This window comes from Cibotium barometz, chromosome 56, assembly GCF_041138505.1.
Source record: "Cibotium barometz isolate CiBa-2024 chromosome 56, ASM4113850v1, whole genome shotgun sequence".
In the NCBI taxonomy this organism is placed as follows: domain Eukaryota; kingdom Viridiplantae; phylum Streptophyta; class Polypodiopsida; order Cyatheales; family Cibotiaceae; genus Cibotium; species Cibotium barometz.
In genome coordinates this window covers 29,555,853-29,627,941 of record NC_141101.1, presented here as the reverse complement: position 1 = coordinate 29,627,941, position 72,089 = coordinate 29,555,853, and the positions used below count along the sequence as shown (strand labels likewise).

The window sequence follows — 72,089 nt, the reverse complement described above, 5'->3', positions numbered from 1 at the left end:
TCCGTAGCACTAGTTGAGCTCGATATCTTAACACTCCCCCTAGAGCTTAACTCCACACACTGCACTCTAAGTAAGCTCCTAAACCTATGGAGCTTCTTTGTGCTCGATGCCTTTGTGAAGATGTTAGCCACCTGATCCTCTATCCTGACATATACCATATCTACATCTCCTGCTATAACCTTCTCCCTCACAAAGTGATAATGCACCTCAATGTGCTTCGTTTTAGCATGATATACTGGGTTACTGGCCAACTGTATGCTACTCATGTTGTCACAATATATGATAACTACCCTATCCACGGGCTCTCCCATGTCACCAACAAGTAGCTTCTGAAACCAAGCTACCTCACAAGCTGCCATAGCAACACCCCTGTACTCTGCCTATGTACTCGATAAGACAACTGTTGGCAGCTTCTTAATACTCCAACTCAGAGCAACACTCGCAAATGAGAACATAAAACCACTGGTAGATCTCCTGTGTGCACTCCTGTCTGCAATACTACCAGCCCAATCAGCATCTGTGTACCCATGCAACTGTATCTTTGTCCAGCCTCATAGTAGAAAAGTCCATAATCAACTGTGGACTTTATGTACCTGAGAATCTGTCTAGCCACATCCAAGTGTGGCTTCCTAGGGGCCTATATAAACTGACTCACAAGTCCAATAACATAGCTCAAGTCTGGCCTTGTAATAGTCATGTAGATCAAACTACCCACTATGCGCTTGTATGTAGTGGGGTCCTCCAAAAGCTCACTGTATCTGCGGAAAGCTTTGTGTTCTACTCCAATGGCACTGAAATAGGCTTACAGCCTGTCATACCATACTTGGACAACATGTCCAAGCCATACTGCCTCTGCAATAGCAAAATGCCATGAGGTGATTGCACCACCTCTATGCCCAAGAAATACCGCAGCTCACCCAAATCCTTCATCTCAAACTTCTGCTTCAAAAGCATCCTAGCATCATGTATGTCTGCAAGTCATCCACATAGATGACTAATAGCATGATCCCTCTATCTATCTTTTTCACATATAGTGAAAAATCTACATTGGATATCTGAAATCCAATGGTAACATGATACTCCCCGATCTTGTTTGACCATGCTCTAGGTGCCTGCTTCAAGCCATACAAGGCTTTGCGTAGTAACCTGCACACAAAATCTGGATGTGCATCACTCTCATAACCTGGTGGCTGCATCATGTACACTTCTTGCAAATCGCCATGCAAGAAAGCATTCTTTACATCCATTTGATGTAAAGACCAACCCTTCATTTGCAGCCATAGCAATGATAGCTCTCATGGTTGCCATTCTTGCAACAAGGCTGAATGTCTCCTCATAGTCTATGCCATAAGTCTGCGCATAGCCCTTGGCAACCAATCTTGCCTTGTACCTGCTCACACTGAACCATCAGCATTGTGCTTGACTTTATACACCCACTTACATCCAATTTCCTTCTTTCCCTTAGGCAAAGGCACTAACTCCCATGTTGCATTTGCATCCAATGCTGCCATCTCCTCATCCATGGCATCTTCCCATTTATTATTTCCAATTGCCTGCTCAAAGCAAGTGGGCTCAACCTCCTATATTGCTTTTACCATGTAAGCATAATGATGGGCTGTATATCTATCATATCTCAACCTATCAACAATAGGGTATCTAACCCTCGTAGACTTGCATACACCTAGATCACTGCAAGGTGTATGCATACACCTAGATCACTGCAAGGTATCCTCAAAACAGCCCTGGTTCTCCTTACACCAAGAGTAACCACATACGGAATGCCAAGCTCCTCATCAAGGCTCTGCTCAGAGCCACTAGAGTCACCATCCACATATGAGTGACCTACTGATAGATCAAGCACAAAAGGTTGATCTACCTTTTCCTTCCCTTTTTGTGATACATGTGTACCTGCATCATTCCTCAACCTACCTAACCATGGGCTAACATTGGATCCATTGCTCGAGTACTCTCCAAGTCCACTCGGCACCTGTGATTGCTGCTCTACATGTGGTGCAATATCAGCACTTCTTACATCTGCATCTTCTGTTGCCTTCACTACTGGTGCATACCAGGTACTCATCTCATTGAAGACAACATCTTTGCTTACTCGCATCTCACGAGTGGTAGGGTTATAGCATCTATAACCTTTTTTCTCCATAGCATAACCATTCCAGTGAGACACATCCGGTCTTATGCCTGTAAACTTTTGTTCAGGTGTCATACCATGAACAACTGCAGTGGGTGTCCTGTTCATAATGTACACAGCAGTTGCTACTACTTCTACCCAAAAGTAATGTGGCATATTTTTTTCAGACATCAAGGCACGTGCCACTTCTACAATGTGCCTATTTTTCCTTTCTACAGCACCATTCTGTTGTGGAGTGTACCTGCACGTAAACTACGTCTTGATTCCTTTCTACAGCGCCATTCTGTTTACGGAGTGTACCTGCACATAAACTGCCTCTTGATTCCTTGCTTTCTCAGAAAATCACTGAACTCGTTGGAGAAATATTCTTCCCCACCATCTGATCTTAGGCCTTTTATTTACATGCCTTTTTCCTTCTCAAGCAAGGCTTTAAATCTTTGAAAGTGAGCAAACACCTCACTTTTCCCCTTCATGAAATAAACCCACACTTTCCTAGTGTGGTCATCAATGAATGTAACATAGTACCTGCAACCTGCAATTGTTGTAGTCTTGGTTGGTCCCCATACATCTGAATGTATGACATCCAATGGGACATGCTTTTCATGTGGGAAAGCATGTTTGGCCTGCTTACCAAGTTGGCATGCTTCACATACCTTATGCATACCGTCAACCTTAAACTTTGGCAAACCTGCAACAATATTTTCTACATAACCTGGTTTTTCCATTTCTTGCATATCCTTAAACCACTCAGCATGACTGGTCATATGGTTAGAGACATTAGAATCCACATACCATATATCTTGAGATCTTGACACATCCCCTGTTATGGAATTAAGCATGTGCTGCATCACAAACAGCCGCTCACTTCTGTCATCACCTCCATGTTTGCTAGATGATGCATAGTCGCCTTGCTGCAACTTCCCACTTTTAATGTCATTTTGCTTTTTGTAGCAGTCCTTTGCCATGTGTCCTAGTTTGCCACAATAATAGCACTCTATGCTATTTGCATTTTGATTTCTTTGTAAACCACCTCGGCCTCTTTGGCTCCCCCTCCCTCTAGACTGGCCTCTTCCACTTGTGTATGATTGCTGCTTTGAATCATTGGACTGTTGTTGTCCAGAATTTTGATTTCCTTGTCGACCACCACCTTGGCCTACCATGGCCTCTACCTCTGTCTCTACCTGAATTAGAGTAGAAGGCCTGTTTCGATGTGTTCTTGCTTTGTGAAGAATAATCCTCACCTAAAGCCTTTTCTTCTATGATCAGCATAGATATCAAGTCCCAATAGTTGGGAATATTCTCTCTAACTGCAGTGGATGTCTTGAATGACTTGTACTCTCTTTGCCAAGCCCATTCAGAGACAGATACTCACCAAATCATCATCCTCCACTGATACATTAATAAACCCAAGGGATTCAACAATGCCCTTGATCTTTAAAGCATATTCATTGATGGACATGCTTTTCTTTCCACAGTATGCAACTCTTGCTTTAACTGCAACTTCCTTGCCTTTGTGTTAGTCTGGAACATCTGAACCAAATTCTGCCATGCAACTACTACTGGAGTGTTTGCATCCTGTATATGTCCTATCATAGTGTCTACGACACTAATTGAAAGTCAATACATGACTTTTCTTGCACCCTGATTCCAATCCTTGAATACCTTTATATCTGCAGGAGTAGCATTCTCCTCAAATAACTCCGGAGGCTCCTCATTGTCTCCTTCTATATAATCCCAAAATCCTTTACCCATTAGAAAATTGGTCGTTCTAAACTTCTAGGCATAGAAGTTATTCTTATCCAGCTTCTCACTAACAATCTGATTAATTCCATCAGACATGTTTTCCTACAACAATCAAATAACCTGCAAACAGACAACTTTTGTGTGCAACCTGTAATACAACAATATCTCCTGTAACTGCTGCAAGCAGCGGTACTTCAGCACATCATGTGTGTCACCAAATGTGACCAGAGTACATGTACATACACCCAGTATCAACAATACATGTGCAAACCCTGTCTGTACTTTCAAAATGCACTACTGCACTACAATAACCAGATTTCAAGCAGAAACAGTTCTCTACCAGAACTTCCAAAAAACTGCCGCCAAAAAACCCGAAAATACCCTACACTGACAAAACGGGGCTCGTAACGCGCCCGAAACATGAATCTGGCTGAAAAAACATTAAACAATAAGATAAAATACCTGCCCATATAGCTCCGCTCTCGTGAAGACAGCTCCTCAATCGCAAATGTATAGCTCTCCCAGAGCTACTAAGGGGGTGTTGTACATAAACCACAGGGGAAAGAGATGATGGTGCATTTACCCGTGTAGTATCGCTTCCTTCCTTGCTTGTTCTTACCTCTTGCCTGCCTCCTAAGATCTTACACGAACCAGGCTCTGATACCATAAAGAGAATGTGGGGGAGAGGGAGAGCTTCAAACCCTAGCAAGCAAACACACACACACACACACAAGAGAGCAAGACACAAGAGAGAGATGGATAGCTGAATTTTCTTCTATCTTCTTCTTCTTCTCTACTCAACCAACATAACATAAAGATAAGAGTACACACTATATGGGTTAGTACTCAACTACTACAACATACAAGGGTCAGTCCATAATGTGAACCCGTCCTGACTAAATGAGCTGACGCTATAACTATGCCAGTCTCTAGTAATCCAAAATGGCTGTCACACAGCCTGTCATCCCACTAGTCGCGTATCACCCATAATCTCACCAACCATGCCAGTGGTGTAGATGTAGAAGCTATCACCTAGGCGGGTCATCAATGTCTACCGTAGCACTAGTTGAGCTCGATATCTCAACATCTCTCTCTCTCTCTCTCTCTCTCTCTCTCTCTCTCTCTCTCTCTCTCTCACACACACACACACACACAAATTTTGCTGAAAATTTGAAAAAAAAAGCACCATGTAGGATGGCCACCAATGAATTCCCATTCTACAAGGTACTTTTTTTCTTAAAAATCTCACAAATTTGATTTTTTTGAAAAAAAAATGTGCCACAGAATGGCTAATTAACAACCGTCCTTGTGGCAATTTTTAAAAAAATGCTACTTCAAATCATCTCTCTCCTCATACACATACACCCATATTGTCTCTCTTGACACATACACATTCTCTCTCTTGACACATACACATTCTCTCTCTTTCTCTCTCAACACACACACACACCCACCACACACCCTCTGTTTCTTTACACCCACCACACATCCTCTCTTTCTTTACACATATACATCACACACACACGCGTGCACACACACACACACATCCTTCTCTCTTTGTACACTCACACACACACATTCTCTCTCTGTACACACACATATCCTTCTCTCTTTGTACACACACGCATACTCTCTCTCTCTCTCTCTCTCTCTCTCTCTCTCTCTCTCTCTCTCTCTCTCTCTCTCTCTCTCTCTCATACACATATATTTAAAAAAGGGAGAAAATAAACACACACACGCACCCTAAACCCACCCACACAACCACACACATCCCCTTAACCCACAGACACACGCTCTCTCTCTCTACACACATGCACACACTTACACACATTATCTCTATCGCTCCACATGTACACACACACATTCTCTCTCCCTCTTTCTCTCTCTTAAAACACACACTCACACAAACACATGCTCTCTCTCTCTCTCTCTCTCTCTCTCTCTCTCTCTCTCTCTCTCTCACACACACACACACACACACACATTTTAATTTTTAAAAAAGGGAAAAAAAGTGCGACGTACGATGGCCATCCTACGTGGCAGTTTTTTTTTCAAAAAAATTGCTACTTCAAATCATCTCTCTCTCCACACACACATACACCCATATTCTCTCTCTCTCTCTCTCTCTCTCTCTCTCTCTCTCTCTCTCTCTCTCTCTCTCTCTCTCTCTCTCTCTCTCTCTCTCTCTCTCTCTCACCACTATCCACATAAAAATCAAAGGATCTAGAGGTTGAAAAAAATCATGTTTTATAGTAAGTGCGGTAGGTAATAAAACTTGGGTTCATGGGTGGGTTCCATTCTAATTATAATTATAACTGTAAGTTACAACTACATTGATAATTGCATTTATAACCACGTTGAAAATCATGAATTAAAAAAATCGTAAAAAAAGTAGAGATTAATCTCCCCCATTCTTCCCCAATTAACTACATATCATTAAGAGCGCATTGAGAAGATAAAGACCTCATAACATTTAAGAGCATAAAAAGGCATTACATTTTATATCCAAGTACACCAAACCATGTCTCTTCATAAAAATAAGTGTGGGGGTCTAGCTTGAGAGGCCAACTCCAGTTGGCCTTGATTGTGATTCATGATTGAATAATTTTTTAAAAATTATACAATCACTATAAGCACTAGTATAAGCATCAAAATATAAGGACATGCTAAACAATCATGATTTAAAAAATAAGTAAACATAAGTATTTAACAGTGTGACAAAAAGATAATATTATCCAAAATCACCAAATGATAAATTACATACTCGGAGAGAATATATCAATAGTACTGATCACTATATTCTAATTCTCTCCTCTAACATATCTTGATTATTGTCACCCCCAATTTCATTCTCAACCCTTACATTTCTTTTGTTTTAAGGCTAGACATTTTCATTACTTTCTAGTTGCACGTGCCCATGGTTTGTAGTAACATGATCTTAAAACACATAAAAAAGTAACATAAGTGAAACATTGTTAAGAAAATAAAGAGGAATAAAGATATTGTAGGATTAGGACTTACTTGCCATGCTTTTGCCAAAGCAGAGCCCCCATAAATAATAAACCATCCTTCTTTGTGTACCCTTTCAAAGAGAGCTTTGTTACTTGTAATGCTTGCCAAGAAGAGCCTCCTCCATAAATAATAATCCATCCTTCTTTGTGCACCCTTTCAGAGAGAGCTTCCAAACCTCATTGTAATGCAAACTCATATTTATCCTATGTGGGGGGGCGGTCCATTACTTCAAGCTACATGCATATATCCAAATAAACATTAATTTTAAAGTGTTATAAGATAATCTTTTTTTCGTAAAAGATATAATATAATTTGAAATATAATCACAAAGACTCTATGTATATTATTCCTCCTTTGCGCGTGTAATATCTCGTTGTAGGTTGTTTACATGAACGTAAGGGCCATGTAGAGAGAACTATGTATGCTCTTGTATGCATGCATGGAGTTATGCATGAATAGAACATACATAGAACTATCTATTCTCTTTGTACACATAAATAGAGCATACATAGCTCTATGGATGTAATACATATAACTACATATGCTCATTAGAGCATGCATAGCTCTCTCTATGCATAATGTATAGAACTATCTATGCTCTATGTATGTATACGTAGAGCTACGCATGCATAAATAGAGCATACATAGAACTATCTATGCTCTATATATGCATAAATAGAGCATACATAAACCTATGTATGCTCTATGTATCCATACATAGCTCTCTATGTATGCATACATAAAACTATGTATACATGCATAGATCATAGATAGGGCATTAATATAGTAAGCATAGCTCTATGTATGTATACATAGAACTATGTATGCATGCATAAATCATAGATAGGGCATCAATATAGCAAGCATAGCCCTATGTACGCATACATAGAACCATGTATGCATACATAGAACTATGTATGCTCTATGTATACATGCATAGAGCTATGCATGAGCATAGCTCTATGTATGCATGCATAGAACTATGCATAGCTTTATGTATACATGTATAGAGCTATGCATGAGTATATGTAAAATTATGTATTCTCTAATGCAACTCAATGTATGCATACGTAGAACTATATATGCTTTATGTATGCATAAATAGAGCATATATACTCTATCTATGCTCTAATAAGCATACATAGACCATGTATACATAGTTCTACGTATACATACATGGAGCTAATTATGCTCCATGTATACATAAATAGAGCATACATAGCTCTATGTATGCATGCATAGAGCATAATTAGCTCCATGTATGTATACGTAGAACTATGTATACATGGTCTATGTATGCTTATTAGAGCATAGATAGAGTATATAGAGCTCTGTGCTATGTATACATGCATAGAGATATGCATGCTCTATGTATGCATAAATAGATATGGAGTTGACATTGCATGGATAGGGCAATGAATATATTTTGTATTCTCAATAGTGAAGTCATGAAAATGGGTGGAAAGATATGAAGAGGAAGAAAAAGGGTAATAATTGAGGAGAGAAGGCTTTTAAAAGTCATATCCAAAAGACCTAGAACTACTTCCAAAAGATTGTGATATTGAATGTCTACATGAGGTAGTGGACCAAGCATATCTAGAAATCGATAAATGATAAAAATGGGAATATGCAAGAGGATACAACCCTCATGTATGTGTTGAGATATCGAGCTCGTCTAGTGAGGCGGTGGACACTGTGGGGGATAGGCCCCACACTTACACCACTGGAATGGTTGGTGAGATCTTGGGTGATATGCGGCCAGTGGGATGACAGGCTCTGTGACAGCCATTCTAGAGACTGGCATAGTTATAGCGCCAGCTCATTTAGTTGGGTTCACACTATAGAGAACCCATGTATGTATTGGTTGAGTATCTTTCATATTGTGTGTACTCTTATCTTGTATATGGTGTGTTGAGTGTTGAGTGAAGAAGAAGAAGATTTTCAGCCTCTCACCTTGTGTGTTCTCTATTAGGGTTTTGTGAGTGTGTGTGTGCTTGCAAGAGCTCAAGCTCTCTTCCCCCCTGCATCTTTTCATGGTATCAGAGCCTGGTTCGTGCTAAGGGTTGCGCTGCAAGCAAGAGAACCACAGGAAGCGGTACGAGGGTAAGAGCTCCAACTACTCTTCCCTATTTGTGTTGGTGACTACACCCTTGTCGGGAGCTCTACGGGAGGCAGCGGCAAACGATCTCTGATTGAGGAGCTTTCTTCGTAGGAGTAAAGCTATAGAGCAACTACAGAGTCTTATTAGACAAAGTTTTTGGGCCGAAAACGCGTTTCGGGCACGTCTGGACCTCCGTTTTTCAGAAAGCAGGCGATTTCAAGCACTGCGGGTAAGTGATCGATTCTCTGCAGAACTCTGTTTTAAGAACTGCAGGAAGACAGATTGACTGTGCAGACATTGTGGGTGCTGCAAAGAGGTCAACAGTTGCCACTGGGCGTATGTATGCACATTGAAGTCACTGGTTGTGACATTTGAGAGTACTACAGTACCGCTGCAGAAAATACAGCAGTTTGTGCAGGACAAACCAGAGTGCTGTTTCTGGTAAAATTGTGTGTTTACCAAGATGTCAAATGATGGGATAACCCAAATTGTGGCTGAGAAGCTTGATAAGAATAACTTCCATGCTTGGAGGTTCAGGTTGACGAATTTCCTGATGGGAAAGGGCTATTGGGACTACATAGAAGGTGAGCATGAAGAGGCACCAGAGATACCAAATCCGACTGCTGCACATGTGAAAGAGTTTAAAGACTAGAACCAAGGAGCCAGGAAAGTTATGTATTGGCTCTCCATTAGTATAATGGACACCATGATTGGGCACATTCAGGATGCCAAGTCCCCCAAGGAGGCGTGGGACACCTTGGTAAAGCTTTATGAAACAAATACCAAGGCACGTAAGATACAGTTGAAGAATGAACTTCATACTGTGGAAAAAAAGAGCATGTCTGTGAATGACTATGCGTTGAAGATAAAGGGCATTGTGGAATCCCTTGCATCTATTGGTGTGTCAGTAGATGATGATGATAAGGTGGAGGTCTGTCTACGTGGTCTCGGGCCACAATACAAGGCGTTCAAGACATCTATTTAGACTCGGAAAACCATTCCCAACTTTACAGATTTGGTGTCTATGCTGATTAAAGAAGAGAAGAGCTTGGGTGAAGATCAACAGTCTTCACAAAACAAAAACAGTTCAAAGCAACAGGCCTTCTACACAAGTTCAAGAAGAGGACGAGGTAGAGGAGGTCGTGGATGCGGTCAAGGAGGTGGCCGAACAGGTAATCAGAATTATGGCCAGCAGAGCAGCAACAACAACAATCCCAAAATACACAACAATAACACGCAAGTGGAAGAGGTAAATTCAGAGGCAGGGGGAGTCAAAGAGGCCGTGGAAATTGGCAAAGGCAGTATAATGATGCACGTGAATGCTATTATTATGGTAAGCCTGGACATGTGCAGGCAGAATGTTATAAGAAGCAGGCTGACATGCAAAATGGGAAAGTGCGGCAAAATAACTATGCATCCTCAAGCAGAAATAATGAGGATAATGAAAGGTTGTTTGTTATGCAGCATGTCGTGAATGCCATGTCTGAAAATGTTAATATAGCACAAAAAGATGATGTATGGTATGTGGATTCAGGTGCTTCGAACCACATGACAAGTCATGGGGAGTGGTTCAAGGAGATGAAAAACCCGGAAAGACCAGGTTTTGTGGAAACACGAGATAACACTGCTCATCCAATTGCCCATGTTGGAGATGTGCCATTGTCTATGCAGGATGGCAAAGTGAAGTACCTTGCATATGTACTTCACGTTCCGAACATAACAAAGAATCTGGTTTCAGTTGGCCAGATGATTGAGCAGGGTTTGCAGGTTCGGTTTAACCCTGATGGTTATTATGTTGAAGACTTTAAAGACAAGTGCAGGTTGGTTGCAAAAGGCAACAGAGTGGGCAGAATGTTTACGTTGAATGTAGACATGCCTGAAATGAGTGCTGCGATGTTTGCAAATGGTTCAGGAATTGTTGCAGACACAGACATTTGGCATAAAAGAATTGGACATGTGAATGTGCAGCGAATGAAGTCTATGCAGACTAAAGGAATTGTGACAGGGCTGCCAAAGCTTAAAGTGGAAGGTATGCAGAGAATATGTGAAGCATGCCAATTTGGAAAGCAAACAAAGCATGTATTTCCACGTAATAGATATGTGAGCAGAAATGCACTAGATGTTGTGCATTCAGATGTATGGGGTCCTACGAAGACCATGTCTATGGGAGGCTGCAGATATTATGTGACATTTATTGATGACCACACAAGGAAAGTGTGGGTATATTTCATGAAGGAGAAGAGTGAGGTGTTCACTCACTTTCAGAATTTCAGAGTTTTGGTTGAAAAGCAAACAGGAAAATATGTAAAGTGCCTAAGGTCAGATGGAGGGGGAGAGTACTTCTCCAATGAGTTCTCTGAATTTTTGAAGAAGAATGGTATTCGGAGACAGTTTACATGCAGATACACTCCGCAGCAAAATGGAGTTGCTGAGCAGAAAAACAGGCACATTGCTGAGATTGCGCGAGCATTGATTGAAGAGAAGAATATGCCGCATAGCTATTGGGCTGAGACTGTTTCTACAGCAGTATACATCATGAACAGGACTCCAACTGCTGCTGCAGCCATACATGATGTAACTCCAAAGGAGAGGTTTACTGGCAGAAAACCAGATTTGTCTCATCTGAAAGTCTTTGGATGCATTGCATATGTACATGTGCCAAATGAGCTGAGAACTAAGCTGGATCCGAAAGCTGAAAAATGTGTGTTTATTGGATATTCCCTTGAGCAAAAGGGATACAGGTGTTATAACCCTGCTACACGTGAGTTGAGGGTAAGTAGGAATGTTGTCTTTGATGAGATAAGCAGCTGGTACGCTGCTGAAAAAGAAGCTGTTGGGGCTGATGTGAGTGGAAGTGTGGTTGCACAGAATGCAGGTCAGCAGCAATCACAGTCTTTGAGTGGACCAGGAGAGTCCTCATCTAGTGGGTCTGTTGATAGACCATGGAGTGGCAGGCTGCGTCATAATACCAGTCCTGCAAATGTGATTAGTACATCATGTAAAGGAAAAGAGAAAGTGGTTGAGCCCCTTGGTATGCCTGACATTTCTGCAGGACATTCTCATGTTGATGGAGAGTCTAGTGGCTCAGATATGAGCCTTGATGAGGAGCTTGGGATCCCAGCTATGAGAACACCTGGTGTAAAGAAGGCTATGGAAGCCATGAATGAAAAGCTGCAGAGGTTTACCTATGATGGTTATGTGGCATATCATTATGCATATATGGCAAAGGTTGTGCAGGTTGTAGAGCCCACATGCATTGATGAGGCTGTTGGAAATGTGTGTTGGGAGAAAGCTATGGATGAGGAGATGGATGCACTATATGGAAATGAAACTTGGGATTTAGTGCAATTGCCTGAAGGCAAGAAAGCCATTGGATGCAAGTGGGTGTACAAAGTTAAACATAACAGTGATGGAAGCATAAACAGGTACAAGGCTAGATTGGTAGCCAAAGGATATGCGCAGACATATGGCATTGATTATGAGAAAACCTTCAGAGCCCAGTTGCCAAGATGGCAATAGTGAGAGTTGTGATAGCAGTGGCTACGTCAAAGCAATGGTCTTTACATCAGATGGATGTAAAGAATGCATTCTTTACATCAGATGGATGTAAAGAATGCATTCTTGCATGGGGATTTGCAAGAAGAGGTGTATATGTTGCAGCCACCTGGTTATGAGGATGTGGGTCACCCCGAGCATGTTTGCAGGTTGAAGATAGCCTTGTATGGCTTAAAACAAGCACCAAAGAGCATGGTCTGACAAGATTTCTGAATATCTTGTCACTATTGGCTTTCATGTAGCCAATGCAGATTTCTCGCTATATGTGAGACATGGTGATAGAGGGGTTGTGCTTGTTGTCATCTATGTAGATGACTTGATCATTACAGGGGACCATGATGCAGAGATCTTTGATGTAAAGATCTTGCTTAGATAGAAGTTTGAGATGAAGGATCTGGGGGAGCTCAGATATTTCTTGGGCATTGAGGTGATTAGGTCACCACATGGTATTGGATTACTACAGAGACAGTATGGCTTGGACATGTTGTCCAAGTATGGTATGATAGGCTGTAAGCCTATCTCATTGCCATTGGATTAGAATGGCAAGTTGAGTGCAGATTCAGGAGAGATTTTGGAGGATCCTACTATGTATAGGCGCATAGTAGGAAGCTTGATATACATGACGATCACCAGGCCAGATTTGAGCTATGCTGTTGGGTTGGTGAGTCAGTTTATGCAGGTTCCACGGAAACCGCATTTGGATGCATTGAGACGCATACTGAGGTATGTGAGGTCTACTTTGCATTGTGGACTATTCTATGAGACTGGGACAGAGATATGTGTACATGGCTACACAGATACTGATTGGGCTGGTAGTATCTCAGATAGAAGATCTACCAGTGGATTCATGTTTTCTTTGGGGAGTGTTGCTGTGACTTGGAGCAGCAAGAAGCAGCCTACGGTTGCTCTATCGAGTATAGAGGCTGAGTAGTAAAACAGAGGAGCTGCTATGGCAGCATGTGAGGTAGCTTGGTTGAGAAAGCTACTTGCAGATTTGGGTCTATCAGTGGTAGACAAGTTGTCATTTTTTATGACAACATTAGCAGTATATATAGTTGGCCAGGAACCCAGTTTTATAGAGGTCCACTACCATTTCGTCAGAGAGAGGGTCTTAGCAGGAGACCTTGACCTTGTTTAGAGGGGGAGTGTTGAGATATCAAGCTCGTCTAGTGAGGCGGTGGACACTGATGACCCGCCTGGGGGATAGGCCCCACACTTACACCACTGGCATGGTTGGTGAGATCTTGGGTGATATGCGGCCAGTGGGATGACAGGCTGTGTGAGCCATTCTAGAGACTGGCATAGTTATAGCGCCAGCTCATTTAGTTGGGTTCACACTATAGAGAACCTGTGTATGTATTGGTTGAGTATCTTTCATATTGTGTGTACTCTTATCTTGTATATGGTGTGTTGAGTGTTGAGTGAAGAAGAAGATTTTCAGCCTCTCACCTTGTGTGTTCTCTATTAGGGTTTTGTGAGTGTGTGTGTGCTTGCAAGAGCTCAAGCTCTCTTCCCCCCCTACATCTTTTCAGTATGTACATCTCTTTCCTTCTTGCAAATGATATGCAAGACAATATAGTCCCCATGTAAGTGTATCTATTTCCTTCATAAGATATGCTCTTACAGTAATGTCTAACTTTTGTGTATATATTTTTTATGGAAGTAGAAGGTCTTCACGTGTAATGTGGTATGAGGGAAGAAATTTTTGTATGGAGCATCTAGATTCAAACTAAACAAGCTATACCTTCAACCTAAATTTCCATAATGTCATTCAGGCTTTCCTCTTTTATATCACAAGGGCCCCCACTTTCCCTTTTCACATATAGTTGGGCCATTGGTCTCATTGTCCACCTTTCTTATATTCACAGATGGTTCTCCTTAACCCTACCGCAATTTACACTGTAATATCATCTCTAAATAACATCTTTTGCAATATACACACATATATCTACTTACATAATTGGTTATGGAAACACTACAAGAGAATGGGGGATCTAGCTGTGAAACTTAACCGAGTGTAATTTAGAGAGAGAAGGAAGTGTGAGAAGTGGTTGTCATCTTATGGTACAAATGCGGGGGTTATACACGTAATTATTCATGAGGTTAACACGGTTATACACACATCCCACATGTGTAGCTACAAAACCATGGAATAATCCTCCAAACCCGAGAGCATAGCCATGAGACCTAATGATAATCTTCCAAACTCGAGAGAAGAGAGAAATGTTCCAAAGAAATACATGATAGTTATGGTTATGCAAATGCCACCCAAATTTTTCAAGCCAACAATTATGAAATGTTATATAACAATAAAATAAATGCATCGGTGGTTAGTTAGGGTTTCCCTTCATCAATTATATCTTGAATCAAATCCATACATCTATGTCAAGATCCAAGGCCCTAATACATCTATGTCAAGATACAAGGCCCCAATATCAATAAAAAGGTATATTTCACTATTGGAATCATCATGCTCCACATCACTAGCATCTTTTGTGTTTGTTATGTTTGTTTCTTCATCATTTTGGATGTGGGAAGCCATCTACTTGATTGGAATTGGTGGTATGCATTCAAGCCCATCTGGAGGTAAACCTGTGTATATCTTGCTAAAGCTACAAGAGTATAGTAATTGGCTGTAAGGATGTAATATTGGTATTGTATCCCCTCCTCATTGTAGTACATTCCCTAGAATATTTCTTTACCAATACCATCAAGTAATTTTTTAGGAGTCCAACTGGTTGCAAATAGTCAGAGTTCTCCTAGCAGCTCTTTGAAGGGTATGAAGCCCTTTGGAGTTGGATTCTTTGGGTTCTTCAATGTGATGGCCATTCTGTTCATCATGTTCTCCTACTTCATCTACTTCCATCAACTCATCCCCATGAGCTCCTCAACCTCCCCATTTTGAAATATCATTCTTGATCGAGGGGCAATTTATATGATATACCACCACTTAGGTCCGGTTGAAACAAAACCTAGTTAGAGGAACATGAAGAGCTTTAATTACATATACATAAAGAATGTTTATTAGAATCTTTAATTGAATTATTTTTTATGGTTACCTTTTCACAATGTTACTAGGTAGCACAAATGCGTCTCTTTCATCTATCTAGCCAAATCTTAGTAAAGTCAATTACCATAAACCCACTTCGATGCCTTCTTATGGTTGCATGAGGACCTCGACATATCACCTTGAATCACTTGACATCCAATATATAAGTTTTTGAAGTTGCTAATTGGACCTCCAAGATGTTTTGGAATGTTCCACAAATCTTGTCAATGAGAATATTGGTATCGTGCACACTTGCTTGATTCTCTTGCTCAAAATTTCCTGTGAGTCCATAATCGGGGAGTTATTGACCTCAAATCTTGTATGGATTAGCATGAGATTAAGGTTTTTATCTGAATTACCATTATGTTTAGCTATTTATTTAAAGTCTAGCAAGAGAATAAGTGGTTTTGTGGATGAGCTTATGGATTTGTAAGAGTATTGAGATTGTGTGATTTGAAATTATAGGATGACGATATTTGCAAACAATAAAGGAAAACATAGCTTATCCATGTTTGGCTCATGTAATGACAAAAAGAAGAATAAAGTTGTTATTTATGTTGGCTTCATCTACAAATTGATACTAGCCTCTTCACCTACTTTAGTAAAAACTAATGCATTGTATTCTTGCATTTCTCAAGAAAAACAAAACTACTCAGTTTTGCCATATATGTGTTGGCTTCATATAAATCGATACTAGCCTCTTCACCTACATCTATAAAAACTTATGCATAGTGTTCTTGCATTTATCATGAAAAACCTAACTACTCACTTGAGCTTGCCATATCTACGAGAGAAGCATTATCATTTTTTCAAATTGTGGCACAAATACTTCTTCACACAACATCGCGTCATTTAGCATCCATGAAGGGGCAAAAAGCTACTTGAGAAGGTGCAAGCCCATTGGATGAACAAAGGTTTTATACAAGATCAAGGATCTAGTAAGATGGGATAATTGGAGAATAGGATCAAAGATGAGCTTTTAGAGTCTTCCTTCTTGTTAGATTTGTGGATAAGTATCTTTGCCTCCTTTAGGCTAACGATCTTCTACACGAGTAAAGTTTTTATCAAGATTCTAAATTAGCTAATGGGCTATCCAAAAATCCAAGGCTAGAAACTAGTGTCCATACAACTCCACAATATTAACTTACTAGCTAGAAGGCCAAGGTACTTCAAACTCAACCAAGTCAACCCCCTCTATAGCAAACAGTGATAGCTTCCAAAGTGTTATCTTGGCTAAGTTAGCAGTGCTCCATTACTACTCACTAAGCTCATAATGTAAAATCACACCTTCTCTTAAGTACATGCCTTCCTCTTCTTGACAATAAAGGATAGATGGCCTTATTACAACAGCTGTACTGGTGATACTAATAGTAATTCCATGCTGAATAAAGGATAGATGGCCTTATTACAACAGTTGTACTGGTGATACTAATAGTAATTCCATGCTGAATAATGATCACCTCTCCGGGAGTACATACCAAGATTTAGATTATTTCAATATTTTTTATCACGCTTAAGCATTTGAGTTGGTTCATTGCTCATGTTGCTTGATTCCACGAACCAACATAGTAAAGCAAGTGTCTCAAAACATTTCCTTTGCCAATCACTTTACATCTCCCACTACTACATATTAGCCTAATACCGGGGCTTGTACCGGCGCTATTTAACGGGGTCTAAAAAAGCCTCGTCATCGGTATAAGCGCCGGAACCACAGCGTCGGTATAAGTGTCGGCTGCTAATACCGGCGCATATAACGGCGCCTATACCGACGCTCACCGGGGGTAATACCGACGCTTAAACCGGCACCTATACCGGTTTATATACCGACGGATAAACCGGCGTCTGTACCGAAATATATACCGAGGTGTAAACCGGCGTCTATACCAATGTATATACCGACTCTGGTACCGGGGCATATACCGACGCTGTAGCAGAATTTTTTTTTTGGGCAGAATAGTGCTGCCTGGCTGTTGCCTAGCTGCCTGCAACGAGCAGGATCAACAACAGCAAACAGACAGCACCATTCTGTCTACAATAGAGCACAAAAACAACCGTGCTCGTTTGCATATTTTTCTGATCGACAAACAAGAAATTAAATTAAACATTAATACTCAAGAATGTTTTGATCATATTTCATTAGTTTGAAGGTCATCTTACATCATGGTAATGCCTCCCAATTGACGGTCTCTCCTTCTTCTTCAAGCATCTCAAACAAGGCCACAAGGCCATGTTTGTGAGCGTACTTCTCCTCTCGCCTACTTGGTGGGCGATTCATGGCCAACTCCTGCACACACGATTAACAATTATAACTTTTAGAAATCAACATTTAGCCCACATACATACATTTAAATAAATAAAATTGCTACAAACACTTACGAATTCATGGCGCATGGTTTCGTAACCACCACTCCCGAGATGAGAAGCCCCTACTGTTTGGAGTCTTGCCCTTGCCGCCTCTCTTTGTTGTTGAAACCTGTCTGGTGTCTCGGTGAGCTCCTGAGCAATGGCTGCCCACTCCCTGTCATCTAGCCAAACAGGTTTCTCCTTCCCCTCTCTGAATGCGTCCCTCGCCTCTGACCTACGATGCCCCATCAAAATGCGAGCTGTATACTGTATCCACTCATTAGAGACGACATTCATAGGGTCAGATGGCTGGAACTCTTGCTTTATCTTTGTGTTTAGATAATTTTTCTTCCCCTTGTCTTGCTGATCCCATTTAGTCATGATAGAGTCATGAAACTGTATAGTGCACAATTGTCGAATGCGTGTCTTCATTGCCTTCCCTGCACTATCCATTATTGGTGCCCCATCCCTAATTGTGTAAATCTTGCTGTTGTCATGGTCATGTGCACCCCAGGGAGTGGAAGGTGACCCTATGGGTGTGCTATCAACAGATGAGAGCGAAGGACGACGCTCACGTGGTGGTGGTGTCACAGCATCTGTGGCACTACCACCACAACAACCTCCCCCTGAAGACCTACTACGTGAGCGCCGTCTATGTGAAGAGGTGGTAGATCGAGCTGTAAGAGGAGTGGAAGGCTGTGTGGTATGAGGTGTGGGAGCTGCTGTCGTACCCACGGGTGTGGGAACTGGCGTCGGGAAGCCAGATGGTGAGGCAGATGTCCCTGCTCCAGAACCCCAATAACTCTGAGCCATGGCTCTCTGCTCTGGAGTCATGGACGAAAGAAAACCATATAACTGCTGGGGACTCATGCCCTGCGGTGTAGGATTAAATGAGAAATCTGGACTGTAGTCGTAGGGCGGTGAGTCACCCATGGCCTGTTGGACAAAAAACCATATGACAAACTTGTACCGAATGAAAATTACACGGTAAACAATGAATGAAAGAACCATAAGATAAACATTAACAATGATAAACAACATTGGTAAAACTATATCAACTTGCTCCTACAGTAGTGATTATGATGGTAAACATTAACAATGGTAAACAATGCAATGTCATAAAACCATTACAAATATGTCATAACTATTTGCATAATCATTAAGATACATCATTTTAAATATCATTATCTATTCTATCATCCTCATTAAGATCAGTAGCCCCAAAGAGATCTATGTCTATGTACATTTCAGCATCCTCATCATTAAAAGTCCCTTGATGAAGGATGTCTTCATCATCTATGTCTTCTTCCTCAACTTGTTTTTCAGCTTCCTTGGTTTGCACCTCTTCATTTGGATCTTGCTCTAGTTGCTCCTCTTCATTTGCTTGCTCCTCTTCATTGTTGATATCGGCTTGTTCTTGCTGCTCTCCATTACCCTGTGCATCCACATCACCTTGTTGTAGCTCAAATTCTTCAAAAATTTGCTTACTGCGGGGGGCGACTTGAACCACAAACAGCCAGCGTGGATCTTTTGGATCCGCTTTAAAGACAACCTGCTCACAATGCTCTGGGCGCACAAAAGTATCTTGCTGATCGGTCCATACCTTTGTGGAGCCCACTTGGATGAGGCCACTCTTGTCTCTACGTACAGTTGCATGTGGCCCATTCATGATTACCTTGAACCACTTCACATCAAAGATAAACAACTCAAAACTTCTGAAGCCAACCTTTAATATATCTTGAATGGTTCCAAAGTAATCAAGCATTCCAGTAATTATGTTATCATCACTTGCACTTGCACGACTTTCTTGAACAAACTGTGCTGTGACACCACAATCAAAGGTTGCTCTTCTTTGGTCTATTCGTTCTACTCGAAAATGACGTCCATGTGACCAAAACGCCCCATATTTGTGATACTACAAATAGCACAAAAAGTTTGTTGATGGAGAATCAAACACAGAGACATGTAGAGAAAAAAATGAGAGACATGTAGAACTTAAACACTTACATGCCAATCGCATCCTTTTGTAAGCTCCTCCTCCTCCTCCGTTATAGGTAAACCAGCACGTTTGGCTTCTAAAATTGTAGCTTCTAGCCATCTACCTGTGGGAAAGTCCGGAAGAGCTTGCATACCTTCTGGATATGGGAGATTTCTTGTAGTGCGATTCCTTCTGAAACTTAAACGATCTTGTACTCGCTGTCGCTTGAGAGCTTCATATGTCTCAATCCACTTCTCCATTACATGAGAGTTCAAGATGCAAAATTTGTTGATTTTTTCTCTCAAAGTGTTATCCATCTTTCTCTTAATGCCTTGGCCTTGAGGTTCCTCACCAATGACTCGCCTGTTGGACTCTTGAGACCATAGTCGAGGTATCTCTGGATCTGAGGAACTTAAATATTCAGTGATGTAAACAAGGGACTCTTGTATCAGCCACCCTTCTGACATACTACCCTCTGGGCGAGCCATTTGGCGAACAAATCCCTTTAATGTCTTCATAAACCTCTCCAAAAAGAACATCCATCTTGAATGGACTGTTCCAGCAACTGCAACCTCATCTACAACATGAACTAGCAGATGCATCTGGATTGTTAATAAACTTGTAGGGAAAAACTTCTCTACCATGCAGACTGCCTCTATGGAGTTTAAACGCGCTGTCTCCAAAGTGTCTCTCTTTATCTCTTTTGAAGAAATCCAGCGCACCAATGTGCCAATCTTATAGATAGTAGCTCTAATGTCTTCAGTGAGGCAATCTTTTATTGCTATGGGTAGCACAAATTGTAGAAACTTGTGCCAATCATGACTCTTGAGACCACTAAGATCATCATCCTTTGTAAATGCACTTTTCAAGCAATGCATACAACCTGTAGGAGTCCGAAACTCTGAAATTGTCCTCTTGACTTGTTGTTCCTCCATCTTGCTAAAAACCCATGGGGCTCTTGGAAGTAGCACCTTTCCATTGGGTCTAGTGCGAGCCCACAACTCTTGCATACAACCAATCTCTTCCAAGTCATCCCTTTGGCCTTTAGTATCCTTTTTTCCTGTCATGGTCTTCCACAGAATGTCAGCTACATTCTTGAAAATATGCATCGGGTCAAGCAAATGGTTTATAAGGAGATCACCCCAATAGGGGAGTTGGTGAAAGATAGAGAGCCTCTTCATCCCAGGACATGCCAAGTTGCCACATTCCTCCCATTTGATCTTCCAATCGCTTGCCTTCAATGCACTTGGAGGAGGTCTTCCTAGATTACCATCCCGCAATTCATGATTTTCTGGAAGATACCTAACATGTCCTTGGTAGACATTCTTTCGTAATGCTTTTGAGTATCTTGAATCAAGTCGAGGACCACATACAGGACATGCATTGTAACCCGATATAGACAAACCTGAGCATTCTCCATAGCCAGGCCAATCATGCATTGTCCACATGAGAATACCTTGCATAGTTTGTAAGTCTTTGGCCACTCTGCTGCTTTGACATGTCCTTCACTTCAATTCCGTTCCACAAGGTGCGTAACTCATCAATAAGTGGTGCCAAATACACATCCATGTTCTTCACCTTGTACTTTCCTGGAACTATTAATGAGAGCAACAGATGACCTTTCTTTATTGCTAACCATGGCGGAAGATTATAATTCACAAGGCAAACAGGCCATGTGCTCCATGAAGAGCTTCTTAAACCAAAAGGGTTTACACCATCCATTGCTAGGCCAAGACGGAGGTTTCTAGGTTCTTCCTTAAAAGCCGGCCATTTCTCTTCAATGTGTCTCCATGCGGGTGAGTCAGCAGGCACACGCATCACTTCATCTGTGGATCGAGTTGTGGCATGCCATGTCATCAAGCTTGCTATTGATTTGCACCTGAACATGCTTTTTATCCTTGGGATGATTGGAAAGTGCTTGAGAACCTTTACCGGGACAGCTTCCCCCTGAACATCTTCTCTATATCTGTTAGAGCCACAATGGGGACATTCTTGCAAATGCTCATATTCATGGCGGAAGAGGCAACAATCATTGCGACAAGCATGAATATTATTGTAATCCATGCCTATGGATTTCAATAACTTCTTCGCATCTGCACGAGATGGAGGCATCTCGTTGCCAGGGGGCAATATTTGATCTTTCAAAAGCCTGCAAGTATGGCAATATCTGATCGTTACTATTGTAACATTTTCTCAAATACAAGTTGATAATTTAACATTTCAACAGTAGGTGTAATCTCCAAAAAAAGACCTTACTTGAATAGTTCAGTGACACTTGTATTAGACCATCCAAAAACTGACTGCAAATTTAGCATCGTAAGAGATGCACGCAATACAGATATGTTGGCACCATTGTATAATGGAAGGCGTGCAAGTTTACGCATGGCCTCTTCCTCTGGTTCATAATTTGACCGTTGAGAATGTCGTGGTTGATGATCTTCATGTTCATGCTCCTCGAAGAGAGCTTCTTGTTGCTCGATGAAGGCATCCAACATTTCTTCCATTGGACCTTCTTCCATTTCCTGACCTTCTTCCATTCCCTCGGGTGCTGTTAATTGAGCTCCATCTGTCACTCCCTCCTGCGATATCCTCATCCTTTGTTGGGGACGAGAATTCACAGGCGCAATGTTATCAAGATGCGGCTGCACACTTGCTTGGTTGTACGATTGAAACCGTAAATTTTGCAAGCGCTCCATTGGAAATATGCCAGCGTCATGAACATGCTCGTTGCAAATCCTTCGTTTTCGAAAGATTTGGTACTTACATCGCATGCATGGACACGCTATTCTCTCTTCAAGATTGAGAGGCTCCATCTAGCAGGATAACATGTATATGCAGCTCATTAAACACAAATCAGCTTATCTCCTCTCCATACAAAATTAAATAGAATTTGAACAAGGATGAAGAGAGAAGCTATCTCTATTCATAAATAGCTGTTTATAAAGGCCTTATGCAATAATCTAAATGCATATTATAAGTATAAGCTTGCATAATAAGGCTGCAAGACTTATGCATAAGCTCTATGCATAAGCCTTATGCATAAGCTCTATGCATAAGCCATATGCATAAGTCTTATGCACACGCTCTATGCATAAGTCTTATGCATAAGCCATATGCACACGCTCTATGCACAAGTCTTATGCATAAGCCATAAGCTCGGACCTAATCCCAAAAACCCTAGGACTGAATTACGGTTTTGTAAATTCCGCCAGAGTCTCCTTTGTAATTGGAACCAAATCTCAAATGAAAATGCAACTTCTTAAAACTTGTACGCAATACTCTTTGTATCCCACAATGTCATGAAAGATCATATGCATTTGCAATATCCACACAATATGACGGAAAAGGGGCCCCATTGCCCAAATGCATCCACAAAGTCGATGGTGAGGATTGTTGAGGACGCGCGTTGAAGCTTGCCGATCTCCCGGCCAAGCTCTTCTCACCCCTTCACCGAGTTTTCCTCCAAGGTGAAGGTTGAGGCCATTTCTTCACACCGGTGTACCTAATCCCCCTTCGTACCGCTTTACCAAGCAATCACGGCACAAAGAGTTCAAGCCATTCTCCCCTTGGCCTCTCCAACCAATGCCAAGGTACCCTCACACATTGCTAGATTCTATAGAAACTTGAAGTGGTTGCAATGGTGAGTGTAGGTACAAAATGATGTGGATAATATCAAATGATAGAACAAGTTTGTTGGCTTACAAGTATTGAGCATGACTCATGCCCTTTTACAATTTAGAACTCATCAATAAAGCATGGACTCATGCCTCAATCCATCATCCAAAAGCTCCAACACAAACCAACAATTCAGAATGCCCTCACCATGGCATTTGCATAAGCATTTGTTAACCACAATCAAGGCATTTGCAATTGCATTTCAACAATCCCTTTCACATAAGCCTTATGCACATGCTCTATGCAATTACGCTCTATGCATAAGCCTTATGCACACGCTCTATGCATAAGCCTTATGCATAAGCTCTATGCATAAGCCATATGCATAAGTCTTATGCGTACGCTCTATGCATAAGCCATATGCATAAGTCTTATGCATACGCTCTATGCATAAGTCTTATGCATACGCTCTATGCAAGACTTATGCATAAGCTCTATGCATAAGCTCTATGCTATATGCCTTATGCACTATGCTAACCCTTAATCCCTTTCACATAAGCCTTATGCACACGCTCTATGCAATTACGCTCTATGCAATTACGCTCTATGCATAAGCCTTATGCACACGCTCTATGCATAAGCCTTATGCATAAGCTCTATGCATAAGCCATATGCATAAGCCATATGCATAAGTCTACCTGCGTACGCTCTATGCATAAGCCATATGCATAAGTCATATGCATAAGTCTTATGCATACGCTCTATGCATAAGTCTTATGCATACGCTCTATGCAAGACTTATGCATAAGCTCTATGCATAAGCTCTATGCTATATGCCTTATGCACTATTATGCTAACTCTTAATCCCTTTCACATAAGCCTTATGCACACGCTCTATGCAATTACGCTCTATGCAATTACGCTCTATGCATAAGCCTTATGCACACGCTCTATGCATAAGCCTTATGCATAAGCTCTATGCATAAGCCATATGCATAAACTCTATGCATAAGTCATATGCATAAGTCTTATGCATACGCTCTATGCATAAGTCTCTTGCATACGCTCTATGCAAGACTTATGCATAAGCTCTATGCTATATGCCTTATGCACTATGCTAACCCTTAATCTCATCACCCAATGGTGTAATAAACATGATCTTGTTTTACGTACATGGATAATAGAGATTGCAAGCTTATTATAGGTTTTATGCATAGATATTAAATTAATCCTATGTGTAAGCTTACAAGAACCCAAAACTAACCCTAAACCATAAAACAGAGATGCAAAAATTCATAGAAAATAGCATAAACAAGAAAAATCGAAAGAGGATCTACCTCTTTTTTGCAAAGCTGAAGGAGAGGATTGGTGAAAGATTGGTGAGGTGAAAGAGCTGCAAAACAAAATATTAAACAAACTAATTAGTAAATTAAACACAAGAAAAAGAACTAATACAAAACCCTAAAATCTCTATGCATGCATTAGGAGATCTATGCATACATAGAGAGCTCTCAACATGCATAGAGAGCCAAAAAAACACAAAACCCTAAACATCCTAATTCTTAAATTAAAAACTAAAAGCAATTGCAATAACATGTTAGGAGAAGGAGAAGAGGAGAAAAGAAGAAAGAAGGAGAAAAGAGGAGAGAGGAAAAAAGAGGAGAGAGAGAGAAAGAGAAGAGGGAGAGAAAGCACCTTCTTCGCTTGTACTTGCGCTTCCTCTGCGAAAAAACCAGAAAATAGGCTCTCGGCTGTGAAAAACTTACGAGCGCCGGTATATGCTACGGAATATGCGTCGGAATATACGTCGGTATATGCTACGGAATATGCGTCGGTATAGGCGTCGGAATAAGCGTCGGTATAGGCGTCGGTATACGCGATGGGACACGAAAATTTAAAAAAACCCCGCCATGCTTGTCTCCTCCAACATGACGACGGACATACCGACGTTCGACATTTGCGTCGGTATTTTAGCGTCGGTATGTCCTCAAGCTCTTGTAGTGTCCATCTGATCAAAGGATTCCTCCATAGGTTAAGCTTATAAATCTCAATTTACTAAGATTGCATCTAGATTCAAATCAATAACACAGCATTGAAAACCATTTTGAGATTCTCCTCCTCAGCTTTTAAACTATTTACAGTTCTTCATTTTGAAGGCCAATAATCTCAATAACCAACTCTAGTACCAAGATTAGGGGACAAAGGAAAATGACCACCAAGATTAGTGGATAAATTCTCCTCCTTTGCTTTTAAACTACTTATAGTTCTTCATTTTGAACACCAATAATCTTAATAACCAAATCTAGTGCCAAGTTTAGGGGATGAAGGCTACCAACAAGATTAGTGGATGAAATATCACAAATAGAAGAGGGGTAAGAGGATATTTCAATAGAAAACTTTCATGCCACAAAACCATTCAATAGGAGTTTTGATTCAGCCCCCATCAAAGGACAAAGATGGCATAAGCAATCTTACTACACCAAACCCCATTTTGCTAAGAACTCTACTTTGAAAGGACCAATGTACTATGTCACATGCTTTATCAAGATCCAACTAGAGCATGATGCGCTTTTGCCTAGTTTTTGGAGCCAATTCCTTAACAATGATAGTGATATAAATATTGTCCATAATGGACCTTCCCTCAATGAACACATGTTGGTTCTTGGTAACTACTAAATTGTAAGAGGGGAGATATCTTGATAGCTACCACTTGAGTCAAGATCTTGTAAAGGCACAAACAACATGGTTATGGGTCTCTAATGGGAGGATCTCTCACATGCCATGGGGACTACCTTGATTAATTTTTCCTTGACTATATTCTTAACTTCACCATATCTAAGGACCCCACCAATGATGATGAACATTACATGTTCCTTGAGTAGATGCCAAAATTATAAGAAGAACGTCATTGAAAGCTAAACGACATCACAATAAGCTTTATGCATTTAATAACTTATTGTTGGAGTGGAGACAAAGGTAGTAACTTACACACATATATGCAACAAGCAATGAGAGATAGAGAAAGGCATAACACTCAAGGTAGATTGATGAGAATGAGTGAAATACAAGTGAAATGACATGATAAGGTAACTTACACACACTCATAACGCACGCTCGAGGAAAAAAAACCTCCTAAGCAGGGAAAAAGTGGCCCGACCCATGTCACTACCATTATAAATCCCCAGTGTAGTGATGATGTCAACATGTACATGGATCATGTGGTTGATCAATCCCTAAATGGTAATAAGCCCAAAGTTTTACAAAAAGCTTCAAACTTCTCTCATTAAAGAGAACCTTTGTGAACATATTTGCTACATTGTCATGTGTAGAGACATAAGCTAGGCTAATCTCTCCTACAATGAGCCTCTCCCTAATATAATGATAATGCACCTCAATGTGCTTTATGTGAGCATGAAACACTACACTCTAGTTGTGTCAATGAAGATGGAGTTGTGGAATTGCTGTCCAACACTAAGATCTACCATACACACTCCACAGTCGTCGCTATAGAAAAGATGCCCTATGCTCAGCTTCACAGATTGAAGTAGCCATCATCGACCATTAGTGGACACTCGCGTGCCATAACATCTAGTCCAACCAGAGTCACTGAAAGCATGTAGTTGAATATCACCATTAGTGGACACTCGCATGTCATAACATCTAGCCCAAACGGAGTCACTCAAAGCATATAGTTGAATATCACCCCCTCAGCATAGAATAGCCCAAGGGATTGAGCACCCTATAAGTATCCACGGATTGAATGCCTTGTAAGTATCAAAATACTTTATTGATAGCTTGCCAATGGTTATTTATGGGACTATGCATAAACCTTCTCAACTTGGAGACCCCAAACTAAGTGTCTAGCCTCGTATTACATAGAAAAATGAGGCACCCACAACAACTTGCTTATAAAGTGATGCATCAAATGGTTCACCTACATACTGGGGACTGACCTTAGCACTTGTCTACTTATAGTCGTAAGACCAAACCATGTAAGCAGTCTTTGTATACACTTTGACTGCAACATCATAATACCATCATCACACTGCATAAACTATATTCACAAATAATAATGCAATGAGCCCAAATCTTCATCTTAAACGACACATGTAATTCACCCTTGATGGAGGTTGAAATCTTCTCCTCATTAGGGCCTGTGAATAGCATGTTATCAATTTATAAAATGATGACCAAAAAATAATCTTTACTTCTCTTTTACAGAGAGGGTACTCTCAATTGGACTGTTGCAAAAATCTCTTCTCCTCATTAGGGTCTGTGAGCAACATGCTATCAGCATAAAAAATGATGAACAAAAAACAATCTTTACTCCTCTTTTACATAGAGGGTACTCTTAATTGAATTCTTGCAAAAACCATTTGTAGCCAAGTGTGCATTTATGCTCAAGAGCTTGCTTAAGGCCATATAAAGCTTTTCTTAACCTACATATTTTAGAATCACAGCCCTCATCAACAAAACCATAAGGCTAAGATACATAAACCTCCTCATGCAAATCACCATTCAAGAAGACATTCTTGATATCTAACTGATGTACATTCCAATAATGATATACATTGCCAATACAATAATACAACTCGTTTATAGTCATACAAGACTTGAGCGTAAAAGTCTCATCATAATCTATGCCCTTCTCCTGAGCATAACCCTTTGCAATAAGCTTGCCTTGTAGGCGGTTAATGCTACCATCGACTTTACGCTTAAGCTTATAAACCCTCTTCATACCAATGCTCTTTTTTCCATCATATAAATATGCCAAATACTAAGCGTCATTTTTGAGGATTAAGTTGTACTCATCCTATATGGCCTGTATATCCAATGATCATTTTCATGTGCTTCATCAAAGGAAGCATGTTCCTCTTCATTACATATACTAGCAATGAGAGTGCGATCCACAAAAGAATAAGTACATGATGAGAAACTACATGCGTCATGCTAGGTAAAGGAGTAGCTAATTTGCTTAAGTAAAGACATTACATCCCTTTTCTTCCAAGGGAGAGATGACTTAGAAAAATAGGTCACTAAGAGATATAAGATCACTATCCATACATATGGGCTCTTTGCATGTATATGCAAGGCCACATAAATCAAGAAGAATGTTCCACTTCATGAGGGTGGACATATGACAATGGAGTCTTTCTTTATCATAGCCCCATGACCAATAGGGTTGCTATTGAGAGGAGATTATCAAGTCCTCGGATTGGACTCTTTGCATGTATATGCAAGGCCACATCAATCAAGAAGAATGTTCCACTTCATGAGGGTGGACATATGACAATAGAGTCTTTCTTTATCATAGCCCCATGACCAATAGGGTTGGTTAAATCAATAAAGGCACTTGAGCCATTGAGAGGAGATAATCAAGTCCTTGGATCAGATGCCCATGATGACTAGATAGAGGCACCATAATGTGTTCCTAAGCCATAAGTTCTTGCTGTAGAGGTGCATGGTAAGTTCTTGCTATAGAGGTGTATTTTGAGATGAATTACACCTTATTTTAAGTTAAAATTGTTTCATAGGCTATTGTGGTCTTTTACCTAAATGTGCTTACCTCTTCTCTCTCTCTCTCTCTCTAGAAGAAATATATATTCGTCCATTGTGCTTATATATATATATATATATATCCATTGTGCTTCCTATATATATTATCTTTACACTAGAAGAAATAGATAAAACTTCAACCATACACATAGGGCATAAGATAAACAAAATATTGAGAGCCTCTAAGTCCTGTAAACTTGTTGGCCATCTAGGCTCTAAGAAATAGACATAATTCCAACAATCCACATAGGGAAGAAGATAAACAAAATAGTATGAGCCTCTAAGTCTTGTAAACTTGTTGGCCATCTAGGCTCTAAGCAATACAACCAAATATTGAAAAGAGTACGGACTAGGCCATCACCCTTCACCAACATTCCCATCATCCATGTCTTTCATTATAAATGTAGGCTAATTTTAAATATTCATGCTATCACTTGGATTTAAAAGATGATGATATGAGGCACCTTCTTGAGAGTGAACCCAATAATGGATGATAATGGAAGGCTAGCTACCTCATGATGTAGAGTCGAGGTGACATTTTTAACAAGCTTGACTGACAACGTAATGGCCTTTGAAGAGATCTATACCTCTTAAGATGGATTCACAAGTAATACACACCTTGAGGTGAGCAGTTAAATGCTTAAGGTCAGCTTCACGATTAGTGCCCTCCACTGACAACATAATGGCTTCTGAAGAGATCCGCTTAAAATGGATTCAAGTATTACACACATTGAACTTAAGGTGCCCTCGAAGCTTTCTAAGAGGGAAGCAAATGGAGACTGTGGGTACACCCTAGTTGGACGCAAAATGATGTAAGTTCGACCATGTGGGATGTGGCATGATGGGACAAGAGTAGGCTCTAATATGAGGAATGAAGCATGCACCACTTGTGTTGGGCTTTGTGCACTTGTGTGCACATGATGTTAGTGCTCTGGGCTTTTCTTCCGGTTTATCCTGAAACACGGACCAAGAAGTCAACAAGTATGAGAGCCATTTGCTGGAAAACCCACAAGAGGGCATGAGGGGCTTGTTAGCTCATTATTTAGAGGAGGGCATCAATCAGGTCAAGAAGTAAGCCCAAACAAAATCACATGTGTGGGCCCAAGAAAGCTTGATGTGTGTGTGTGTGTTTTTATATAGAGGGGGTATTTTGATGTGAATGATCCTTAAGACTTACAACACAAATTGGGGATTGTGCTTGACCTGCCTTTTATTTATTGGGTCTCCATAGGAAAGGGGAGGTGAATACCTTCCTTTGAGCAAACTTATATCTGTTAAGGCCCTTGAAAGCAGAACCTCCTCTTTCTCTACACAGAGATTGAAAACAAAAGGCCACCTCTCTCAAGCTCTCGATCGATCACCTTCTGTCTATCTTCTCTGTGTGTGTCTGAGAGAGAGAGAGAGAGAGAGAGAGAGGGAGGGAGAGAGAGGCCTTGCTGGAGTGCCGAAAACCGCACGTGGGATTATTGCAGCTTGGGATCCTTACACCGTGGTGAGCATTGACATCGTATCTACAGGTTAATCGGCAAAAATCGACGCCTGCCTGAAAATTCTCACTGCAATTTAATGCTCCGCCCATTATCATTGCCCCACCGTTTGCCGCGAAACGATGTCTCATTCGAGTAAGAACCTCCTTCACGTTAGCGTCTGATTGGTTTTCTGTATTTAGGGTCTGATTGGTGTCTGTAAACTTCTTTTCGAAAAGCTTGATGGGCTGAAAACTGCTTTTTCCGGCTGTAAACTGCCTCTTTCTTTTTGGGTCGTTCTGTACACTGCTCTGGTCTAATTGCTAGTTGGGCTGTGAACTGCTTTTTTGGACGGGGACTTTTTATTGTTTAACTGCTTTTTGATGCTTTAACTTCTTTTAGTGGGCTTTCTGTTTTTTTTTCCCCCTTTGCTTTTTGTTTGAAGAATTTGATTTTGTTTTCTAAGCCATTCAGTGCAAATTAGGTTTGGAGAAATCCAACAGTGGGTTGCATCAAAAGCAGTCTCTGCCTGCACATGGTACTGTTTCTAGCAAAGGTAAACACCTAGCTTCAGGGCAGGTTTCTAGCCCTGGACAAACTCCTCAAGCTGTTGTCAGACCGACGGTTTTTGCGACACCTGGTAAAAGCTCAGTTCCAAACTCCAAGTCATCTCCACATGCCACTGGAAACCCTTCTACATCGCGACCTTCTGCTCCACCAACAGTCCATGCCAAACCTGTATTGATGGACACTGATTCGGATGATGAAAAGCCACTTGTTTTCCGGAAGAGTGCTGCCCGAGCAACGGTGGCGAGTGTGCAAACAAAAGACCACCTCAAAAATGGCACGTTGTCATCTAGAGTGAATGCCAACATGGTAAGAGCAGGTCCTGGCAATGTTTGTCAACGAAACTCTGAACAAGTTTCTGATGATTCGGAGGACGACAAGCCTCTGGCAAGTAGGGTGCCCATTAGACCATCTCCTAATGTCCGAGTACAAGACAATACGACAGGTTTGGATGACTCTGATGATGATGATAAGCCATTGGTCTTAAAAAGGGCATCGAATGGGCCTGCAACAACAGGGAGCCTACATAAGGCTCCCGTGAAAGAGGACACCAGAGCCAAAAAGAGGCCTCCCGATGAGAAAATCAAGGATGATTTTGTTGCAAAAAAGTTCAAGCTATCAAGTGCACTGTCCAAACCATCCAGTACAGGTCCATCACCCAAACCACCGTTTAGCACGCTCAAACCCCCTTCTAGCTTGACGCCCAAATCACCCTCTAGCACAATGCCCAAACCACCATCGAGCACAATGGCCAAACCATCCATGGCACTCCCCAAACCATTAAGCAAACCATCCAGTGCATTGCCCAAGCCTTCTAGCACATCCACAAACTTTACAGTAAAGATGGACATAGATGAAGATGAAGATGATATCCCTCTAGCTCAACGGATTCCTATAGCAAAAAACATTAAGAAGTCTGTGGTTGTAAAGAAGGCTGCAGGTAGCTTAACAACCTCTGTAGCAGCGAAGAAGCTGGTTGAGGCCAGAAAAGCAAAGTTAAAGCAGCAGCAGAAGTTAACGAGCAAGAGAGATGCGAAAGGCGATAAGAATGCACCTGGTGCAGGCGGTGGGCAGAAGTGGACCACCCTTGAGCATAACGGAGTTATATTTCCTCCTCCTTACAAGTCTCATGGCGTCAAGATGCTATATGAAGAGAAGCCTGTTACCCTCACTCCCGAACAAGAAGAGGTTGGTTATGATCGCGTTATGATCTCAATTACTTTAAGCTGTTTGGACTAGATAGACCTGTAATTTTGGTGTTTTTGATTTGTTGTAGGTTGCCACAATGTTTGCCATTATGCGTGAAACCGACTACATGACAAAGGCAAAATTTCTATCTAATTTTTGGAATGATTGGAAGAAAGTTTTAGGGCCTAATCATGTAATACAGAGGCTGGAGGGTTGTGATTTTACCCCCATTTATGAGTGGCATCTTGCAGAGAAGGAGAAGAAGAAGCAACTGTCATCTGAGGTGAACCATTGTTGTTGTTGTCATTATGCAAATCTTAGCCTGGTCATTGTTATTGCTGTCATTATGTAAAAGCTTAGCCTTGTTTGTGAATTTTGAGTTGGTCCGGCGGGTCCTTTCCGCACCATGCTGCCCATAAGTGGGCGTGACCTTGAACAGACACCTAAATAATAAATATAATCCACAATAGGTAAAAGAAAATTTGAAGCTGCCAAAAAAGGTTGTCTGCCTCATTTTGTCATTGTAATGGGCAGGAGAAGAAAAGGCTAAAAGAGGAGAAGCAAAAGCAAGAGGAGAAGTACATGTGGGCACTTGTGGATGGCGTAAAAGAAAAGGTTTGGTGCTGTAAATTCTGTTGTTGTGGTCATAGATGTTGAGGATGCAAGGACACTGACTCTAGTTTTATAACTATGTTGTACTGTAGGTTGGAAATTTCCGTGTGGAGCCCCCTGGCTTGTTTCGTGGCAGAGGAGAACATCCAAAGGTCTGTTCATGGTTGGGCTAGAATTTAAACAAATTATTTCCAAAAAACATACTTATGCTTTTCCTTTTTAAAGGTTCTTGCATCCATATGTGTTGTTGGTTCCCTTTTTAATGTTCTGACATGCAAGAAGATATCTTTCCATATGCATGCGCGTCTGCTTTGGATCATATAGCATAACGTGTAACATTGAAGAGATGCTGGGATAGGTTGCTTGTGCTATGGGCATGAGCCTGTAGGGCAGGGCCAGGAGGTAGGTGTGTAGGCTTACACATGGAGGACTGGTTGGAGTACCTTCAGCCAAGATGGGGCCACTGGCAGCATGTGTAAGCAGGCCAGGCAAAAGGAGGCACCCTTCCAGCATGTGCAGACCATGTGCATGCGAGCATGTTGGTGGGGCATGGGCCGTAGCATGCAGAGCTGCATGCATGGCAACCGCCAGGTGGGCGGGACACGTGCAGCTTGTGCATTATGTCGTGATTTTGTACCTTGACAAAATATATTAAACTGCTCGCTGACTAGATATTGTGTGCATTTTCAGATGGGAAAACTGAAGCGACGCATATTCCCGGAGGATATTGTCATAAATATTGGAAAAGGTGTACCAATACCAGAATGCCCAATTCCTGGTCACAGGTGCAATCTCCTCATAGATTGTTATTTGTGTAAATAAAATCACTTAACTTGTTTTTGAAGAAAAAAGCGCAAATGCACCTTAAGGAACCAACACACTCACAATTTCGTGGCTCAAATTCTGGTACACTAATTGGGTATGCATGCATGTTGGATAGGTGATTGTTGGTGCCCTTTTCCTACATCACATACATATATACATGGATACACACACACACATATATGCATTCAACACATATATATACATGCATTGCATGTACAGAGATACATAATTTTTTTTGTACACAAGGACAAATACATACATACGCACATTCATACCTACATACTTACATATACATACCTGCATGCATGTAAGCATAAATATGTACGAACGCACGTGCATACATACAGAATAAAATTTTGAGTTTAATGAGGCTTATGTTACTTTTTTTGAATTGTAGGTGGAAAGAGATACGGCATGATGATACCGTCACATGGCTGGCTTATTGGAATGACCCAATTAATACAAAAGAATTTAAGTATGTCTTTTTGGCTGCAAGTAGCAGCTTGAAGGGTCAGAGTGATAGGGAAAAATATGAGAAAGCTCGTACATTGAAGGTATAATTTTTTGTACAGGAATACCACAGTTAATTAAAGCTCACAAAGTTCTTGGTAATGAGAATGTTTGCTGTTTTCTCAGGATTACATAGAAGATATTCGGCAAACCTACACAAAGAACTTCACGTCGACGGACATGACAAAAAGGCAGATTGCCGTGGCAACTTATCTTATTGATCGACTTGCTCTGAGGGCAGGGAATGAGAAGGTACTTTGTTTTCAACATCTTGAATTGTTCTATTGTAATATTTTTTAGTGACACACAAACATGTGCATGCAAATGCAGGCACAAACGTGCAGCACAAATGCGCGCGCACAACACACACGAATGTATGATAATGGAAGTTAAAGCAGAACAATGTTGTCATGGACCTCATTATAGCTTTATTCCTGCACAATCTCAATATATAATGTGATAGGCACTGAGATTTGTTTTGACCAACATGAACAAAAGCTGGTCTTTATCAAATGGTTAATGTACACGAGCTATATGGCCAAACATGATGTGCCATGAGATTCTTACACATGTAGAAATCTTGGGCATCCTTCACCTCTGGCCTTACTGAAACGTTTAGAAGCTAGTCTAAATTGTTTATTTGGGATTAATCTACTTCTAGGCCACATATACACATTGTCATTGCCCTCTTGGCTGCCCACTTCACCTCTGCAATTTGGTTTAGGTCTGCTATTTTGTGTTTGTGTGTGTGTGAGAGAGAGAGAGAGAGAGAGAGAGAGTTATATTAACGTCTTCAAAAGACCCAAAGGGTCTATGAGACCAAAATGATGTGTACATAGTGTCCATGAAATCTCGTCATGGATGAAATAAGAAGAGGCAAAAGTAAACTAAAATTGAAAACTGAAAGCTAAGATCTCAGACTCTGAGATTATAGAAGATGAGAAATCTCTATGCCAGGTATAGGGTACAATAAGTGATGGGATATGAGAGAGCTGAATAAAATCAGTCAATCAACCCTGTATGTCAGGCAAGGGCCCGCATCTTCTCTCCTCACATGATCATGATCACTATTATAAATGTAGCTAGTCATTTCATGTTCTTTTTCTTTTCCATGATCCAGTTACCCCATGGAACTATTGTAACACTTTTTGGTCTCATAGACCCTTTGGATCTTTTGCAGACGTTTAATCTCTCTCGCTCTCTCTCTCTCTCTCTCTCTCTCTCTCTCAATACAAAGTGCAAAAGTAGCCACCTGGCTCATATAAGAAAACTACCATCTGAGTTATGATCACTTTGTGGGGGAGACCTTCATGATCTCATATACTCTCTTTATGTCCACCTTCACTAGGGGGGCCTCATTGTCTTTGGAGGATCTCACGGATCTGAATCATGGGGCGTGCGATGTGGGGATGTCTGGTGTGCTGCAGCTGATGCGCTTTATCCAGGGTGAGGGGTGTGTGCTATCTCTGATATTGCCTGTGCGCATTCTCTGGTCTGCCAAGGGAGCTCCTCAGAATTCAGTGGGCCATCAAGTCATTCTCCAGTGGTGCTCTTCCGCACCACTGAAGAAGCTTGTAATGGGAGGCTGTGAGGTATCCCGAGTCTGGGTTTTGCGCTCCTTGAGAAGATCTCTATGTCTGCGTAGTGCCATGGGGCCTAGGCACTCCTGGTCCGCGAAGTTGATAATCTTGGATATAATAAGCCAGTGCTCTCTTAGAAGAGAGTGAAATGCCCCGCTGATTCTCCTGCAGATGTAGGGCACTTCCATCTTGAACTCCAATTTGAAGAGAGACTACATATCCTATCCTTCCTGGCAATGCCCCCTGCTCTCCTAGTCGAGAGAGAGAGAGAGAGAGAGAAATGAAATGTTATATTAACGTCTTCAAAAGGCCAAAGTGACCTATGAGACCAAAGTTACAACCATGTGACATCTGATACACTGTCTGGAAAAGAAAAGAAAGAACTGAAGGTAAGTATCTAGCCCCACAATACATCAGTAGGGGGCATCCGGAAGCAGCAACTAGGGAGAGTGGGAAGCTAATGCTACTAGTCAAAATGGGGTACATGAGTACATGGATACATGAATACATTAATATGGGGGAGTACAAAAGTGACAGTGAGTACAACAGTATATGGCTGGAGTCGTAATCATCCTAGGAGCTCTAGCATGGGTCTGTGCCGGATGGCCTGGATATCTGCCATAGTGAGATGCCTGGTCGGACGAGCCCGATGCCTTGCAATAATGCTCTAAATCCTCCGGTGTAGGCACCGTCTCCGATGTGAGGATCCGTGAACCCTCAGGCGTCTAGATCTGCCCAACTGGATAGCTCTCTCAACTAGAGTCCCACGGGGTGCCTGTCGGCTGTGTGTCCTCCCGGGTAGTCCCTCTAAAGAAGTCAGTAATCTGTCTCTGTGTGGACTCCCTGCCAGTCGGGCGTCTGCTCCTGATAATGGACTCTCTGAGCCTGCGGATGAGGAGGAGGGCAGTCCAGTTCGTCTCAATCGCTCCCTCTCCCTAGTGCTGTATAATTACATTGAGGACTCGTGCTAGTCGTGGGAGGCGATCTTTGTCAAGCGTGTATATATGCTGAATAGGAGAAAAGGGGAAGTCCAAACTGTACTGAACCCATATCTTGAGAACCAAGTGGAAACTAAGGCATACCATCTGATGCGATGGAGATATGTGACTGTCTAGAAGAGTGCATCCACTACCATCGGGGCTGCAGCAAACTCTGCCTGGATAATCTGGTGTGGGACTGATGGTTTGTTGTTGATCATATGGGAGAACATCATGAGAGAGAGAGAGAGAGAGAGAGAGAGAGAGAGAGCAGACATTTGAGAATATCTACACACCTGAAGGGCTTCTGCTTTCAAGAGGGAAACCATGCACACACATGCATAGACTCACGTGCATCCACTGCACTTGCAAGGCACGGTGACATGAAAGCACGAGACAGAGCATGTGGGTTACTGATGCGAACTGTGCATTTTGTAAGCCCTAGTCCAGGGACAAGTCGTCCGTCGCCATAAGGGCAGGCCGAGGTATGCTGAGACTGTCATTCATGTGCAGATCCTGCACAGTTTTGTAATTCACTTAAAGTTGACTTTATACATATGTCTAGGACGCTTATTAAGCCAAGTGCCAGGCGCTTGACAGATAAGCGGGGCAGCAGATATATTGTCTAGGAAGAGGTGGAAAGCAGCAGGGGCAGCTCATAGGGGAGCCAAGAATTGCAGGAGAATCTGGACAGGCTGGGCAAAGAAATCAACAGGTTTGGGCAGTGGCTGGGCAGGTCAGGCAGCTGGTTTTGGGCAAGTCAGTTAGAGCATAGGGCAAGAAATCCAAGACAAGGTAGCACTTTTCTTCAGTAGATGAGTAAAGGCATCAGCGATTTGTTGCAGACCTGCAAAGCAAGGCATCCCAGGATCTCCTCTCAGAAGCCAATTTAATTGGACACAGACCTCATTCAGATCAGCAAGATCCCTTCTTTTGTTCAGCTTGGATACACAAGCTGGAATTCAGCTAAGCAAGGAAGGAGATATCTTCAGGTCAAGGATTAAGATCTGCATTGTACTCATTTCAACTTCATAATAGAGCAAGTACACCAAAAGATTGGGGCCCTTTAATGGGACCCAATGTTGTGTCTGGTGTACTCTCTCTCTCCTCTCTTATCTTCAGTTAATGCACCGAAGTAATTGCACAACGCAAGCATGTTCAAGTAATGGTAGTATTAGAACTTCCACATGTAAGACACACACACTGCTTCAATAAGCTCTTCTTTTTGCCAAATAAAGGCTGGATGGAGCCTGGAATGCTTCAATAGACTCTTCTTTTTGTGGTCAGGATGATGATGAGGCAGATACAGTTGGTTGTTGTTCTTTAAAGGTGGAACATGTGACACTTGTTCCCCCCAGATCGCTTCAGGTAAGTTTTCAATGGCTATTTAGCTCAATTGAAACTTTTTAGTTTTGTCAAGTATATCAGTTACATGCTTTTCTGTTGCTTTTGTGCAGTTTGATTTTTTGGGAAAGGACTCAATCAGATACTTCAACACTGTTGAAGTTGTCGAACCAGTCTACAAAGCTATAGGGGACTTCAAGAAATGTGGGCATACATACTCTGCGTGTGTGTGTGTGTGTGTCTCTCTCTCTCTCTCTCTCAATCCATCCAATATGTTTGAGTGATGCTTTCAAAACCACTATGGGCTGATGATGCATATGACCTTTGGTTCTTTCTCCAGCCAAGAAATCTGGGCAGGATCTATTTGACCAGTTAGATACGAGCAAGTTGAATGCACATCTAAAGAACATAATGCCCCATCTGACAGCCAAAGTTTTTCGTACCTACAACGCATCCATCACCCTGGACAGACTGGTACATATGCTTATATACTACTGCAGTTGAAAGCTATGCACTTGACGGGGTGATGGGAGAGTGAAATTGCATTTCTATTTTATGTTTAGGTGTCGATGTGTCTGGATGAAGTTATAGGTTGTATGCTGCTTTATCTGAAATTGTTAATTCACGTTTATCTTCTTTGCAAACAGCTGGTGGACACAGATGGTCAAATTGTACCAGAGAAGATAGCATCATATCAAAGGGCAAATAAGGAGGTTTGCTTTCTTTTCACTTGCTTGTTTCTTCTGCGATGGGAGTTCACATGCAGTAGAAAGATAGAGAGGAGGCTGGACTGCTTAAGAAAAAGAGGAGATCTTTGAATGGCTTGATGGAAGAATGCGGGGTCCTCCGCAGTCTGTATGTTTGATCAACTGCCAAAACACAAAGTTGACCCTTAGGACTAACTCCCACTGTTCTAGCTTTTAGTATAGCTGATTTCAAAGAAATAAAGCTAAAAGCCCCTTCCCAGAAGCCAGAAGTTCTTGTAAGAGACATGATGTGGAACATTCAGATTGTCCACTATCCGCGTGACCTCGCCGCAGAAGAAATACCATTGCACATGTCTCACATTCCCCTTTTTGCATGTTCCACAACACCAGACTCAAACCACCAACAGTCACCTACACCAATATCTCCTTTGAGCACAGTTTGGTGTGATCATTTGAATGACTCCCTAACACCAGCTTCCCATCTCTTGAACAAGACTGTGTCTCTTTTCCAAAAATCTATCCCTATGTAACTAGATCTGTATCCACCCTTTTATCCTAAAGACTTCTCAGGCTAGGTGGAATGGAAGGCACCAGCACCAACAAGCCAGGTGTTAACTTTCGACCAGGGAAACAGAGAAAAAATATTTGCCATAGAAAATGAGTACAATATTTGCTTCGTGTCTTTAACAGTTTGACACACATTCGTACAGGTTTACTTCCTTGAATGCTAGGGTTGCTCTAGATGTTTTGTGCTTCTGAACTGAAGGCTGAAGATTGGCACAAGTTCTGCAGCCAGAAACCCGTATAGTGATATTTTTGAAATATGTATTCAACAGAGTTTTTTTGGAGTCTTTGTGTGAGTTGGTAACAGAGCAGAGTCCCTTGCTTAATGAACATTCACATTCTCTTGCGTGCTGACGAGGTCAGTGGGATGGGTTCTCACAGCACTAGTCTATGCTATGCATGATGCAGTTGATGATTTGAAGCTTTGTGAGAAGACTGTCGTGAAGTCAAAATTGCACTTTGGTTTTGGTCAAGAGCCAAACTGCTACATGACATGTTCAACCAGTCATTGGGTTGACTGGAAGGACCAATGTGTGGAAAACAGGCTTAAAACATGACATTTATGTGTGTTCACATTGTTATGGGCAGGTTTATTATTACAAAGGCTGGACCTTTATTATTTGGGCACCTCGTGAGTAATAGGCTTTACATTTATTATTATTTTGGGTGCCTGGGAGCTTGGACAAAATTTGATCATATAACCTTGAAAACATGTAAAGAAAAAGCGTTAGGAGAAAAGCACATGAAATGTAAAAGCCCTAGCACATATATATACACTGGCCGCCTTGTGCGTAGACCTCACAATTGACTCTCTTAACCTCCTATTGCCTTGCACATGCTGACGTGTTGGGGCATACAATTGCTGGTGTCATCACCTCTGTTGCCTGTACCTGACCACACAACACTGCTGCTGTCCATACCTGGTGCGATTGTACCTGCTGGCGGTACTATCAGCTGATGTGTGTCCTGCACGTCTCTGTACAGTCTGCGCAACAATCGTACCTCCTGATCGTATAGTCTTGGCTGTTATGTTTGCTGTACTATCTGTTCCTGCTGATTGTACCAGTTGTACTTTGTACCTTCTTTACACCATGTACTGGCTGTACATCTGTACCATTTGTGCTGGCTAAACTAATTGTACCATCTGTACATCTTGTTGTTGTACCCTTGGTGAAGGGCTTGATATCAACCATTGTAACTATTCTGTAGATTCACACATGACTATTAATGCGATTAAACACTTTAAATAAAGGTACACAATTTATCCACTTAAAGTGACATGCACACTTATATACTGGACACTAGTGGAATTTATGTCATATTACCAAGGAGTATTTGTCTGCTACAAGCTTGGGGGCCTCTTCAGTTCCCACACTTGGTACAGGCTAGGTTATCCGGTTTACAAGTACAGAGTCTCAAAATATGTCCACAAATCCATAGATTTTCTGTAGACCTCAAGGAATCCATAATCCATAGAAGCCTGTCTTCAATATCCACCATGGAATATATGGTACTTTTGAGGTATGGGCTGTGTGGCCAACAGAGGCAACCAAGAGAATAATTTCCAAACTTCCACAGAGTAACGTCAAGGTTCAGGCATGGCGGCCAACTGATAGGCAGCCAAAGGAATCTCAAGAGCCTGCCAAAAACAAGGTACAACCGGTACGGTGGGTACATCCAACAAAACTGCGGTCAATATGCCAAGTTGGTGCGGGAAATAGTGAACTATACATATGATTCTATCCATAAGTCTCCGCAACTTAGGAGCTATTGTCACCATTTGGCCACCCGATTGGTCCACCCATGGCAATTGTATATGCCGGGGATTGATGCCACTCATGTGATACTGTGGACTTGGCTTTCCGTTGGGACTTGTGCCTCTGTGTACATGCCTGGAAATGCTTGGTGGATTGGTGTTCCATTGGGTTTGGTATCTCGGCCGATTAATCACCCTCTGTTTCACTAATCACAGTAGATAGCCTGTTTAATCAGCTAATTTCCAGCTCCATAATGCATAATTGCTTCAACCAAACATATAGCATCCTTCTCAAGTGTACGTACCACACAATTGCTGAAACCGATCCCGTCAAGTGGGAAAGACTCCGTTGGACACCCACACGCTTAATAGCACAACTTTAAAACCTCAAATTTGAAATGGACAACTTAAAACAACTTGAAATTTAAATGAAATGAAATGGAAAGATGGACACCAGCACTGGGGCCGGAACGGGCCGACCCCCCCCTCAATATATGATATATTTATTGGGAGTATTTAATGAATACAATGCTCCATGGGTTCCAAGAACCAGATAATGTCCATGTACATATGAAAACAGTACCAAACAAGTAGGCTCGAATTTCGATGTAGAGACTCGAAGCAGAACGACCACTAATGTGGTCCAATCTCTACGGTCCTGTGCTTTCACTGGACTCCGCAGAGAGCGCCTCACTGGTGTTCCGAGACCACGCACAAACAGGCGCTCTCGTACTAACGCCTGGCTCTCCCGATCTCAGCACCTTTGGACCGAGGTTCGCCAATACAGCTTGGACAACCCGGCACCGAACGGGTGTTGGCCGAGCGGAATGAATCTTTTATCAGATTTAAACATAAAATACTTTATTCAAATCTGAAAATCACTTACTTGTAGATGGTTGATAGAAAACCAATACTTGTGGTGTTTGTGTAGAATATGAAGCCACCCTTGTCGAAGAAAGAGTTGCCTCGAGTAGAACTATCAAGACAAGCACCACCACGAAGGGTACAGCCGCCTGCTGTGAGAGAAGAAGCATCCACTTGCAAGAGAGGAGATGCTTGGCCGTAGTGTGGAGGAGCCCAAACAGAGTCGCCTGAGCGTAGTGTTCTACTGGCCGGAACACAATAGCATAGCCATAGCCGCCTGTAGAGCATGCGCAGCTTGGAGAGATGCAGCCAGAAGAGAAGAGACAACCTGCAAGTACTGTCGCCAGAGGGAGTAACTGCCTGCTGGTGTACTGTCGTGTGGGGTAGAGCAGCCGCTTGCAGTCAGTGCTGGGCTGGCAACACAGCCGCCTGTAGTAAAGCAGGCGCAGCCAGCAGCAGTGTACACAGTCGCTATTGGAGGTGACAGCCGCCTGGAAAACAGTATGCGCAGCAGTACAGAGGGAAGATGAAGTAGCCGCCTGTGGAGATGTTGAGGCAGTCGCTTGGATGGAAAGTGAGCAGCCGCCTGTGGGAGTTACAGCCAACCGCCTGGGAAAGAGGGAGCAGCGTGGAGTAAACAGCCGCCTCACAGTTGATGGAAAACAAGCCGCCTCAGGGGAACATGCGCAGAGATGGTGGTTCTCTACGTAAGAGGGAAGCGATGCATTCCACGCTTGAAGGGGGCCCTTTTTTAATAAAATTTAAGTGAAGACACCACTAGAGATTTCCCACGCATGCATGAAAGGGAACTAGTGGGGGTTGGTGACCATGCCCACCCCCACACTCACTTAAAAGTGGGGCTCCCCACCTTGGCCCCAAAGTGGGTGCCCAAAGGGGGTGCCCACTTTTAAATAAGTGTGAACACCTAACCTTATAAATTAAAGGGTTAGAATTTAAAACATTAAAACAACATGTACCATATACTTACCACCTGTTCACATGCACTGAAACTCGTCAGAATACAGAGCAGACTTCACGACTCACTGGCAGGCGTCCCCGCTCAGTAAGTAACACGTCAGGCAGGCAAACACACAAATACATGTCATGCGAAAACAGTTTCAAGCATGCAAAATATGTGTGCATGTGCAAAAAGTAACATGGACATATCTCCCGTTCATGGAACATGTACAAAATATCTGTCGGCACAAAACTGGCACGACATAAAAACATAAAAACCTGGTCTTCCTATGGAGTGACAGTCCCATAGGTAAGACACAGTTCCAGGCACGAGTTTTCCTATGGTGTGATAGTCCCATAGGTAAAACACGGCACGAATACTGGCTCTTCCATGGCGTGACAGTCCCATGGATCGAACACAGTCCAGGTCATACACGGGTGGCACTGGTCTGGCTCCCGTCCATACGACACCATCCTGCTAACACACGGGTGGCACCAGTCTGGCTCCCGTCCATGTCAGCAAAATACTGGCCTCTTCACATGAGACACCGGCCTGGCCTCAAGTGAACGAGACGCAAAAACTAGGAATGGACCAAATGGTCGGCCAATTGGTGACATCCCCCCGGGCTTCTAAAGAGTTGACCTCAACTGAAAAGCCTCAAGATATGCCTGCAACAACTGCGGATAATCTGCAAAATAATCCTCATTTACCCACTTGGCATCAATAGGCAAATAATTTTTAAACTTCACAAGGTATCTCCTGGAAAGCTTTCCTGCAGGTAGCTTTCTCTCCTTGTGAAAAACAATCTGTTCTGGCTGGAGGATCTCCTCAAGCTCTTCAATTTCTGGTGGATCTTCTGTGACAGGCTCATCAGGATCTGGCCCCACATATTTCCGAAATAGACTCACATGAAAAGCATTGTGAATCTTCCAATGACTAGGTAAAGCAAGCCTATATGACACTTCATTGATCTTGTGAATCACCTTGAAGGGTCCATAATAGCGAGGAGAAAGCTTAGGATATGATCCTTCTCGTCCTGGCCTCTTCCGAAGCCTAGCCTTCTCAAATTTCAGCAATACCCAATCACCTTCTTTGACTTCCATGTCCCTTCTATGCTTGTCAGTAGCCATTTTATGCTTATCCTGAGATCTTGCAATGGCTGTCCGCACCTGACCAAAGGCAACATCCAAGTCACGAACATATTCATCAGCTGCAAAAATCTCATCCTTTGTTCGAAGGATGGGTGGCAAGACCACTCTGCCATAAATAATCTCAAACGGAGCCTTGCCCGTGGAAGCATGGAGCGTATTGTTGTAGGTAAACTCAACAAGTGGAAGATACTTCTCCCATGCACTCTTTTGATCTGCCACATAACACTTCAACAAATCCAACACGGCTGAATTTGCAGCTTCACTTTGGCCATCCGTTTGGGGATGATAAGCTGATGAAAACTCAAGCTTAGTACCCATATTATCAAACAAAGCCCTCCAAAATAGGCTTGTAGTCCTGGGATCTCTATCCCCAACAATGGATTTAGGCATACCATGATGCTTGAAAATATTAGCAAGAAAAAGCTTTACCATATGATCAGCTTTAATGGTTTTCTTGACAGGCAAGAAATGAGCTTGCTTGCTAAACCTGTCCACAATAGTCCAAATAGCATCATTCCCATGCTGGGATCTAGGCAAATCCATAATAAAATCCATCGTGATACTTTCCCAAGGTTGCGAGGGAATAGGCAATGGCTGAAGCAAACCTGGAGGCTTTTGCCTATCAAATTTCACCTTTTGGCAAGTGATACATGCACGCACATAAGCCTCAATGTCTTTACGCATGCTTGGCCAAAAGAAATACCTCTGAATCATGCGAGTAGTAGGCATAATACCTCTATGACCAGCATAAGGTGGAGCGTGACATTCGTCCATAACCTTTGGACGCAAATCCTTCACCACACATAGGCAATTATCCTTCATTAGATAACCCTCATTGATAACATAAGAGGCATGTGAATGACCAGCCATTAAATCAGTCCATATATGGCAAAAATCAGCATCCAAATGATACAAATCTCTCATAGCAGATAGATCTCCATGAGAGGCCACTGAGACTGCAGCAACATAAGGCCTCCTAGATAGTGCATCGGCCACTACATTTTTCTTTCCTGGAGTATGCACAATCTGAAAATGAAACATGGAAAGAAAATTTGCCATTCTCATCTGCTTCTCTGAAAGCTTGGTTTGAGATAGAAAGTATCTCAAGCTTTGATGATCTGTCTTGACTACAAATTCAGCCCCAAGTAGGTAGTGTTTCCAAATCTTTAAGGCGTGAATTACAGCCAAGAGCTCTTTCTCATAGATATCCATATGAAGCTCAGCATCATGCAAACGACGGCTCTCGTATGCAACTGCATGCCCTTCTTGATTTAGGACAGCTCCTATGCAATCACCACAAGCATCACATTCAACCACGAATGACTTGTGCAAGTCAGGAACAATCAATACTGGACCACATATGATAGCATGCTTGAGCTGCAAGAAAGCATCCTGTTCCTTTGAAGTCCATTTGAAAGCAGTTTTCTTCTTCGTGAGATCATGTAGAGGAGTGGCAATCATAGCAAAATGCCTTATGAAACGCCTGTAATACGAACATAATCCCAGAAAACTACGTACTTGATGTACGTTTTGTAATTCGGGCCAATTCCGAATAGTCTCTATCTTTGCAGGATCCATTGTAACTCCATCCTTGGATACAATATGTCCCAGATAATGAATCTCTGAAAGGAAAAACTCACTTTTCTTGGCATTGACGAAAAGTTTATGCTTCCGCAACTCTTCGAACACTGTGACCAAATGAGTTCTGTGTTCCTGCTCATTCTTGGAGAAAACCAAGATATCATCAAAGAAGACTCCTGTAAACTTGCGATGGGGTCGGAATATCCTATCCATCATACGATTAAAAGTAGCAGGAGCATTGGTGAGACCAAAAGGCATTACCAAGAATTCATATAATCCGAAGGCTGTCCTGAATGCAGTCTTATGGACATCTTGTGGTACCACGCGTATCTGGTGATAACCACTCTTCAAATCAAGTCTGCTAAAGCAAGTTGAACCATCAAGCTTATCCAAGATATCATCAATACGTGGAATTGGGAATCTGTTCTTGATGGTAAGCTTGTTCAAAGCTCTATAGTCTACACACATACGGAATGATCCGTCCTTCTTTTGAACAAGAAGCACAGGAGAGCAGTAAGGTGAGGAACTAGGCTGAACCAAACCTTTCTCTAAAAGCTCGTTTACCTGCTTCATAATTTCTTCTTGAACTCATGCCGAAGTCTTTGGTGGTTGAGGACAAAGGAGACCATGGTGTTGGCCTCCTCAATGAGCGGGCTGATCCATGGTAATGCCCCGATGTCCTTGAGGAGGTTGTTTAGGCAATGAGCCATACAAAAGGACACCGTGACATGTCCATACATACTTTGGAGAATAGCTTCCGCCGCCCTATTGGAAGGCTCCCCATCCGCAACAAAGCCCACTACATGCTCGGGGCCAACGATCTCCATGGTGGTAGCCCACTCCGCCGCAAGCACATCCGCGCTCTTCCCACGGATGCATCATGAGATGAGATGAAGTACATCTCTCCGCGGGAATATGCAACCATGCCGTGAATACTCCTCTTGCGGGTGTCACTCCATCCATCCACAATGAGGGAGACTCCGTTCCTCTCCCATTGCTGCTTTGTGTTGTCGGCCGCTTGCTCTACAATGCGCTTCTCCTTGTCGAGCAATGTAGTGCGCAAGCTCTCGGATGAGGGGGGCGTACAGGTTGAGCCATACTCCCCAATCTTCTTAACCATTACCTTGAAGTATTCCGACCTATTCAAGAAAGTAATTTACTAATGAGAAGGGGACTAGGATGATGAAAACATGAATGATGAATTGGCAATGATCGATTGCACTTACCTAGCCGCTTGAAAGGCAATGTGGTCGTGGAAGAAGAAGCGGGCCACCGCCATATCCACCTCCTCCATCAACTTGGGGTTCCAATTCTCCCCAAGTGTAGATTGTCGCCGTGGGCCACGTAATGATTGAGAGGCCGTGGAGATGGAGGGTGCCGGTGTCGTGGATGGAGTAACATTCCGACTTGATGGTGAAGGTGATGGTGTGCATGATCCCGATCCACCACACGACTCCATGGTAGAGGCTTGAGTTCCTCTCCCCATCGTCGCGGGATCCACGACCACTCGTGGTGTCCTTCTTGTCGCTTCGACCGCTTCGTAGACGCTAATCTTGTCAAGAAGTTCCCGTCTCTTCTCGGGCGTGACATTCGTGCAAAACGTCACCTCATGCCCACTCTCATGCAAGAGGTGGGCTCGCACTTTGTCGGCGCCACCCGTTCGCCGGTACGGGCAAAGCTTGCATACCCATGGCCGAGAACCGCCTCCATGAACGGATGTGGTGTAGTTTACCTCCTCCCACCATGTCCATCCCGTTGTCCTTCTACGAGAAGCCCCTGCACGTGAGGAGGATGCCATGGTTGAAGATGGCTTGACTCTTGAGCCTTGAGGAATGAGAGAGAGAGAGAGAGAGAGAGAGAGAGAGCCTAGAGGCTTGGAAGTTGGAAGACTCAAGAGGCTTGAGGGAGAGGTGAGAGCCTAGGCCCTAGAGCTTGGAACTTGGAAGTTGGAAGAGAGAAGGTTCAAGAAGCTTGAGCCTTGAAAGCTTGAGCAATGAGCCTTGAGAGTTATGAACTTGTGTGTGGCATGTGCTTGTAGCCTTGTAGAGGTGGGCTCTTATATAGATAGGCAAGAGAGAGAGAGGAAAGCCTCAAGGGCAAGAGAGAGAGAGAGGGCCAAGGCCCAACAGCCATAAACGGCTAGAAGAGCCCAGGCCCGACAGCCATAAACGGCTAGAAGAGCCCAAGCCCAACAGCCATAAACGGCTACGAAGGGGCAGGCAAGCGGCAGGCAGGCGCAACGGCCAGAAACGGGCGCAGGCGCAGGCGCAGGCGCAACGGCTCTCTGTCGTCCCCGCACAGGGCCGTCCCCGATAGCCTGCGCCGTCCCTGCGCCGTCCCCGGTTTGAAACGCCCCTCGGGGGACGTCCGTCCGTCCCCGTCCCTGCGCCGTCCCGTTTTGGCGTCCCAGCGTTCCTAGGCTCCGTCCTCGCCGTCCCATGTGACTATGCTTCAACTCTAAAGTTTTTGGCTTACATGATCTTCTCCGAGTTTATGGAGAAGTGAATGGCCATAGAATCCACATTCTTCTAGACCCTGGCAGCTCACACAACTTTGTTAATTACAAACTTGTGCAAAAATTGGGTCTTGACACAACACCTAGCGATCATACCTATGAGGTACATCTACCTGCGGGTCGACAAGTATGGGATCGAAAGGTGGAGAAGCTATCGATCCGGATTCAAGACTACGAAGATACTCTGGAATGCTATATTATGCATCTAGAGCATGTAGACTTGTTATTAGGGATTGAGTGGTTTAAGACCCTTCAGGTTCACATAGATTGGTCTAGTCATACTTTTTCTTTTGAACATAGGAACACCCAGTATTGTATCTTAGGTCATTGTATACATCCCTCTCAGTGACCTCTTGTAAATACAGCTGATTTTGGAAATATAATAGATTCTTCTTTGTATAATGCTTTCCATTGTCTCTTGATTCCACTTTCTTCATTTCTCATATCTTCTATTGAATTAAGTGGGTTTGAAAGCAAAGAATTAAAGAAGATACTTGATTTGTTTCAAGATGTATTTCCTAAGGAACTGCCATCAGACTTGCCACCTGAAAGGACAGTAGATCATTGGATTGACCTAGTCCTTGGTGCTCACCCTGTTAGTATTTCACCTTACAAGATGAGCCAAGTTGAGGAAGATGAGTTGGCCAAACAACACGAAGATTATTTGAGGATGGGCCAGATCCGTCCAAGTAAATCACCTTGGGGTGCACCTATGTTACTCAGGAGAAAGAAGGACAACACCTGGAGAATGTGTATAGATTACAAGAGATTGAACAAGCTGACAGTCAAGAACCGTTATTCTCTCCCTAGATCAGATGGCCTGATTGACCGGTTAGCCGGAGCGAAGTATTTCATAAAGATAGATTCACGTATTTATGAAAGGCATGTCGAAAGAACCGCCTTTCGAACTAGGTATGGTCGTTACGAGTTTCTCGTCTTACCTTTTGGGTTAACCAATGCTCTAGCCACTTTTCAGTAATTGATGAACGATCTTTTTCGTGAACATTTGGAAAAATTTGTGGTTATGTTCGTGGATGATATTTTAATATATAGTCGTACTCTTGAGGATCACGTTAGACACCTTACGATTGTCTTAACTATTTTAAGATAGAATCGACTATATGCTAAATTAAGTAAATGTGAGTTTTTCATGACAGATATCATTTACTTGGGACACAAGATCACTAGAGATGGATTAAGCATTGACTATGACCGAGTTCAGAAGATTCTGGCCTGGCCTATATCGCAGACAGTGAAACAACTTCGTTCTTTTCTTGGTTTTGTTGTTTTTCTTCGGAAATCTATGCGGGGGTACTCTCAGCTCACACTATCGATGACTGACTTGTTAAAAGGTCGTGGAAGTAAGTCGAATCAGCCTATCACTTGGAATAACGATGTGGATATGGCCTTCAGACTTATCTTAGCATTACCCGATCCTAGTCGGCCTTATGTTCTTGAAATTGATGCTAGTGACTATGCAATCGAGGCTGCTTTATTTCAAGATGGTAGACCTGTTGCTTTCGAGAGTAAGAAGCTAGAGGACACTCAATCTTGTTGGCCAACCCTTGAGAAGGAGCTTTATGCTGTCATTCACGCTCTTAAGGTTTGGAGACATTATTTATATGGCTCCAAGTTTGTGGTATTGACTGATCATCAGAATATCAAATATGTGTGATGGAGATGATTTGAGAGGAAGGAAAGCTTGATGGGTTGAATTAATGCAAGATTTTTATTTTGAGATTTGTTATCGAAAAGGGTCCATGAATAGTGTCGCAGATGCGCTTAGTTGAATTTTTAGAGGTGAATACTTTGTCGTTCACCGAGATTTCTACTGACTTATTTCAGTCATTGAGAGGGCTTTGCAGGACTGATAGTTATTTTGGTCCATTTTGGGAGAAGATCCAAGACGGGAGCTCATTGATTGATCAAGACTAAGTGATTGAGCAGCCTACCATTTAGGTTGCAGGAGGTTAGTGGATGATTCGGAATGGTTTACTATTCCGTAATGACAAAATTTGTGTGATGGTTCTTACTAGGGTGCAAAGGTGCCTTCTGTAGCTCCAACAATAGACCAACAAACCCAACCCAATCTCCATGGATGAAGAACAAATTTTGGAAGATGCACCAGTCTTCTCCCCATGGCAACAGAACATGCAAACCCAAATGGAGGCTATGCAAGCTCAACTCTAGTCAACATTGGCAACGCTCACAATGTAGATGATGTAGTAGCTTCAACGAGGATTCTCCCAATCAACCAACCAGTTTGCGTGTGCTTCTGTTGACACACCCGCTCCAGTTCTCGACGATATACCAACAGAGGTACATGACGTTGAACTTAAAGTCCTTTACCGTTTACTTCAAGCAAATCATTCTAAGAAACTGGACATAAAATCCCTTGAAGCATTCAAAGGAGTAACAAACACATTTTAGATCAGCGGGCTATACCAACTTCATTTGTAGTTTGAGAACTTCAACCTCTTCGACCAGAAGAAAGTGACTTTTACCGCCTCCTTACTCAAAGATACTGGTGGCAACAATGGTTGAGTGATGGCAAGTCCATCACGACTTGGGATAAGTTCGAGTGTGCCATCCATATTCCAAGGACGATCTCATTTACGCCATTGGCCTCTTACATCTGACAGTTCACTAGTTTGACACTCGAGATATCTTCAATAGCCCGTGAAGACAGGCTACATGCCTTTGTCGATGGTCTAAATCCCAATCTTCGTGTAGATGTACAAAAGGACAACCCCGCTGACCTTACCTCGGCAATTGCATATGTGGAATGCATAGCAGACCTTACCAACACCTCCTGGGGACGACCACCTCAGCTAGGTCGTCCAACCGTTTCAAGTACAGGCAAAAGTCCTTGCCCCTACAACAATAGTGGCAATACCTCTTCCTTTGGCAGTGCTTCAAATCAATTCAATTCTTGGACAACCTCGCCCCCATCAAGATGGTTCCTCCTCGGATCGCTCATGGCGACCACAATCCTCTCAACCATGAGGGTCAGACTGTGGATGTGACCAACCTCGCCATTGTAAGCCAAACTCTCACAATTCTCCTCAAGGTCAACAAAAATCGGGATTATGTACCATATGTTCAAGAAACCATTGTTGGTTTGAGTGCCCTAAACGGTCCAATAATCGGCAAAACTCCAGCGTGGAACCTTCCACCTCAGAGGACAAGTCCTAGGTTTAGTGTTTGGAAAATTCCAAAGGCAAGCGTGCTTTGGTCTTGTCTCAGCATGCACATGCATGTGTAATCACCTCAGTGACACAAGCACAGTCTACCTCTACAATTCTAGCCTTGATGTCCACACGTGTTGACACGTATAAACTTGATTTCTGGCTTCCCATTCAGTGTTCTGATCAATAGTTGCAGATGCTCGCACAACTTTGTGGCCATGGTGATGGCTCAAATTTGAAGATACGCACCACTTGCAGTCCCCACACTTATGAGATAGAGTTGGTAGACGGGTTTGGATTCAAGTACAACACCATGGCTCCTCATGATACGACATGATCTTGGGTCAGCAATGGTTATAGCAGAACAACACTCTCATCAGTTTTCGGAGTCACACCTTATAGTTTGTCATAGACTCCAAGTGCGTTTAACATGGGTGAGGTGGCTAATTACAGTGCTTTGCAGGAGTGCTTGTTTGCTGCACAAATATTGCACTGCACATGGAGACTTGAGATTGAGTGTCCCTCTTATTTTGATTACTTTGAAGTGATGATGCAGGTTGCGATCTTATGTAACCATCAAAGGTCTGTTTCCAAGTCTCATGGAGCACAGATGGAAAAGTTGGAAGGCAAAATGGCAGAGCTAGAAGTACTCTTTCGCCTCCTAATCTCAATAATTGTACTTTCCTATGCAGATGTTTGAAGAGTCAGGCAGTAGGCCATTCTTTTTGACTACTCAACCAGGTGTTTGAAACCTTTTTGGCCATGTGTGTAATCAGGAACTACTCAATGAGCTGCGCATAGACTTGGATAGGGCCAAAAGGGGTAAAACGCCTCTCAAGGATGCAGATGGGAAGCCGAAACGGAACCAAAACCCAGAAGCGTAAGCATGTACCATTGCTTTCTTTGAATAACTTAGTTCTTACCATGGTCCCGCTTTGGGGTAATGGCTTGTTGTTAATGGCAGGTTGGGGAAGAAGATTACACAAACAGAGCAAAAGATAGAGAAAATGAAGTTGGACATGAGGATCAAGGATGACCTCAAAACCGTAGCTCTTGGGACATCGAAGATTAACTACATGGATCCACGGATAACGGTAGCTTGGTGCAAAAGGCACGAGGTCCCTATTGAAAAGGTCAGTTTCATCGCTAATTACAATTTCTCCATGGATAATCACTATTTTTCTCATGGATAATCAACTAATTGCATTTTTCCTTGGGGATAGTCACTCCAGTTACATTTTTTTTTTCATGGATAATCGTTGTAATTGCTTCTTTCACAATAATTGCATTTTCCTTGCAAAATAATTGCTTTCTTTCTTATGGTTAATCACTGTAATGACATTTACTGTCATCTCGTACAAGTAGGTTAGCTCTCTTCATATTGTTTTTGAACGAAAGGGAGGCGTCTCTATATGGGTTTTTGACATGATTTCATGGTTTCCGCAGGTTTTCAACAAATCTCTCCTGGCAAAGTTTGCATGGGCGATGGATGTGGACATGGAATACCGCTTCTAGGTCATCTTGGCATGCAGTTTTTGGGCCAGGTCACGGTAGTTTGACGTTTAACTGATTGGGAAATGGGCACCAGGTGAGAAGTTGGGAGCCAAAGTGGCTCAAATGGGTTTACAGTGGTTCATGTTATTTAGTTGAGCAGAAGGTCAAAGCTGATAACAGTTAGCATGACATGGTGGTGTATGCATGAACAGAGTTACCCGGAGTCATGTGGACACATTCTTTTACACTTAGCTATGCCTGTGGGTGGGGGCTGGTTTAGTTCAAGAGAAGGTTGCTAAATCAAGTCGGGCATGTTATGTTTGTGAAGCTTTTGCCTCACCCAATATGGTGCTATTTTTTTTTTCATGAGAGAGTACCCAACATTCTTAATCTGCTGTTTCAACAAGAACAGGCGGGTGGACAGTTTTGGGAGGAGAGTTTGGAGGGGGGTTTTCTAAATCCCAAGTGTCATTAGTGTATTCCATTTTCCTCTCTGCATAAGATATTGAGTTTATATCAATATGATTGGAATTTCTTGTTAATTGGGCTCTTTGTATCAGGTGTTGTGGGCGCCCATCAGGCATGTGGGGCTCCAATTTCTGCTTCCACCACAGTAGGCATGGGCTATACATCCGTATGTGTGTGCTCTGATGAAGATGGCACACACACACACACACACACACACACATATACAAGCAACCCACTTACAAGCAATTATGGTTTAACGGAATGGCCATATATACTCTCTTTTTTTGGACCCAGTTGGAGTAGAATGTAGATAAATGGTGTGTGGATTGTGTTACTCTCTAAATAACGTATCTCGCTATGTGCCTAACATCTCTATGCTCGTCTACAAACTATCTGGCCTGAACAGGCCGGGCTGCTCAACCATGGCTGCTCATGATACGTCTACAAACTATCCGGCCTCAATAGGCTGGGCTGCTCAACCATGGCTGCTCATGATACACATTACCTGATTGTATTTTGAATCAATATACCTTGGGCGTGTGAAAGACTTTGCAAGGTTTTCTGTTTATGATTTGTGACGCATGCATTCATCCTCGGGTCCATTCACCAAGAGAATATAAGTACATGGACATGATACACTTAAGAAGAGTACTATGGGTCAATTTTAACAATTGGAATAGTAATCATAGTCTATGATTTTTTTTGAAGTTACCTTAAAATCATCCTCGTGATGCAAAGATCAATACTTACATGCATTTGTACTTAATATGACTCTTAATACGAGTCATAACTCCTGAATCTACAGGGTTAATAAATCTGGGTTGGTGTGCTGTCTATGTGTTGTAGGGACTCAAATACATACAAGAGTGTACCTAAAATTTTCATGATCTTGCAAAGTATGCAAGTATTATGTGTGAGGGGACTTGAAAGCAAAATCATTTCATACAATTTGTGCTCATTCTGATAGTTAATCTGATTTGTTTCCCTCCATCAATCTAGGAGGGGAATGGATTGGGGTTTACCCATTGATGTGTGTTGGGCGATGTTTGTGTTGTTCATGGGGCTTAAAGACATGGGAGACTCAAAACTTATATGTTGTTCAAGTCAAGCTACTACAAGTCTTAACCTTGAATTTTGGGTATGCAATTATACCTTCATTCAATTTTGCTCCTTACAAACACTAAATCTTGCTACTTGAGAGTTGAGACAATTGATATAATTAAAAGATTTCCAATGGAGCTTTCAATTAGGTGGATTTTACGACCCTCCGCTGGATTATTTTAATGTGCCAGGGTCTGAATACAGGACTTCCGCTTTCTCAAATTGAGTGGTACCCAAGCTCTATTGTACTGTTCGTGTTGATAAAATGTGGTATCCCACTTGGGCAAGGTGTTGATAAGATGGTTCATAGGTGGGCAAATAGTTATAAATTGGTTAGTAGGATTTGTGCAAGTTAGAAGTAAGGAAAATGGTAAAAGGTTCTAGTGGTGACAAAACCTCTTACCAAATTAGGAGGTGAAAATGCTACATATTATACAGGATTTTGTAATGGTTTATTTGGCAAGCTTTTTGGGTGTCTTATCATATAGATTTTAGCAAGTTCCCATAGAAGTTTTTTGATTACTCAATTATTGAGAACTTTACTAGTACACCATAAGTTTTTTCATGGTATGTTTCGAGAATGTAACCTTGTAAGAAAATTGATTACTCTCTTAATCCTTAGTGGGTCTCTACAATTGAAATTCTCAAGGTGGATCATTCTCATGTTATTTTAGTTCTTCCACTTAGCTTAAAATCACTTTTGGTTATAACACAAATTCAACACATAGTAATGAAACTAGGCAATCGAAGAGGTCTCAATTGTTTGAAGGACTTGGTGCTCTCAAATGATGGAATTTTGAAGTATCTTTCTTCCATAAAATTGTAGACTATATTAATATGTTCTTCATTATAAGTTTTAGCTCGATTAAGACTTACACATTAGAATATACATTAGCTCTACATGCAATCATGCAGGATATTGACATTTAAAAAAATAATTGTGAGCAATTAAAAGTTGATGAACTTTTGCAACCTCACAAATCACGAGTAATTAAATTTTAATAACTTTGTGCAACCTCACACATGATTATGAAGTTCTACTCAAAAGAATCACACTCTATAAAATTCTTAGCTCCTCAATTTGGCAAATTTAAGTTTGTAGAATGAGCTATACATGTGAAAGAGCCCCATATCCACCCCCCCCACACACAATAAAATAGACAAAAACACGAAGTGTGCCACTAACACCAAGTATCATCACATAATCATTTATTGCTTTTGCTGGTTCATGCAATGGCCAAGGACAACATTACAAGGTAGAGCTTGGTGCTATTTATATGCTTTGTGAAAAAAACATGTTGGAGTGAATATTTTAAATTCCTTTGATGAGATATTATACTCAAACACCAATGACAAGCTCAAATCTTTCCCACAAATAATCATATCAAATGACCATAAGCTATTATGGGTTAAACCAATCAATTAAAATACCACTTTCTTCAATGGTCATCTTGCAAAAGCACGATCCAAATACCCTTTTCTTTAATAGGCTTCCTTAGCTAGAGGGTTGTATAAATAGGTGATTCACCAAGTAAAGCTCAACCTTGATAGTAGAAGGCATACTTCTTGGGTGTTCAAGCATGGTATCCATTCTTTATAAGGCAAGATATCTAAACTTCATGTAAATCCATTTGCTGGTCCATTACTATGACATTAACATTAGATATTCACAAATTTTTCAATGAAAGACCAATAATACCACCATATTGATGATTATACTCCTTGTATAAAACTAGAAACTTTGTTGTTTGGTTGTAAACTCATCAATAGTTAAAATATCGTCCAAAGTCATCAAAGCCTTTCAAGGATATAAAAAACATCCTTTTCTCAAAAGAAAATGTTTGTGTGTGTGTGTGTGTGTGTGTTTGCGCGCGTGCGAAACCAAATTTTTTTTACTTACGATAAAGCCTAAATTTTCCATCAACTTAATCACTACTCTTGAAATCCTAGTAGGACTACAAAAATTTTAAATTCAAAAGTAAATTCTTATGCAATTATTTGGAGCAAGAAGGCGAAGGATTTAATTTTTGGCAAATATTAAAGCTTCAAACAAAGAAGGAATACTTGCACGGGAAGGCAAAAGGGTTGCTTTTTGGGCATTAAATCAAAGGTTCAAGGGAAATTTGAACATCAAGGTTCTCCACCATACGGGCTTCTTCAACATCATTTTTGCACAAGTTAATCATGAGGATGACGACTTCCCTCTTGAGCAAGAGGGTAATTCCGAACATGAGAATATCTAACGATTCAGGTATGCTTATACCTATTTTAAAGAAAGGAGACTTAAGTCTATACCAATCCTAAAGTTAAGTTAGCTCTTAGATTATATGGACCTTTTAAGATTATTGAAAAGATAAATGATAATATGCGTTTAAGTTGGAGCTACCCTCCAATTGGCATATTCATAATTGTTTTCACATTAGTTTGTGAAAACCTTTTAAAGGACATCTACCTTCTCATCCTATATTAGAAGAATCTCTTGAATTAGTAGATGAAGAAGAACATCTTTTGCTTGAGTCTATCATTGACAGTGAGACTATCACTACATGCACACGCAACACTTATATTAAGTATCTTGTGTCTTTCAAGAATCATCTTATTGAAGATGCCAAATGGATGCTAGTAAAGTTCTTCTATTCCCTACCAAAATCACATCCACTTATACCATCCACGTAATTGAGGTCAATTGTTGTAACCTGCGTGCAAGAGGGAACATTAGTCATAACCTCTATGGGGACGCCCATAGAGGTTAGGCATAATCTCTCTAGGGATGCTCATTATTTTATTTTAAAATATTTTATTTTGGATGCACCTTCTTTTTATACCATTTTTCAAGATTAATGTGTTTAATCACCTATGTACAATGGTATGATATAGTTAGGATTAATATGTTTAATCGGTTGTGTGTTGACTAAAATTATTTTGGATGTAGGTGATGGTTGAGTGGTGGGTTATGTATTAACCACCACAGGTGGAACATGTGTTGGACCACTATAAGATATTTTGGAAGACATGTGAACACCTATTATGGTTTTATATTTTGCCATTAGTATTTTTGTAAGGCTAAGGCCTTAAACCTTTGCACATACCAATTAGTATTTTATACATTTGGTAGGCCCAAGACTTTATATTTGTAGCTTGCTGTATATTCGTAAGAGCTTTTACGCTCAAAAATGCAAAAGCACTTATGCTTTGTTTTTGGAGTTATCTTTTTGAAAAGCAAGCCTTTAATACATATGGGTGAGTGCTATAAGGAACCACACTCATTCAAGGGAGATTTAACCCAATCTTGTGTCGATGGTGATCTCTTTCTTATTTTCAATTTCTTTTGTTTATTTTATTTTGTTTATGTAAGGTTTATGCTTTTAATTTGTTCCTAGTCTTTATTTTGCCCTAATTTTTGTGCTTGACAATTAGAATTCTTCTCCAAGTGTCATAAAAATCATGACAAATTTTCTCTCTTAATATAGGGAGTGCGTGGGGGGATTGGGGATATATTAGCTTGCATCATGTGTTGGGTAATATGAGGAGTTTCTTTGCATTAGCGCGATTAGTGTGTTTCTTATTGCATGTAATGACCATGTCAAATTGTTCTTTAGATTGGCATAATATTTCAAATGAATTATTTAATATATTTTGTGAGGGAAGTTTCATTGGATGAATTCTAAATTTTTTGGATGTGTTAAGCATTTATGATTGAATGTGATGCTTGGTTTGGTTATTTTGAGTTAAAATCAAATGTAAAGCATTTTAAAATCAATGAAGTGCCAAAACTATTTTGAATTAACATAACATGGAGGAATTTTCCTCTAGTTTTGGTGATGCTACTGTATAAAACTTTAGCACCTCAATTGTATCTATCAACAAACTCCCATGTCTTCTTGTAGCTCTTTTCATGTCTCATTATATTGTAAAAGCATCTTTGCATAAGTATCTAAAGGATGTTAACACATCTTGGGTGTGCTTATATCATGAGAAAATCGATAATTGAAGGCCAAGTGTATATAAAAGAGCTAGAACTCACAACAACGGGTGCCCACGAGTGACTTACTCCTAAGCAAACCTAGTGAGGGTGTGAGAAAAGGCTTATGAAGGAATTAGTGTTGATATGCCATCCTCATCTTCCCAATTATGCAATAAGATTGATACTCTCTCTCTTTCTCTCTCTCTCTCTCTCTCTCTCTCTCTCTCTCTCTCCCCCCACCCCTTCTTCTAACCCTTTATGATTGTGTGTGGACATGTTATTGCTTAGGATTTGGGAAGGAAAAGCCCTCCTCTCGGTCTTACAATACTCCCTTCTTGCTAGTTTAAAAATTGCGAGCATGCAGTGTGGAGCTCTAGGCTACCACATGAGTTATGGCTTCGTCATTATAGAATGCTTGGAGCTACCTTGGTGTGACAATTGGAGAGGACCACACATAAAGGTGACGCTCCACAATGAGCTCGATCGTTTGTTAAGACCCTAACAAACTTTGCACAACAAGGCTAAACATCTTTGGTGTTGCTATTGGAAAATGAGTGATTGCTCGTGTGTATGAGATATACATCATTCACGATATGAAATATCTATTGTCCACATGCATGAATTGGCATTGCTTGCATCTGCTCGCATTTCATGTTTGTGCCACATCATCACTCATGCATTCGATCATCACTCAAGTGGGTGAAATATCCATCGCTTATGCCATTGGCTAAGTCATTCCATACCATGAATTAAGTTATGTCATGACATGATTCGTCTCATTTCATGTGCACAACATTTCAAATGCACAACTAAATTAATTATCTCAAGCTGTGAATTAAGTAATTTCACACCATGAAATAAGTCTTTTCATGTTCACGTCGTGAGCACAAGATGGTTTCACGCTAGGAAAGTGTTGTGTGTCTAAAAATTTCCTTAGGAGGGATAGCCGAACACAGAGAGAGGGTACACCACCTTTGCACCTTTGCACCTCCCCCATATGATTCCCATAGATGCTTCCTAGCACTTGTACACATCCTTGCACTCATTTTAACCCAACCACCAAGCAAACCCGAGTGCCTAAGCACCTTGTAAGGGGCTGTTATAATAGTTTTTACATGTAAAGGCCACACACATCCAAAGATCTAATTGTTGTAACATGGCTTGTCCATTATTCTCAAGCATACTTTGAGATTTTGATCTTGAAGCTACACTAGGACATCAAATCTAGAAAATGTTGCATATGTCTAATAATCCACCCCCGAGGCTCCCTCAACATCATGTTAAATGCTAGCTTCGACTCCATGTTTGAATTATTGACATGAGAAAATGTTACACAACCCTTACTAAAAAGTCGGGGATGGACTACCAAAGTGCCTCTAAATAAAGTCAAACAAGGGTGATGAACTAAATGCCATGATCTCCCTAGAATGCATATGATCTCCCTAGAATGCATAGGATCTCCCTAGAATGCATAGGATCAGAGTTCATCATAATCTTAGATGGTGGTGCTGGTGTTAACATAGCCACCAAGCAACCAACCCACCAAGAGGCGTCAGGAGAACCACCCTTGAAAGAACTTGGGCGAAACAAACTTAATGGTAAAGCTTGCAAAAAGTGGGAACATAGGTAAACCAAAGGGAGTCTAAGAGACATTAGAATCATAACATTGGGGCTGAGCTACCTACACACATTTTTGGTTAAGTATTTTCAATATTTCAGTAAACAAGATTCTACCACATTATACTTGGATACCCATACATGAGAGAAGCCAAGATAGTGCATAAATCAAACACAAATCACATTTACCTCTAGAAACGGGACCAAACATTAAAGATTAATGAAATCACATCTCATGTGTAGAAATGTACTAGTCTAGGAGTCTGAAACCATAACAAGAACCATGCCAATCAATGCTTGTTGTACATGCAATAAGTTCTTAGAATATGAGCCAGAAAATAAAATATGTGCACCATTGCCAAACTTCAAAGATGTAAGAGTATGGATTCATATATTAGGAATATATATATGCGCTCCTAGGATCTCAATTTAGGGATTTAGATATCAACACAATCTTCCCATTTAACACAGTGAGTGTCATTCCACACACAGAACCAAGCACTCCAATTTTAACCATCGTGTCCATGTTTGGATAGACTTTTCCCTTGGAGTACGAACATGGAAAGGTACATACGCTTCTCTAGCCACAAAATTCTCTCTTGGGAGATGTAGGTATTGAAGCCATTTATATGGTAGTGATGTGTGGACATATGCTAATAATGGGTCAAGGCAATTTTCACTCTTTAGGAGGTTTTTCCCCCGAGCATATGTACACACTCTTATAAGTGTATGTAAGTGACCTTATCATGTCACTTCACTTGTGCTTCACTCATTCTCATCAATCTACTTTGACTATCATTCTTCTCTCTATTTCTCATTGCTTGTTACATCTGTTTTTGTGTTGGTACCTTTGTCTCTACTCCAACAATTGGTATCAGAGTAGGTTCTCTTGGCCCTCGCCCCCTTGTCAGCTCTTCCTCAAGATTCTCTTTTGATTGTCTTAGATTGAGCTATCCTCTTAGGTGGAGAAGGTAAATCGTATAGTGTTCTATTAAGTGCGTTAACTTAGTTTTTATGCATTTTGGGGTGTTTCGAGTGCTTTTTGAGGCTTGTTGGCATGTTGTTGGGTTTTCAGAGACGTCTTGGGAGGAGTGTCAATTCGAGCTATTGTTGTTTGATTTTGGGTTTCTACATTACAACAACATTTTGTGTGCAGATAGGGTTGTCTCGTTGGTATCGACATCGCATCTTCGAGCTTATCATTAACAACTTCGGTAGCATCATCATCACTATCACTGATTTCTGCATTCCTAACATTTCTACTCTACACTCTGCCATTTTTCATACACTTTGTAGGTTTCCTTGGTCATTAGTGATCTACAGAGATATTTACATTTTGTGTTAGAGATTAGCTATTTGTAGGCTTAAATCGCAGGCAGTAATGTATTTGGGATCCTTTGAGGATAAGCTTGACGAGACCAACTACCAATTGTGGTTATATATGATGCGTCATGTACATTGGTTACCAAAGGGCTTTGGAATATCGTTATTTGCATTGAGGCACACCCTATCTTTCCAATACTAGAGAGTACATGTACTTTGGATGGTGCCACTAGTTTAGACATAATTGTGGCATTTTCCTCCACACCTCCCATAGTGGAACAAGCGAGGTGAGATGGTAGGGATGCACAACACACACACACACACACACACACACACACACACACACACACACACACACACACAAGATAAGAGCACAAGAGAGCTAGTAGATAAGCAATACTCAATTGGCACAAAGGGGGATTATGCGTGCATTAATTGACTTATACTATAAAATTGGTCCTTATTCACACTTAGGCAGCCAAACTTAACCCTAATATACTAAGCTTGGTCATTATGAGAAATTACAATTGGCCTTTATTCACACTTAGGTACCCAAACTTATTCACACTTAGGCGTGCCCAAACTTAACCCTAATCTACTAAGCTTGGTATTTTCTAGCTTTTATTCATAATATATATAATGCTTTATAGTTCCTTTACATAACACTTATTATGCTACTCCCATATGTAGTAGGGAGTGCTCGTTAAGTTCAAAATGGGGTTAACATCCCCACTACCTGATGGATGTTCCATCCTGGTGACATTTTGAAAGCCTATCTTGCTGAGAGTGAATCTATAGTGATTCTTGTGTGATTATAGCTTGTGTAATGTGTATTTGAAATACGGATGGGGTGTCCAAAAAGATGTATGTATCATATCTTCGAATGTGATGTGTATGTACCCTGGCAAGTATCGGAGATGATGATGATAATATAAAATTTGCTTCTCTTTTGGACCCTTGGTCATGTCAAAGAAAGCACTTCTTTGTCAAAATTTTCTATGGACTCGTTCCTTTAGTCTAACAACACTATAATAAGCTTTATAAAGCAACATGTGGCTATTACAACTAGATCTAGGATTCTCCACTAGGTCATGATTCATAGAAGAAGGCACTTTCTTTGACTCTCTATGCTCTCAAATTGTGCTTTATTAAATAATGAAAAATTAAAGCAAGCATGAGTCCCTTTTTTACTCTACTACAAACTCTACTGGGGTGAACCATGTTTTAATTGGCACATAGAGGGGTAAAACCCACATATAAATAATATTGTACTCTGGAATTGTCAAAATTTCTTTGCACCATTTTGGTTGTATGCCAAAGTCTTCAATTCTTGGATTGGCCTCACTTTTCTCTATCTTCATGTAGCCACCTCATGTACAGGGGCTCCTTCTTCCAATGCCTATAATTGTAAAAGCACTAAGATACGTGACTATTCTAATCCCAAACAAATCCTATAATTAAGGATTTGTGAGCTTTGTGGTGACAGCCACATTCTCCTATAAGGTTCCTTCCCCTGCCATTGGCATCAATTCCTCCCACTCTAGCATTACTGCTCTGATCGAATATAGTGCATATACTATCAAGCTATACTCTAGACCTTGGGAAATAAATATCGTCACTTGCATGAGCACTTTAAAAATAGCTTGGGACACAACATTGGGTTCCCAACTCTGATGAGATCTTCATATTCTATAACAGAAAGCTAGCCCAAAACATTTTTATTGGTATATGTTGAGATATCGAGCTCAACTAGTGCTACGGCGGACATTGATGACCTGCCTGGGTGATAGTTTCCACATCTACACCATTGGCATGGTTGGTGAGATTATGGGTGATATGCGCCAGTGGGATGACAGGCTGTGTGACAGCCATTTTGGATTACTAGAGACTGGCATAGTTATAGCGCCAGCTCATTTAGTCGGGTTCACATTATGGACCGACCCTTGTATGTTGTAGTATTTGAATACTAACCCATATAGTGTGTACTCTTATCTTTATGTTATGTTGGTTGAATAGAGAAGAAGAAGATAGAAGAAAATTCAGCTATCCATCTCTCTCTTGTGTCTTGCTCTCTCTTGGTGTGTTTGCTTGTTGCTAGGGTTTGAAGCTGTCTCTCTCCCCCACATTCTATTTATGGTATCAGAGCCAAGTTCGTGTGAGAGCTAAGGAGGCAAGCAAGAGGCAAGAACAAGCAAGGAAGGAAGCGGTACTACACGGGTAAGAGCACCATCATCTCTTTCACCTTCTTGGTTTAGGTACAACACCCCCTCAAAAGCTTTGGGAGCTACATATCTCCGATTGAGGAGCTGTCTTCGGGAGTAGAGCTATAGGGTAGGTATTTTATCCAATTGGATAACATTTTTTCAGCCACATTCGCATTTCGGGCCCCGTTTCATCTTTGCAGAGGGTATTTTTGACAGTTATTTGGAAGTTTTGGTAGAGAATTGTTTCTACTTGAAATCTAGTTATTATTGCAGTGCAGTAGTGCATTTTGGAAGTGCAGACAGGGTTTGCACATGTATTGATACTGGGTGTATGTACATGTACTCTGGTAACATTTGGTGACACAACACAGGCTATGTTGAAGTACAGCTGTTATAGGAGATACTGCTATATTACACGTTGCATACAGAAGTTGTCTGTTGCAGGTTATTTGATTATTGTAGAAAAACATGTTTGATAGAATTAATCAGATTGTGAGTGAGAAGTTGGATAAGAATAACTTCCATGCTTGGAAGTTCAAAATGACCAATTTCATAATGGGTAAAGGATTTTGGATTATGTAGAAGGAGACAATGAAAAGCCTCTAGAGTTATCTAAGGAGAATGCCACTCCTACAGATATAAAGGCATTCAAGGATTGGAATTAGGATGCAAGAAAAGTCATGTACTAGCTTTCAATTAGTGTCATAGACACTATGATAGGACATATACAGGATGCAAACACTCCAGCAGTTGCATGGTAGAATCTAGTTCAGATATTCCAGACTAACACAAAGGCAAGGAAGTTGGAATTAAAGCAAGAGTTGTGTACTGTGGAAAAGAAAAGCATGTCCATCAATGAATATGCCTTAAAGATCAAGGGCATTGTTGAAGCCCTTGGGTCTATCAATGTATCAGTGGTGGAGGATGATGATTTGGTGAGTGTCTGTCTGAATGGGCTTGGCAAAGAGTATAAGCCATTCAAGAACTCCATTGCAATCAGGGATAATATTTTTAACTTTCGAGACTTGATATCTATGCCGATCATAGAAGAAAAGGCTTTAAGGTGAGGATTCTTCTTCACAAAGCAAGAACACATCGGAACATGCCTTCTACTCTAATTTAGGTAGAGGCAGAGGTAGAGGCCATGGTCGAGGCTAAGGTGGTGGCTGACAAGGAAATCAGAATTCTGGATAACAATAATCTAATGATTCACAGCAGCAATCATACACAAGTGGAAGAGGCCAGTCTAGAGGCAGGGGGAGCCAAAGAGGCCGAGGTGGTTGGGAAAAGAAATCAAAATGCAAATAGCATAGAGTGCTATTACTGTGGCAAACTAGGACACATGGCAAAGGACTGCTAAAAAAAGCAGAATGACATTAAAAGTGGGAAGTTGCAGCAAGGAAACTATGCATCATGTAGCAAACAACATGGAGGTGATGACAGAAGTGAACAACTGTTTGTGATGCAGCACATGCTTAGTTCCATAACAGGGGATGTGTCAGGATCTCAAGATATATGGTATGTGGATTATGGTGCCTCTAACCATATGACCAGTCATGTTGACTGGTTTAGAGATATGCAGAAAATGGAAAAACCAGGTTATGTAGAAACAGGTGATGATGCTGCACATCCCATTGCGCATGTTGGTAAAGTGCCATTGTCTATGCAAGATAGGGTAACATAAATGGCAGGATATTTACTTTGGATGTGAACATGCCTGAGATAAAGGCAGCCATGTTTGTGCATGGAACATGTGTCATTGTAGATATTGACATATGGCACAAGCGCATTGGTCATGTGAATGTACAACGACTGAAGCCTATGCAGGCCCAAAATATTGTTGCAGGTTTGCCAAAGTTTAAGGTTGACGGTATGCAAGCATAAGGTATGTGAAGCATGCCAACTTGGTAAGCAAGCCAAACATGCTTTCCCACATGAAAAGCATGTCAGTGCAAGGCCATTGGATGTCATACATTCAGATGTATGGGGACCGACCAAGACTGCAACAATGCAGGTTGCAGGTACTATGTTACATTCATTGATGACCACACTAGGAAAGTGTGGGTTTATTTTATGAAGGGGAAAAGTGAGGTGTTTGCTCACTTTCAAAGATTTAAAGCCTTGCTTGAGAAGGAAAAAGGCATGCAAATAAAATGCCTAAGATCAGATGGTGGGGGAGAATATTTCTCCAATGACTTAAGTGATTTCCTGAGAAAGCAAGGAATCAAGAGGCAGTTTACGTGCAGGTACACTCTGCAACAGAATGGTGTTGTAGAAAGGAAAAATAGGCACATTGCAGAAGTGGCACGTGCCTTGATGTCTGAAACAAAAGTTTACAGGCATAAGACCGGATGTGTCTCACTTGAAAGTGTTTGGGTGTATTGCGCATATGTACATGTTCCTGATAAAGTGAAAATAAAGTTGGATCCAAAGGCAGAGAAATGCATCTTCATTAGTTATGCTATGGAGAAAAAAGGTTATAGATGCTATAACCCTGCCACTCGTGAGATGTGAGTAAGCAGAGATGTTGTCTTCGATGAGATGAGTAGCTGGTATGCACCAATAGTGAAGGCAACAGAAGATGTAGATGTAAGAAGTGCTGATGTTACACCACATGTAGAGCAGCAATCATCACAGGCGGTGAGTGGACCTGCTGGGGAGTCCTTGAGCAGTGGATCCAATGTTAGCCCATGGTTAGGCAGGTTGAGGAATGATGCAGGTACACATGTATCACGGAAAGGGAAGGAAAAGGTAGATTAACCTTTTGCACCTGATTTGTCAGAGCAGGTCACTCGTATGTGGATGGTTACTCTAGTGGCTCTAAACAGAGCCTTGATGAGGAGCTTGGCATTCCGTTCTGTAGTTACTCCTGGTGTAAGGAGAACTAGGGCTATTTTGAGGACACCTGGCAGAGTGATCCAGGTATACGCAGGTCTACGAGGGTTAGATACCCTGTTGACAGTTTGAGATATGATGGATATACAACCCATCATTATGCTTACATGGTAAAAGTAATACAAGAGGTTGAGCCCACTTGCTTTGAGTAGGCAATTGGGAAATAAGAAATGGGAAGATGCCATGAATGAGGAGATGGCATCATTGGATGCAAATGCAACATGGGAGTTAGTGCCTTTTCCTAAGGAAAAGAAGGCAATTGGATGTAAGTGGGTGTATAAAGTCAAGCACAATATTGATGGTTCAGTGAGCAGGTACAAGGTAAGATTGGTTTGCCAAGGGATATGCGCAGACTTATGGCATAGACTATGAGAAGACATTCAACCCAGTTGCAAGAATGGCAACCGTGAGAGTTGTCATTGCTATGGCTACAGATTGGTCTTTGCATCAAATGGATGTAAATAATGCCTTCTTGCATGATGATTTGCAAGAAGAAGTGTACATGATGCAGCCACCAAGTTATGAGAGTGATGCACATCCAGATTTTGTGTGCAGGTTACACAAAGCCTTGTATGGCTTGAAGCAGGTTATGAGAGTGATGCACATCCAGATTTTGTGTGCAGGTTACACAAAGCCTTGTATGGCTTGAAGCAGGCACCTAGAGCATGGTCAAACAAGATTGGGGAGTATATTGTTACCATTGGATTTTAGATATCCAATGTAGATTTTTCACTATATATGAAAAAGACAGATAGAGGGATCATGCTATTAGTCATCTATGTGGATGACTTGATTAGTACTCTGGTGATAGTGATGTAGACATACATGAAGTCAGGATGCTTTTGAAACAGAAGTTTGAGATGAAGGATTTGGGTGAGCTGCGGTATTTCTTGGGCATAGAGGTGGTGAGATCACCTCATGGCATTTTGCTATTGCAGCAGTATGGCTTGGACATGTTGTCCAAGTATGGTATGATAGGTTGTAAGCCTATTTCAATGCAATTGGAGTAGAACACAAAGCTTTTTGCAGATACAGGTGAGCTTTTGGAGGACCCCAGTACATACAGGCGCATAATGGGTATTTTGATCTACATGACCATTACAAGGCCATACTTGAGCTATGCTGTTAGACATGTGAGTTAGTTTATGCAAGACCCTAGGAAGCCACACTTGGATGCGGCTAGATGGATCCTCAGGTACATAAAGTCCATAGTTGATTATGGACTTTTCTATGAGGCTGGTACAGAGATACAATTGCATGGGTACACAGATGCTGATTGGGCTGGTATACAGGAGATCTACCAGTGGTTTTATGTTCTCATTTGGGAGTGCTGTTGTGTGTTGGAGAAGTAAGAAGCAGCCACCAGTTTCCTTGTCGAGTATAGAGGCAGAGTACATGGGTGCTGATATGGTAGCTTGTGAGGTAGCTTGGTTTCAGAAGCTACTTGGTGACATGGGAGAGCCCGTGTGGATAGGGCAGTTGTCATATATTGTGACAACATGAGTAGCATATAGTTGGCTAGTAACCCAGTATATCATGCTAGAATGAAGCACATTGAGGTGCATTATCACTTTGTGAGGGAGAAGGTTCTAGCAGGAGATGTAGATCTGGTATATGTCAAGAAAGAGGATCAGGTGGCTGACATCTTGACAAAGACATCTGGCACAAAGAAGCTCCATAGGTTTAGGAGCTTACTTGGAGTGCAGTGTGTGGAGTTAAGCTCGAGGGGGAGTGTTGAGATATCGAGCTCAACTAGTGCCACTGGCATGGTTGGTGAGATTATGGGTGATATGCAGCTAGTGGGATGATAGGTTGTGTGACAGCCATTTTGGATTACTAGAGACTGACATAGTTATAGCGCGAGCTCATTTAGTTGGGTTCACATTATGGACCGACCCTTGTATGTTGCAGTAGTTGAGTACTAGCCCATATAGTGTGTACTCGTATGTTTATGTTATGTTGGTTGAGTAGAGAAGAAGAAGATAGAAGAAAATTCAGCTATCCATCTCTCTCTTGTGTCTTGCTCTCTCTTGTGTGTGTGTGTGTGTTTTCTTGCCAGGGTTTGAAGCTCTTTCTCTCCCCCACATTCTCTTTAGTATATTCTAAAGGCAAGGTATATTCTAAAGGCCAGGTAATAGGTGGTGGTGCTACATTAGTGTAGTTGACCACTTCTAGCTTTGGGGCTTGAGGGAAAGAGTGTCAGTTGGGAAAGTCACAATAGCTCAGATACAAAGAATCTATGTTAGTAGGTTACTTGGGTGTTAGTTATGGGCTAATGAGAGGGGAGAGTTTGGAGGTTAGCAGCGTATAAAGGGGATATGTATAGTTGTAAGCATTTTATCCCTTCTTATCTTCATCATAGGTTGGGGGTGGAGGGAGCGTATTGCTATTAAGAAACATATTGGGCTCTAATTTTTCTTTATGTGTTATGGGGTATTTAATATGCTCAATAGAAAAATCATATACCATGTATACTAAAATATGATCTATGTGTTTATACAGATTTTATAGAGCTTTAGTATGCCGTAAGAATGATATAAAGTGCTCTTATGTAAGCTTAAATATTTATATTTGTTGTATGCTTCTACCTAACCCTATGTTTGGAACCAAGAAAAGGAGTTAGTAAGGGTTTCAAAATTTACGGGGGGTTGAGGGAAAGTTAGAGGGCATAAACAATTCAAGAATATCCTCTTGCTCATCTAGAATAGTGGAGTTCATTAGCTCCCTGCACCATGATCTAAAATTGAGTACTATTGGATGTAGTCCATAGGTATACATAGCCCCATAATTAGTGAGGTAAACATCATTATGAAACATGGCCATAATCATAGTGGGGTCAACATCTCTATCAGAGTTCTGTTGGTCTAATATAATATCCCACCTGGTTAGATCTTCACTAATGTCTATGTCATACTACAAAAAAGAGAGGGTTAGTGTGAAAAAGAAAAGGTTTAGAGTTTGAGGAGGGGCCCTTAAAGTCACCATCAAAATGAAGCCAACCGCGAGGCTTGCTCCACTAGCCACTTCATTTGGTCATTGGGGTCTTTGGTTATTGTTGGTGGCTTGATCTATTGGATTATATGTTACTTTGCTCATCCTTTTTTGTCTCAATAATGCCGTATTGGATACCTCCCTTGTTGCCCTTGCTTGCAAGAGTTGGTCATATTTAGCATTGGACTCGTTTGCTACCTTGTCCTTTCTTTTCTTCAAGCTACAATAAAGTTTGTTGTAACACTTCTTCCTTTGCTTACAGTTTGTCTTCATGTCTTGTATAGAGGTGGTTAGACATGAGACAATTCGCTGGTGGCTATTGTTTTCCATGTCTAGATGTTCTTTACTTGTCTGGATTTTTGCATGATGGCTTGGGCATGTTGCCTATTGAATTCCTCTCATTCCTTCTCCAAATATTCAATAATTTCCTTTTTGAGTCCTTTAGGTTTGTGCAACTTTGTGAACTGCTCTAATATTTTTTCTTGCTTCAAAGTCCTTCTCTATTTGTTGATGCCTAGCCTTGAGTTCATTGACCTGCTCTACTATTGCAATCTCTACTCATACTTCTCTCCTACAAAACAAGTGCTTGTTGACATATTGGCTTACCTGTGCCTCTACCTCATGAGCTATAAATTCCAACACCATTTTATCAAATTTCTCTTTACATTGAGGTGGGCATTGATCTTTTCTAATGTGGCTTGATACTTCTACTACTGTTCTTGGAAGTCTTGCTCAGCTTTACTTCTATTTGCCACTTCTTCAGTCAACTCCTCTTTTGTCCTTTGCAATTCATTCTCACATCCCTCAAGCCTTCCTTTGTGAAAGTGGATATAGCTAGTGAGCATGTGGCAATCTGGCAATTAGACACGAGATTCTCACTGTCATCATCTTCGTTTGTCATTGATTCCTTGTAGGATTCCACATATCTGTCCTTATGTCCCAATAAATGTTCTAACATCGACATATAAATTAGAAGGCTAGACTCTACGTGGCATGGTGGGGACAAAAGTGGCAGACCTGTGATGTTTCTTGGGGGGATGGCATTTGTAGAGCAATGTCTTCAAGATGGAACTTGCATTGTACCTTAGTTGGTCTTTCCTCAGACTCCTCTACGTCTTCAGTCCTGTTATGATTTTTGGAGGGGCTAGCCATGTTAGCTATAGTTGGAGTCGAATCTGTTACCTCGTCTGATAGAGGAGTGGAGAGGGCTTTGTCTCGGTGTGCTCTTCTTGTCGTACCTTCTTATCTTCCTTATCATCTTCTTTTTCTTTGGCTTCTACTATCTTATCCTCTACTAGTAGTTCTTGTTGTAATGAGGAGGGTACCTCACTCTCTTGGACCATGGGCTACACTAGCTCCTCTTGAGGCTTCTCTTTCACTTCTACTATTTTGCATGGAAAAGAAGAGGCTCTTTTCCTCTTAATAGGTGTGGAACTTCCACAATCAATGTGGTGTGAGGCTCAGTGAATGAGACACATTCAATCCCTATGTTTGGATCAACCATTGAGGAGAAAGGGGTTGGGGATGGAGGAGGCATACCTTTTGGTACATACTCTTCTTTGAAATCCTCCTATCCCACCTTAGCTTTTTCAAGGGCTCGATTGGAGTTTTCTTTACCCTAATGTCTTTCTTCTTTTTGTCTTCCATACCTCCCAAATTTCCTTTGTACTATGGGGGGAGATGAGTACATCTAATTCCTTTAGGTATTCTAAGATGTCTTATTCGCTTATCTTTGCCGAATCTATAAAATACTTCCTCTTTTTTGGGGAGTGGTGTGGCTGAGCACTTGAATGTATATGTATGGGTTGACTACCTTATTCTAATGTTGAGGAAAAGATGTGTACAACTCCTTGTGTAATTAGTAGGCCTACTCATCTTTCAAGTTCATGTGTATTTTCTGTAGTTTATGAAGATCAATCTTGTTATATTTGTCCATTGGCTTGATTTACATAATCATTGAAACAACTTTGCTAGTCAGCTCATCTGACCTCTCCTTGAAATTGGTGAACTCGACTCTAATGTTGTTAAAAACTTTGTCCTTGAGCATGGTGTCAAAGATTAGGTCTCTCTTCTCCACTCAATGTGTGTGGGTGGCCGAGTAGGTGCATTACCTACCAGACGCCATCTTCCTTCATCATTATGCTTTTGGTGCTACCATGAGGCAAGGTGACCTCCCCCATATTGTTCCTTCTATTCATAAGTCTTGAGTGATGAATTCAACAGAGCAGTGCATTGATTATCTTTGGCACAAAGCTACTGTGCATACTGATCCAACCCAATGGATTCCAACTTGGTCTTCAATTTTGGTGTTTCCAAGAACAGTAGGAACTCTGGGGAATGGTATTAGAATTAAATGTTTCCCTTGTTGTTGGCACATTCTTGCTGTTGATTATGGTACTTACCACATTACTCAAGTATGGGCCTAGGTGTGTTAGCTTCTGTTCCTTGGAAACATTTTTCCCCTTATTTTTAGTTGGTGTGGTTCCAAGCTATCCAGATGCTTCGGGCTCCAGGGATGCGTAGTCAGAGTCCTCATATTCCTTTATAGGGAGAGCCATCTTGTAACATTAAAATTAAATTA

The 72,089-nt window shown here is 41.5% G+C and overlaps 1 protein-coding gene across 1 annotated transcript; it reads left to right on the top strand.

The window, feature by feature from the left end:
* The first annotated feature begins 30,266 nt into the window (after positions 1–30,266).
* Positions 30,267–53,487, top strand: LOC147607106 (DNA topoisomerase 1 beta-like). Its single transcript, XM_086791042.1, has 16 exons — positions 30,267–30,720; positions 31,049–32,319; positions 32,408–32,602; positions 32,854–32,934; positions 33,024–33,083; positions 33,622–33,716; positions 34,154–34,310; positions 34,393–34,518; positions 38,111–38,191; positions 38,281–38,371; positions 38,508–38,641; positions 38,815–38,880; positions 52,008–52,097; positions 52,228–52,331; positions 52,416–52,584; positions 52,898–53,487. The coding sequence occupies exons 1-16, from the start codon at positions 30,708–30,710 to the stop codon at positions 52,964–52,966; spliced, it is 2,802 nt and encodes a 933-aa protein (XP_086647168.1). The 5' UTR covers positions 30,267–30,707; the 3' UTR covers positions 52,967–53,487.
* The last annotated feature ends 18,602 nt before the right edge of the window (positions 53,488–72,089 follow it).

What these genes read in the sequence shown, in the direction of transcription:
- LOC147607106 (XM_086791042.1), top strand. An exon ending in TCACTCCCGAACAAGAAGAG is followed by an intron (nt 32,320 to 32,407) that starts GTTGGTTATGAT and finishes GATTTGTTGTAG; the next exon opens with GTTGCCACAATGTTTGCCAT. An exon ending in ACGAGGTCCCTATTGAAAAG is followed by an intron (nt 52,585 to 52,897) that starts GTCAGTTTCATC and finishes TGGTTTCCGCAG; the next exon opens with GTTTTCAACAAATCTCTCCT.